This window comes from Neltuma alba, unplaced genomic scaffold (assembly GCF_004799145.2).
Source record: "Neltuma alba isolate B1F8T4 unplaced genomic scaffold, ASM479914v2 tig00010317_pilon, whole genome shotgun sequence".
In the NCBI taxonomy this organism is placed as follows: domain Eukaryota; kingdom Viridiplantae; phylum Streptophyta; class Magnoliopsida; order Fabales; family Fabaceae; genus Neltuma; species Neltuma alba.
The window spans coordinates 484,347-556,435 of record NW_021635230.1 but is presented as its reverse complement, the minus strand read 5'-3'; the positions used below and the strand labels follow the sequence as shown (position 1 = coordinate 556,435).

The 72,089-nt window shown below is 34.4% G+C and overlaps 1 protein-coding gene across 1 annotated transcript; it reads left to right on the top strand.

The window, feature by feature from the left end:
• The first annotated feature begins 48,692 nt into the window (after positions 1 to 48,692).
• Positions 48,693 to 49,341, top strand: LOC114755679 (14 kDa proline-rich protein DC2.15-like). Its single transcript, XM_028944547.1, has one exon. It carries the CDS (start codon positions 48,730 to 48,732, stop codon positions 49,126 to 49,128), a length of 399 nt encoding a protein of 132 aa, XP_028800380.1. The 5' UTR covers positions 48,693 to 48,729; the 3' UTR covers positions 49,129 to 49,341.
• The last annotated feature ends 22,748 nt before the right edge of the window (positions 49,342 to 72,089 follow it).

The following is a 72,089-nucleotide window of genomic DNA, read 5'->3' as shown; positions in this document are numbered from 1 at the left end:
AAATAGTTGTCTCTGAATACTTTGTCGTTCCAGTCCTCTATTAATCTTAGTAACATGTTCTTCAGTTTCCATTTCAGCAGGAAGCTCTTCCTTATCCCTTAACTTGACTTTCTTCGTCATCCTTGCTTCTTCAGTCGGAGGGGATCGTTCCCTTTTTTTTGCAAGTTCAATGGCGACTTCTTGTTCCATTCTAAAGAGGAATGGATGCTATTGCTCACTCACACACCACGTTTCCCAGAAGGTGGGAGGGTCAGCTCCTCCGTTGTAGGGGCAGCAGAGATTTCTCTCTCTCCTGACTTCCTCCGCTGTAGTGGGCAACGGAGATTATCTTAGGAATCAGCGGGGTTATTTGGACACGAATCCCAAGTCACAGCTTCTCTCTCTAAGACCTCTCCCTCCCCGTGAGCTCGTCATGTGAATCTTACTTCTTCATACGACCTTGATCATTGGCTTCACTACAGCCTTTAACTTCATTATCCTTGGTCCTAGAAAACTTTCTCGTTGCAACTGGGTCCCTGATAATCCTTATTATCCTTTCAGGAAACTTTTGAGACTCTTGTTAATTGAGGTCTTGCAACCTACGTATTTCATATCATTTCTTATACTTCTAGGCCTTAAATTGAAAATGTTCTAGTCATGATGAAAGATATTCTATTAATAATACTTCATTATGTCTATTACTTCATATCCTATGTATGCCAAAGGACTTAACATACTCTTCATATATTTTCTTGGTTATAAACTTAGCGTGGAGATTTGCATAGTGATGTGTTATACAATAAAAATTTTACATGCTATGATGACTCTCACAAAGCAATACATTTGTGTTTACTCTTGCTATGAAACATAGGGTCTTTATAAAGACAATGGCTATAATGCTTTCATAACGCATTGACATCAAATTTGAATTCTCTCTTTCAAATCTAAGATGTTTTGTGAACTTTACCAACCATATAACCACTTGTGCTGTTGTAGTAATACTTTAAATGTAATTTCATTAATAACACAATGCTTATTCAATGTGCTCTACTAGTATTTTCAGATTGTTTTATTGCTTTCATGTCTCTCACAGTGGTTGAGCTAATACTAACTTATCAGTCCTACCATAAAATAGATATTTGGTCTCATCCATTTCATCACTTACATCAGACTACTAATAACACTTTCATATGTGGAAAATTTTCCATTTCTTCTTAGATAATTAAGTTTTAGGGCACATAACAGAACTCAAATTCATAGTTGAAGCCACCAAGGTATCCATAAGATTGCAATCACTCATATTGAATTGCTCAAGAATCTCCTCAGTATAATTCTCTTGTGAAAGAGAGAGAATTCCTCTTGAACAAAATGTTTGATGAGTGCCATTCTATGTTGTAACAATAGTATATTATTCACATAAAGAAATAATATCGTAAAGTGATTTTCAAACTGCTTGATATAAATACAGTGATTTTTCTCAACAAAGAATCATATAAGGTCATTGAGACTTAGACACAATAATACTTTTTCTTTTTCTAAACTACTCACAAAGAGATTCAAACTCATCTATGAGCTTTTCAATAGAAACATCATTCAACAGAACAAAATATTTTGTTTTTGTGCCTTTATGACTTTCTATTTTAATATTTATCACAAAGAAAAGCATTATGAATATTATAAATCATTACTAGAAAAACACCCTTTTATACCACCTAATCTACGTCAGTTGTGGCACCAATGATGTAATAAATGAGGCATTGCCACTTTGTAAATAATGATACAATATTTAAACTAGTTATATTCATGCCTGGTGTCATTATTTTCTTACATCAAATGTTAACCCAATCGGCATAATCTCAATTAAATGACATCAATAATTGTAAACAACTAGTGTTTTTAATCATTTCATCTACTTATCTCTTGCCTTTTCATTTTCCCAAATTAATTTGAACTCGAACAGTCACTAGCCATGTCCTGCCACTATCTATTTAAGCTCAAAACTTAAATGTCTTTCTTGTTCTCCATCTTCTTCGTCTACTACCGTTGGCGACCTTATAATAGCAAAACAATAGAAAATCATCCTAACCCATCCTCTATCTTTCCCTCCGCCCCCTCCCACCATTATCCCCTGGCTTCCTCGCTGTCCCTTCCTCCTCCATCTCCTCTCGACCAACTACTTCAAAGAGTAGTGGCGATTAATTGTGACCTCCACCATCTAGTGGAATCGTGGCCTCTACCGCCTAGTGGCTTATTTCTACCCCTCAACAACAAGGTCAACCCCCTACTCAATGACAGGCACATCGAGTATGATGACATATGTCACATCCCACCTATTTTAACCCTGGGATGTGAATAATAAATTAGACAGAGGGTCAAGTAGTAAAGTAGACTCAAAGCCAGAATAACTTTTGAGTTGAGATTTGACTCTTATCCAAACTTATATTTTTGAAATTATCGATCCAGAAAGGGCAAGATGGAAAAATTGGAGAAAAATTCTAAAAAATTCCCAAAAATGGTAAAAAGATAAATTAGGAGATTTGGAACCCTATTTGAGGTCTTAGAGGTAGAAATAGCATGATAATAATTTATTACAGAATTTTCTGTAAACAAGGGTTTGTCAAGAAAAACGGTAAAAAAAAATTAGCTGGAAATAATTATTTTAAATGTGTAGAGACCTCAATAATTCTGAAAAAAATATGAAAAAATTATTTGAGGATTTATATGAGTTTATAAAATTATTTTCGAGCCCTGAAAGTGAAAGAATTAATTTTAGAATATTTATTATGGAAATATTATCGATAAAGCCTGATTTTAGAGAAAATTCAAAATAAATAGTTAGAGGTTGAAATAAATTCTAACAAAATTTAGGGGACCTTCTTATATTAAAATATGATTTTAGATGGGTAGAAATAAATATTTGAAGGCCTAAAAATATTATTAGAAATTAGACAGAAATTTGAGCTGATATAGTGAAATCAGTTGAAAAAATGTTTGGAGATGAAAGGTGATACTTCTTCCTTCTTTCTCTAGCCCATTGGGCTTCATTTTGGGTTAGGAATGAACGGTAAATTCATGGCCCAAGTGGTCCACATGATTATGGACTAAAATAATGCAAATTTACACATGATTTTATCCAAATCATAATGGCACTTGGCACACTTGTAAACTCCCAATTTTTTGTAGCTTATTAAGGTTGAGCTACGAGCAAATAGAACACCTTTTAGGAGTATCAATACCGTCACATGAATCGTAAATGCATGAATATGATGGACCAAAATATGGTGACACATGGAAGTAAGGGGAGAGCAAAATCATGTCTATAAATACCCCCCTCTTTTACCTTCAAATTCGGCTACTTTAGGTACTTCAAGGTAGGAGATTCTGTTGTAGAAACACTGATCTTCTAAGCCAAGAAAATGTAGGAAATAATCAAGGAATTATCAAGCAAGAACCAAGGATTAATCAAGGTATATTAAAAAAATTTATTTGACTATGTCTCTAGCTAGTTTCAAGATGAATTTGGTGACAAAAAACTTAAGGCACATCGTGTCCAAAATTTCAAAATATTGAGGAGTGATTAGGGAAGGATAGAAAACATGATTTAGAGCTTAGATTGGCTTGCTTGGTTAATATTTTGATTGATTTTTAGAAGAAACTCTAAATTTCCTAATTAGGGAGCAATTCAGCCAAGCTTAGTTAAAGGGGTTAGAGATTATTTTAGTTTAATTTGATGATTCTAATGAGTTTAGAATGTGTTTTTGTGTGGGAAAACATCAAGAGAAAGTATTTGAAAGTGTCACACCTCTCTTTATAACCCATTATATGACACTGTTATTTAATCAATTTTTCAATTTTCAGTATTTTTGCCCAACTTTAGAAGGGCATAAATCTTAGGAAAAAAACTCCAAATTTGATGTTTTACGACTTGATTTGAAACTAAAAATGAGATCTATAAGCTTGTAAAATTTCATACCCAAATTCCAATAATTTCTTATTATTTTATGTGCCACAAAATTAACACTATTTAGGGAGATTTTATCCCCTAATGCCACTTTCTTTAATTTTAGCATTTGAGCATGTCATACAAACATAATTTACATCATATTATCATCTATAATCCATTACAAACTTGGCATAAAGTTGGATAATACATCACATAATATTCCAAAATAATATGACATTCACAAAGCTCTTCTATCCCAACACTATTTCCTTGCCCTTGCTATTGGATGAATCATTCCTTATTTGAGACATAATTTAACATAGGGCAATGAGATTTCATGAAAATCTCAGTAGCAGTTGAATTACAATTATCATGCAAATCAAGCAAGTTATCATGTGATATGTTATCATACCTCAAGGCATAATCACCCACATAAAATGATACTTAATGCCATGCTAAAAGAGGAACATCAATACTCCCACAATGGCATAATTCAATGCATTTGGCCAAAGCATAAACCAGTACCATTCAATCATTCCATGTCACAACACAAGTTCCTCCATTCAAACAAACAACAAATCATATTAAACAAGCAAAATTAAAAATCAAATTATAATTCAAAGCTACCTTTTTAACACTTGTCCACTAGGTTAGTTCAAGGGACAAAGCTTCTCCTTGTTTCCTCCTCACAATGCCTATTAAACCAAGCATAAACATAGGCTACATTAATCACTAAACAACTTAATTACAACACTTTAACTTAACAATTTCCCTTTTTTTCTTTGATTTTTAACCAAGTAATTCCTCCTTTAGAATCAATACCCTCATGACCCATTCCTACACAATTTTTCATGAGGAATCCAATGGTGCAATTAGATTTTTGAAATTCAAACTCCTCCCCCATGAACAGTGACTGGCCAAATACGGGGTTATATATTTCTAAAACTTCTATTTTTGATTCCAATGATTTTAAACACTTCCTAACAACATATCCCTACACAAAAACATGTTTTAAAGCCATTGGAATCATCAAATCAAGCCAAAACAATCAACTCCTGCATTAACTTGGTTTGACCGAACCTTCCCCCTATAACCTAACTTTGATTTTCTTCCAAAAACTCAACCATACACCACTTAGTCTTACTTAGTCCAACTTGATTATCAAGGTTTCTATCCTTCCCTAAGCATCACAAGGTCCAGCAAAATTTTGACAGTATTTCTCTTAATTTTTCAATCTAAAAACCTCAACCAAAATAGTGTATAACTTAAGGATAAGGAGGCTCAGACATACCTTGATGTTCTTTTAATAAAAATTGAGTGATTCCTTGCCCAAAACACTTAGAAATTTTTGTTGGTGGGTGCTGGAAGCAAAATAGCAAAACCTCCTCTTGTTTTTTTTTATTTTTCCAACATTTTTTTTGTATTTTCCAAGGGGGTATTTATAAAAAAATTTCATCTGCCCTTACCCCTCTATGTTTGGATGAAATTGGACACCTCAAGGGGTGTATGTGGTAGTCATCAAGTGCTAAAATAATCAGATCACTCAAGTAGCCTTAATCTAGATTATTTCATACAAATATCCCTTAATTTTACATTTATTTAATTAAAAATAGAGGGACCTGGAAACTGCACGAAATTGGGCCCTTATTAGGCTCAATGTGAGCCCCAAAAATGGTTTGGGTTGGTCCAAAAAGATGGCCCACAAACCAGATCACTATCTCAAACCGATTTGAAACTTTATCAGTTACTATTCACTAGTAATATTCTATAATTTTTTCAAACCTTCAAAAATTTATTTCTCCCTGTGATAACTCACCATTAATATGGGAATATGATCTGAAAATTTTCAGAATTTTTTTTCCACCTCTGGATATTTATTTTGAATTTTCTCCGATTAGGCCTTTATCGGTGTCACTGCAGAAAATAAATTCCCTAAAATTTATTCCTGAGCTTCCAAGCCTAAAACCAATTTTATAAATTCAAATAAATATTTAAATGAATTATCTATATTTCTCCCAAATTTTTTGAGGCCTCCAACTACTTCAAATAATTAGTTTTCTTTAATTTCCCAATCATTTCCTAGAAAACCTCTATTTACGGGAAATTCCATAATAATTTGCTTTCACTGAAATTTTACCTTTTAAGTCTCAACCGAGTTTCCAAAACTTCCAATTTATACTTTTCCCATTTTTTGAGAATTTTCTAGAATTTTTCTCAAATTTTTCCATTTTGTCCTTCCTAGACTGATGATTATGAAAATGCCAATCTGGACCTTTTTAGGGTTTCATATTAAAAGTTGTTTTATCTCCCCGTCTAGTTCCTACCATGACCCTCATCCCAATTTTTGATCCCTTATAGCCAGGTGCAAATTTTTGGCTTGTGACAGAAAGCATTGGAATAAAAAATAAAAACCCTAACCCTAATATGCATATTATTTAGCCAAATAGAGATGGATACCCTAGGGTATGATTTTTGTTGTTTTGATGCTTTCATTAAATTTATAAGGTGATTTTGTCTAGGGGTATAAGGAGAACATGAGTTTAGAAGCATTAAAATTCAAAATAGAATTTTGAACCCTGAGATATCAATTTGGCCAAAAGAAGAAGTGGTAGGAGGAGTTGGATTTTGATGAATCTAAGTTCAAAAATAGATCCAACATAGAAAATTGTGTAGAAAACACCTATGGGAGCTATAGTAAAAGTGATGATACTAAACCCCTAATTTAATGGGAAAAAAAGGTAGGATTTTTGAAAGAATTGTGTAATTGATGGTATGATTGATTTGGAACATGATCATTCTTATTGTTTGATAGGTTATTTTAGCAAGCAATTGGAAGCCCAAGGACTTCGAAAAGAGGCCATGTAACTGAGCTCAAAGAGATAGCATGGAATTTACAATTTCAATGTTGACTTACTTGATTATTACTTGCTATGGTTATTTGAATATATATATACCACATGGTATTTGAAATTATTTGCTGATAATGTGCTTGATTAGTTGGTATGGCATGCCTTGGCAAGATGCATTAATATATTGATTTGGATTAACTTGATATGATTTTTACATGGCATAGAGGTAAAGAAATATTTTATGGAATTGATTGTAATATATCTTACATGTTTAACATTATTGTTGTAATTCTTTTGCTATTGAGATTTCTATGAAATCTCATTCCTTTCTATGTTCAAATAACACCAATGGGGCAAGCAAGTAATGTGGCCAAGGGCAAGGAAGTGATGCCTCCATGAAGAAGAACGTTGTGAAATTTACATGGAATTATGCAAACTTTATGTATAAGTTGTGTAATGTATGTGGATTGACACTTGGATAACTTTTGAAGCTTGTAAATTATGAAGGATTATTTATTATATGCTTTAATATGTGGCTAAATGACGTTTGAGTGGCTATGGTTCTAAATTAACAAGTTTAGCAAAAAGGGAATGAAAGTTGACCTTTTTAAGGACAAAGTTTGACCATACAAAATTTTAGGCAAATGACAAAGTTTGGATTTGAAACTTAATAGTCTAATAGATAATATTTTTAGCTTTAAAATGAGTAGTATTTCATAAAATTTGGAGTTTTGTACAAAAAATTATGCCCTTCCAAAGTTAAGCATAATTTCTGAAAAATTAAAAAAGTTACCAAATGAACAATACACATTGTCGTTGAAACTGAGCGCACACAAGCTATGTTCATACTCTGAATGTATTTTTTTCTTAAAGAGATCATTTCAAGCTTTAAGTAGGAGTTGGGATCATATCATTTCGATTTTTACAGAATTAGTTATGATTTTTCAAAGTTTGAAAAAAATTTAGGGTTACAATGAATAGTAACCCAAGAAATTAAATTTAAAAGTTCAAAATTTTTCCAACTCAATAACTTGGGAAATGGTTCCAAATAAAATTGGGTAATAAAGTAAGGTGTGACAACATGGATGACCCTTCTTGTAACATAATATTTTTAAAAAATATATATAAATAATAATATTATTTTTTTATTATTAAATTATATATATTTTAAAAAAAAGAAACAGCTTTCCACCGAATTCTGTGGAAAGCTAGGGCAATTGACTTGAGGAAAGATTTTTGGGGGAGGGTAGTAAATGAGAGAAGAGAATGGAGGAAGGGTAATTAATGAAGGAAAAAAAGAAAGAGGAAAGGACAGATGGAGATGGAAAAAGAATGGGAGTAGTAAAGGAAGTTGAAAAACAACAGAGAAGTAGTAAATAAATAAAGAAAAAAATGGGGAGTGGGTGGTTGGAAGATGAAGGAAAATAGAATAAAAGAGAGGAGGAGATGAAAGAGAAACAAGCAAGCAGAGTTGCAGAGTATGTGACAAGTTTTGGGAATCATTTAGGTACACAAAACTACTTCTTGTTGTCAAATTTTCTTTATAAATATTTTTTTATATATTTAGAACTTTATATTATTAGTATCATTATAATGCTTAGAGAAAATTTTACCCTTTGGATATGGAGTAAATATAAAATTTTGACAATATATGACCGTAGAAATTTAAAGATACATTATTAAGGAATTTTAATCGGTTTATATTTGCTTAATGATTGTTTTGAGAATTAAGATTTTAGTTAAAAATTTGTTATTTAAAGATATAGAATGTTTTTACCCATTAAATTTATGTTAAATAATTTATTTGAGTTATTTAATATATTATTGAGATTTTAATCGGTTTGAATATTGAATAAGTTAAAGATCTATCATTGAAATAATTTTTGAAAGCTTGAAAATTTTGTAAATTGAGAATTTTATGAAATTAAATAAAGTTCAGGTTTATTTATAATTCAAAGAAGTTGTTTTATTTGAGGAAAAATTTTAAAGGAGACTATAATAAATAATTGAGAATTTTAATATAAAATATTTAGATTTTGGGTAATAAAAATATATTTACTTAAGTTATTAAATTTAAATAGTCTTATAGGTAAATTATATTTTCAAAATAATATCTAATTATAAATAGCTATATTTGTGAGAGGTAATAGGTAGTCTTAGACTTTTACAGTAGTTTTTGTGTGAATATTTGTAAGTTAAAGAGTACCTAGTAACTCTGAAAATTCTTTCATGTACATGTGAATTGTGTATGATTATATTGTGGATTTACTAATTTTTATCATACCATATTGAAGTATATGTATATATTATGATTTTTCAAATAATGTTTTAATATGTCACTTTAATTTGTTAGGATTTATTGCTACTACCTCCAATTCTTAATATAAGACCTTGTTTGACTTTTATTTTGGTCCTAAATATAAGACCCCAATCCACTTTATCTCTCATATTTATGCATTTTCTTTCCAAACAATGGTAGTTTTAGCCAATATACTTAATTAGCAAGGATATTTTAGGAAAGACAATATATATTTATTACAAATAACTAACTTAACTTCTTTTCTTAATCTCCTCAAATTAGTCAACGAGCTCTTAATTAGGATAGCAGGTAGTATTAATTATGATCAATATTTAAGATATTGAGTTATTGATACAGAAATTTTATTGCTATCTTACTTTAAGAATATATTTGAGGACGTACTGTTGATGTAACATTATTTGCATATGACATATGTATTGTTGGGCTAAAGATAGAATGAGATTTGTATGGATATAAAATTACCAGACGGTATGCCATCACTCGGTGCATAGTAGATGACACTTGTCAGGGCCTCTTCTTCCATATTTTCCTTTGGCCGAGAATTCATTAGAGCTATGGGACATGTGACACCTCCTTATTTTATTTGCAAAGGAAGGAAGCCATAGTCCGAACTTGAGCTCTATATCTTTGGCCGGATATATCTTCAGTATCGGTGAGTTTGGGATAATTCAGTAAAATAGATTAGTTCCTATTGGACTATGTGTTAGCTTATGACTTTAGTCAACAGTATAAGGTGGATGGTGATATAAGGAAAGTTGTATATTGCATTATTTTTAGATATATTGAAAAAATGACGTTGGTATATTATTGAATCAAAAACGAAATTGAGTTGAATGTATAAAATCCGTGATTTTCATACATAAATATATATATACACTTATAAACAGATTTTTGTTTATCATATATGGTTTGCTTGTATAGGTTAGAATTTCAGTAGTTACTGAGACATTTGATATCATCCCCTATATTAATATTTTTAGGTGAAGGATCTAGTAGGAATCAAGAAAAGACACTGATGGAGTAAGCCGTGAAGGCTTCCGTGCTCCTCAAGCACATGCTACGTTACATTTTTAATTGTCATGACTATAAGATTTCAATGGTTTATTTTATTATGCCTGAAAAATATTTTAAAATTGATCTGTTTTGAATGCTAAAAATATATATGGACTTTTAAATGAAGTATTTTATCAGGTATGTGGATACAATTACGTGAGGTGTTACAATTATGTGAGGTGTTATATTTTTAGTATCAGAGCCATAATGTTCCATGGCTTTTCATTTGACTTTTGTGTAAAATATTATTTCCAAAAGAAAATATTTGTAAAAAAAATTCTAGAGGTCATGGCAATTTAAATATAATAACATGTGCACTTCCTTTTATTTTTAGATTGAAAGTTTATTTTAGTAACGCTGCTTAATTACCTAGTGTCCTTGTGCTATTCTATATAAGAGGAGAGAATAGTGAACACTCGAAGGACTAACTCTACCCTAGTTCCCAATCAAGATGCTCTTTCTCGTCAAGATAATAATGCTATTTTGTGAGAATTACGAGATTATATTATGAGCATTGATTGGAGAGTAAAAAGACATAAGGACGAGCTGGTGGCAATCAAAGGTCAGCGTGATAGTCATCAAGAAGAAAATGGCCCTGTTGATGATGAAGCTCCTAATGACCACTAATCAATAGGTGATACCCTTAGAGGCACTAAATCGAAAGGTGATAGAAGCGCACATTCTCAACACAACCTCGTGCATATCACCCTACTTTGGGAAAGTTTTAGGAAGTTTGATCCTCCTAAGTTTGAAGGCAAGCTGAATCCATCTGAAGATGAAGAATGGATCGAATGGTTGGAGGCTATATTCAGAATAGTAGTTTGCACCTTGCAGGAAAAAGTACAAGTTGCTGAGCAGTTATTACAAAAGGCAGCAAAGAAGCGGTGGCACAACATTAAACCTTTTGAGAGTGCAGAGATAACTTGGGAGAAGTTCAAGGAGAAATTCTTCCAATATTATTTTCCTAATGCCCTTAGAGCTGACTAGGAAGCAGAATTCTACACCTTTAAGAAGGAAATTTAAATAAGGAAGACTTCATCGCTCGATTCCTTGAGTTAGTCAAATACACTACTTATCCGCAAATACAACATAACTCGAAATGGATGGCTGATAGGCTACCAGAAAAGGCCAGGCTAGAATTAAGAACAACTTTAGCACCCTTGGACATTAATGATTTTGAAAACATGTGTACCAAATTGTGTATCATTACTAGAAGAATGAGAGAGGATGAAGTTGAGAAGATAGAGGACTCTTATATTAGGTCTGTTCCATTCATGGGACCTATGGGAGGAATCATTAAAAAGAATACTTATAGCTTCAATAGCTCAAAGAAGCGGCTTACTTAGCTATCAAGGAATCAATCTGGTAGACCTTGGAGGAGTCATGTCAGTAGGAGACAAAATGCCACACCTCTCTTTATAACCCATTATACGTCAATTGGAACCAATATAAGTCGTTTCGTAACATTTCCGGATGAAAAATTTGAAATTCAGGATTTCACTGTTCATCCTGTCCGTACAATATTCATCCGAAAATAGGCCAATTTTGAAAATTCATAACTAAATCTAGAAAAATCAAAATGAAGTGGTTCTAATTTTCATGCGAAGCTTACTAAGAGTTCTATAGAGAAAAAATAATCATTAGGTCCAATTCCATACAGAATAATTTTAGGAAATTCGTCAAAGTATACTGTTCATTTGGTAAATTTTCAAATTTCCAGTATTTTTGCCCAATTTTGGAAGAGCATAACTCTTAGCATACAACTCCAAATTTGATGAATTACTACTTGTTTTAAAGCTAAAACTAAGATCTATTTGCTGTAAAATTTCATGTCCAAATTCCAACAATTGCTCATTATTTTATGTGCCACAAGTTTGGCACTTTTTAAGGAGTTTCTATCCCCTAATTACTATTTTCTTGATTTATTTCCTCTTTTTCCTTCAACCACATTCCTTCCACAATGCCTCAAGCATAATTCTAACATTGGAACATGAGATAACAATATAATTTACATCAAAATGTCATTCATAACTTATTACAAAATCCATGTAAGGTTCATTATACATTGCAAAAGTTTCTAACATAACATAATATTCATAAAGCCATTTCATGCTAAGGCCAATTCCTTTCCTTGATCCATGCTTAGTCCACTTCCTAATTAGGGCATAAAATAACATAGGAGGAATGAGATTTCAAAGAAATCTCAGTAGCATATGAATTATAATTGTCATGTAAATCAATGCAAGTTTAATTGTGAAATGTTATGCAATCCAAACCATTCCCAACTCATAGGAATTCATACCAAATATCATGCAAGGAGAGGAACATCATATTATCCATATTGACATATCACAGAGCATTTGGCCAAAGCATAACCAATGTCAATCAAACAATCAATGTCACCACAAAGTTCCTCCAATCCAAGCAACAACAATCACAACAAACAAGCAAGATAAACAATCAAATTATAATTCAAAGCTACCTTTGCAACGCTTGTCCACTTAATTTCTCCAAAGAGAAATGCTTCTTCTTAATTCCTCCTCTCAATGCCTATTAAACCAAGCATAATCATAGGCCATATTAATTACAAAACAACTTAATTCCAATACTTAAACATTAACTCAACAATTTCCCCCCTTTTTCTTTGATTTTTAACAAATTGATTCCTTCTTTAGAATCAACCATCTCATGACTCAATCCTACATAATTTTTCATGAGGAATCCAATAGTGCAATCAAATTTTAAAAATCACACTCCTTCCCCATGAACTCCTCTTGGCCGAATAGGAGGCATTTATTTTCCAAAAATTCTATTTTTGATTCTAATGATTTTAAACACTTTCCAACAACATATCCCTACACAAAAACATGTTTTAAAGCCATTGGAATCGTCAAATCAAGCAAAATCAATCAGCTCCCGCATGAACAGTGCTGGACAAAAATTCTCCCCTTAAACCCTAACTTTGATTTCATCCAAAAATCAATCCATGCACTACTTAATCTTCCTTATTCCACTTGATTATTAAGGTTTCTATCCTTCCCTAAGCATCACACATCTCAACTGAATTTTTCAGAATTTTCCAGTATTTTTCCAGCTTTTTCCCATGCAAAAATCCTTGTTTAATCAATGTAAAACTTAGGGATATTGATGCTTGGACATACCTTAGTGTTTCCTTGAAGTAAGTTAGATGATTTCCTACCTAAAAATCCTCAAGAATTTTGTGCAACAGGGCTGGATGAACAGTGGCAGAGTTTCCCCTTATTTTTCCCAATTTTCCAACATTTCCTTTGTATTTTCAAGGAGTATTTATAGACCAAACATTCTGCCACTTCCCCCCTAATTAGCACACCCAAATGACACTTTATCTGTTACTATTTACTAGTAACATTCCATAATTTTTTTCATACCTCCAAAAATTTATTTCTCTCTGTGATAATTCACCTTTTAATATGAGAATATGATTTAAAAATTTTCATAATTTTTTACCACCTCTAGGTATTTATTTTGAATTTTCTCCAATCAGGTCTTTACCGGTAAATCTAAGGAAAAATAAATTTTCTAAAATTAATTCCTGAGTTTCCAAGGCCTGAAACCAATTTTTTAAATTCAAATAAATATTTTATGAATTTTCCATTAATCTTCCAAATTTATTGAGGCCTCTAACTCATTAAAATAATTATTTTCCTGTAATTTCCCAATAATTTCCCAAAAAACCTCTGTTTACGAAAAATTCTGTAATAATTTATTTTCACTTATTTTTCACCTTTTGAGCCTCAACCAAGTTTTCAAAATCTCTATTCTATACTTTTTCCATTTTTTGGGGATTTTTTAGAATTTTTCTCAAATTTTTCCGTTTTGCCCTTCCTAAACCGATAATTACGGAAATGCCAGTCTGGACCTTTTTGGGGTTCCATATCAAAAGTTTTTTTATCTCCCCATCTAGTTCCTACATTGACTCTTATCCCAATTTTTGATCCTTTATTGCCAAATGAAAATTTTTGGGATGTGACACAGAGGTCCTATAGGGGTTTTACAACTCCTATCACGAGCACTGCTAATGGTTAAAAGTGTGCCAAGTGTGTGTAGGTGCGTCAAGGAAATTGCATTATATGCTTCAAGTGTAGGAAACTGGGCCACATTTTTAGATTCTGTGAGGAAGGTTCACAAGGGGACAATGATACCAGAGGTGTAGTCCCAGGAAGAGTGTTCGTGCTATCTCAACAAGAAGTTGATGCTACCCCTAATTTGATTAAAGGTATTCTTAAATTCCAAGGCTTTGAAACTTAGCTTTATTTGATTATACTGCAACACACTCATTTATATTTGATGATTATGTGTCTCGTTTAAGTATGTATACATATGATTTGCCATGTGATGTGATTTTTTCTACACTAGTGGGAGTCTCGGTGAACACTTCTAAAGCTTGCTTGAATTGTATGATTAAATTTGAGGGTAGGACTTCCACTATAGACCATGTTTGTCTACCCTTAAAGGGTATTGATCTGATTGGAGGAATGGATTGGTTATCGGCAAATGACGATATTCTAGATTGTAGAAGGAAGACCATTTCTTTACTGGTCTCCTCTGCAAATTTTAGTAGGCTACAACTGTTGTCTTTAGTGCAAGTTGAAAGTATACTTGAAAGGGGTGTCAAGCTTATATGGTGTTCTTCTCTATTTAAGCAGAAGCTAAAAAAGGCAGAGATGAGATTGTAGTGGTGAGTGAATTTTTGGATATGTTTCTAGAAGAGAAAACTAGTTTGCCTCCACAAGAGAAGTGGAGTTCTCTATTGATCTTGCACCTAGAACTGAGCCTATCTCTAAAGCTCTTTATCGGATGTCTCCATTAGAATTAGTAGAGTTAAAGAAACAGATCGAGGAGTTACTAGAAAAGAGCTTCATTAGACTGAGTGTATCCCCTTAAGGCTCACCTATGCTCTTCGTGAAGAAGAAGGATAGGAGTATGAGATTATGTATTAATTATCGCCAATTGAATAAGGAAACCGTAAAGAACAAGTATCCTTTGCCTAAAATCGATGATCTACTTGACCAGCTATCTAGAGTATCAATATTCTCTAAGATTAACTTAAGGTTAGGTTATCACCAGTTAAGGGTTAGATCTAAGGATATCCTAAAAACTGCATTTAGAACAAGATATGGCCACTATGAATTCTTTATTATGCTGTTTGGGCTAACCAATGCTCCAACTGTCTTTATGGACTACATGAACAGAATCTTCTAACCTTACTTAGATAAATTTGTAGTGATCTTTATTAATGATATCCTTATTTACTCTAAGGATGAGGAAGAGCATAAACATCATCTTAGAGTTGTGCTACAAGTGTTAAAAGAGCATAAACTCTATGCAAATTTGTCAAACTGTGAGTTTTGGCTCAAAGAAGTAAAATTTTTGGGTCAGGTGGTATCAGCTGAAGGTGTGTCAGTGGGCCCTAGTAAGATTAATGCAATGTTAAAGTGGGGCCGACCACAAAATGTCACAGAAATCAGAAGCTTTCTAGGATTGGCAAGCTACTATAGGAGATTCATTAAAGGCTTTTCACAAATAGCCATGCCATTAACCAGCCTAACTAAGAAGGACCAGCTATTTGTTTGGACTGAGAAATGTGAGGCAGCTTTTTAGACTTTGAAGACCAACTTAACCACTACACCAGTACTTGTGATACCAGAGACCAAACCCTACGTAATCTTTCACATTGTATACTGATGCTTCTAAGAAGGGTCTTGGGGCTGTATTAATGCAGAATGGCAAGGTAGTTGCTTATGCTTCCTGAAAATTAAGGCCGCATAAGGAAAACTACCCTACTTATGACTTAGAATTGGCAGCAGTCGTGTTTGCATTAAAGATTTGGAGGCACTATCTTTATGATTTGTAGTTTGAGATTTTTAGCGACCATAACAGTTTGAAGTACTTGTTTGATCAAAAAGAACTTAACATGAGATGAAGAATGTGGATGAAGTTCCTTAAGGATTATGATTATAAGCTAAAGTACTACCCAGGAAAGGCAAAGGTTGTAGCAGATGCCTTAAGTAGAAAATATATCCATGCAGCCTAATTGATAGTTAAGGAGTGGAACCTGTTGCAAGATGTGCAAAGTACACTTATTGATATAATGTATGGATTAGTCGCTACCATGAAAGCACTAAAAATTAAGAGTTCAACTTGGAAGGAAATTTAAATTGCCCAATTGGAGGATAAATATCTACTAAGGGTTAGGGAAGAATTGAACAAGGAAAAGAGTCAAAGTTCAATATTAGTAAAGATAGGATACTAGGATATAAAGCGAGGGTGTCTCTCCCTAATGAATCAGAGTTAAAGAAGCTACCACCTGATGAAGCTCATAAGAGCAAATATACTATCCACCTGGAGCGACCAAGATGTATCATGATCTAAAGCGAAGTTGGTGGTGGCTTGGTATAATGAAAGATGTAACTGAGTTTGTCTATCATTGCCTAACTTGTCAAAAGGTCAAAATTGAATACCAGAAGCCCCCAGCATTATTGCAAAATCTAGAAATTCCAGAATGGAAGTAGGATACTATCTCCATGGATTTTATCATGGGTCTTCCAAAAACTACATCTGGACATGATGCTATTTGGGTAATTATTGATAGATTGACTAAATCAGCTCATTTCCTAGCCATTAAGACAAATTACTCCCTTGAAAAGCTAGCACAAATGTATGTAAAGGAGATCATCAGGTTACATGGCATACCAAGAAGTATTATATCAGATCGAGATCCATGATTCACTTTAAGGTTTTAGAGATCGTTACAAGATGCCATGGAAACACGGTTGAGGTTTAGCACTGCCTACCATCCCCAAACTGATGGACAAATTGAGAGAACTATCCAGATTCTTGAGAATATGTTAAGGGCTCACGTAATTGAATTAAAAGGAAATTGGCATGATCACCTTCCTTTAGCAAAGTTTGCCTATAATAATAGTTTTCACTCAAGTATTCAGATGGCACCTTATGAAGTATTGTATAGAAGAAAGTGTAGATCTCCACTTTGTTGGACAGACTTGAGCGAGAGAAGTTTGATAGGTCTAGAATTGGTAAATCACACAACTCAGAAGATTAAGATATTGCAACAGAAACTGCTTACTACCCAGAGTCATACCGATGATGAGCATTGGCAGATTGATCCAAGCAAAGAAACTCACTCCTTATTTCAAGGTCCCTATGAAATCTTGGAAAGAATAGGACTAGTGGCTTATAGAATTGCGCTACCTCCACAACTAGCAAACATTCATGATGTATTCCATGTGTCACAACTAAAGAAGTACCACCTAGATCCATCTCATGTGATCGAGCTCGAAGAAATCAAGTTACAAGAGAATCTTACTTTGAGCCCAAACACATTCTAAACATTAAGGATAAGCAACTTCAGAATAAAACTATTCGGTTGCTTAAGGTTTTCTAGAAAGGAATGTCTCCTGGGGATGCCACTTGGGAAACTGAAGAGCGAATGCGGCATGATTTTCCTAACTTGTTTGATTAGGAAGTTAGTGTTGTTTTTGGTAATTGTGTTGTGTTGTACTTGTTGTTCTTGTGTTGTGCTATGTTGATGTGTAGTATGGATATTTGTATTTGTGTTTGTTGTTCGAAGAGATTTTTCTCTTTTCGTATCTCAAATTTTGAGGACAAAATTCTTTTTAGGTGGGAAGAATTGTAATATACTTTTTAAAAAAATATATAAAAATAATATTATTATTTTATTATTATTAAATTATTAAAAAAAACAGCTTTCAACCAAATTCAATGGAAAGCTGGGGCAATTGACTTAAGGAATGATTTTTAGGGGAGGGTAGTAAATGAGAGAAGAAAATAGAGGAAGGGTAATTAATGAAGGGGAAAAAAAAAGAGGAGAGGACAGATGGAAGTGGAAAAAAATGGGAGGAGTAGTAAAGGAAGTTGAAAAATAATGGAGAAGTAGTAAATGAAGAAGGAAAAAAATGTGGAATGGGTGGTTGGAAGATGAAGGAAAATAGAATAAAAGAGAGGGGGGAGACGGCAGAGAAAGAGAGAACGAGAGGCCAAGAGGAAAAGAGAGCGAGTGAGTAGAGTTGCAGAGTATGTGACCAGTTTTGGAGATCATTTGGATACACAAAACTACTTCTTTTTGTCAAACTTTCTTTATGAATATTTCCTATATATTTAGAGCTTTATATTATTATTATTATTATCATAATGCTTAAAGGAAATTTTACCTTTTGGATATGGAGTAAATATAGAGTTTTGACAATATATGACTATAAAAATTTAAAAATACATTATTAAGGAATTTTAATCGATTTATATTTATTTAATGATTTTTTTGAGAATTTTAAATTAAGATTTTAATTGAAAAATTTGTTATCCAAAGATATAGAATGTTTTTACCCATTAAATTTTATTTAAATAATTTATTTAAGTTATTTAATATATTATTTAGATTTTAATCAATTTGAATATTGAATAAGTTAAAGATCTATTATTGATATAATTTTTGAAAGCTTGAAAATTTTGTAAATTGAGAATTTTATGAAATTAAAGAAAGTTTAGCTCTGTTTATAATTCAAAGAAGTTATTTGGTTTGAGGAAAAATTTTGAAGGAGACTATAATAAATAATGAGAATTTTAATATAAAATATTTAGATTTTGGGTAATAAAAATATATTTACTTAAGTTATTAAATTTAAATAGTCTTATATGTAAATTATATTTTTCAAAATAATATCTAATTATAAATAGATATATTTGTGAGAGTTAATATATTTTTGTTTAGAGGGTAGTCTTAGAATTTTAGAACAGTTTTGGAGCAATTTTAAGTTTTATATTAATAAATATTTATGTGTAATTTTGTAAACTCTTGAGAATTTTGGAGTAATCTTTGTGTAAATATTTGTAAGTTAAAGAGTACCAGGTAACTTTAAAAATTCTTTCATGTACATGTGAATTGCGTATGATTATATTGTAGATTTACTAATTTTTATTATATCATATTGAAGTATATGTATATATTATGATTTTTCAAATAAATGTTTTAATATGTTACTTTAACTTGTTAACATTTATTGCTATTAATCATTATCAATTTTTAATATATTGAGTTATTGATATAGAAATTTTATTTATATCTTACTTTAATAATATATTTGAGGACGTACTGCTGATGTAACATTATTTGCATATGACATATGCATTGTTGGGCTAATGATCGTAGGAGATTTGCATGAATATAAAATTACCACGTGGTATACTACACTCGGTGCACAGTGAATGGCACTTGTCGAGGCCCCTTCTTCCATGTTTTCCTTTGGCCGAGAATTCATTAGAGCATTAGGACTTGTGACACCTTCTTATTTTATTTGCAAAGGAGGGGAGCCATTGTCTGAAGTTGAACTCTCTATCTTTAGCCAGATATATCTCCAGTATTGGGGAGCTTAGAATAATTCAGTAAAATAGATTAGCTCCTATTAGACTATATGTTAGCCTATGACCGCAGTCAGCAATATAAGGGTAGACCATGATAAGGGAGGCTACATATTACTACATATTGACCCAATCTGTTATTTGACCAGATATCATTGGTAATCACTAGAACTACCTAGATAGAGATTATTATTGTCAGGTTATATAATTATTGAATCAATTTCTGGGATTTTCCCAAAATAAAATTGAGTTGAATGTATAAAATCTGTGATTTTCATGTATAAATATATATACACTTATAAACAAATTTTTGTTTATCATATATGTTTGCTTGTATAGGCTAGAATTTCAGTAGTTACTGAGATGTTTGATCTCATCCCTTATATTAATGTTTTCAGGTGAATGATCTAGTAGAAATCAAGGGAAGACACAGATGGAGTGAGCCGTGAAGGCTTCTGTACTCCTCAAGCATATGTTATGTTATATTTTTAATTGTCATGACTATAAGACTTCAATGGTTTTGTTTTATGTCTGAAAAATATCTTGAAATTGATCTGTTTTGAATGCTAAAAATATGTATAGACTTTTAAATGAAGTATTTTATCATGTATGTAGATACAATTATGTGAGGTGTTACACTTCTGCTGCCTCCTCATCATTGTCCGATGAAGAAGCCTCTGCCTCCTCCAACTAGTGTTAACATTTTTTCCTAGCTACAAATAATGCCTTTTTGCCTTTAGTTTGCAGTCTCATCAAAATATGAAGAGGCACGCTCTTAGAAAGAGATGGAGATGGCATCGAGTGCTCAAGTCATCTTCTGTCACTCACCATTATCATCACTTCCGTTTCCTCTGCCGTTCTATTCTCACTGAAGGTATTATCATTACTATTTTATTTTTTTCACTGAACCATTTACTTAAACCCTAATACAAGTCTCTTTCTATTTGAGATCAGCTTTGAATCTATCCATTAAAGATTGCTATAAGTTGTCTAAGGCTTGAGGCATCCTCACCGTATTTGGTCCATTAAAGAGGATAAGAAACTTTGCCAAGTATTTGTTGTTAGGATTAAGGTTTTGATGATAACAAAGTAAGAAATTTATGTTTCAGTATGTTGATCAAGGACTTATCGATAAGTTGATAGATAATATCTCTGTACAATCAAGTAATTTAGTAGAAACCTTGATTGATAACTTGTTAGATAATGCGTTAATCGATCATTGTTAACTTAGTTGTGTATAAAAATCTGCAATAAATTATCGATCACTTGATCAATAATCAAGAATGATCGAAAATCAGTCAGATAAAGGGACATAAATCTGATAGGCATTTATTGATAACATGATCGATAAACAGATTATCGATGAGAAGATAGATAAATGGTAATGCGCTCTACTCATTCTATGTTTTGCCTTAGTCACCATTTATCAATCACTTTATTGATCAGTCATTTATCGATAATATGATCGAACATTGCTTCATAACACTCTCTGCATACAGTTACTTATTTCAGTAGCTTATCGATCACCTGATCGATCAGCAAATTATCGATCATATGATCGATCATCGGTACATCGCTCTTAAATCATGGTTCTTCTATCACTTGATCGATAATCAAATTATCGATAATATGATCGATCATTGCACTTACATGTCTGACTTGTTTTTCACATAACGTGATCAATAAATCAGTTCTGACTTTACAGGATTAAAAAGAGAATCTCAGTAAATTCGATCCTAAAGCTCATGAAGGTTTATTTCTTGGTTACTCTAATCGTAGTAAAGCTTATAGGGTTTTCAACAAACGTACTTTTACAATTGAAGAATCAATACATGTCGTGTTTGCTGAAACTGAGCTGATTTCAAAACCTCTAGATGATGACATTGAGATCGTTCAAAATTTTCAAAAATTGGATTTAAACAAATTTTCAAACAAATTACCTTTAGAAGAATGTTTAGAAAACAAAAATGATTTAAATGAATCTTCTTCACAAGAAAATTTAAAGCAGCCTAAAGCTTAGAGACATAATTGAGACCATCCTCTGGAACAAGTCATTGGTAAAGTCAATGAAGGGGTCAAAACCCAGAGACAAGTGTTCAATGAAGTGCACTTCTCTGCATTCATCTCACATATTAAACCTACTAATGTTGACGAGGCCCTATCTGATGAATTCTGGATAGTTACAATGCAGGAAGAGCTTAACCAATTTGAGAGAAATCAAGTTTAGGAATTGGTACCCAGACCTAATGATCATCCAGTCATAGACACCAAATGGGTATTCAAAAATAAGCTCGATGAATTTACGCAAATCATTAGAAACAAAGTCAGATTAGTAGCTAAAGGATATAATTAGGAAGAAGGAATTGATTATGAGGAAACTTATGCTCTAGTAGCTAGATTGGAGGCCATACGAGTACTGTTAGCATTTGCTTGCATAAAAGATTTCAAATTATATCAAATGGATGTTAAAAGTGCATTTTTGAATGGCTATATTTTAGAAGAAGTTTTTATCGAACAACCTCCTGGTTTTGAAGACTCAAACTTTCTTAATCACGTTTATAAACTGACAAAGGCTTTATATGGTTTAAAACAAGCTCCTAGAGCCTGGTACGAATGACTTAGCAATTTTCTGATAGAAAAAGGATTTGAAAGAGGCAAAGTAGATGCTACTCTCTTCATTAAAAGAAGCAGGAAAGATCTTTTGATTGTCCAAATTTACATGGATGATATTATTTTCGGAGCTACTAATGAAGATCTTTGTTAAGAGTTTGCTATGCTAATGCAGGGAGAGTTCGACATGTCGATGATGGGATAACTGAATTTCTTTCTAGGATTACAAATCAAGCAGGAGAAAAATGGCATATTTATATCCCAAACAAAGTATCTGAAGGAGTTACTAAAGAAATATGGATTAGAAAATGCCAAAAGTGTAAAAACTCCTATGAGCTCAACCATCTCGCTAGATACAGATGAAAAGGGCAAGGACGTGAATCTGACCAGATATAGAGGAATGATTAGTTCATTACTCTATCTCACTACTAGCAGGCAAGATATTCAATTCAGTGTGGGAATATGCACAAGATATCAATCAGCCCCAAAAAAATCACATGAAGAAGTCGTCAAGAGCATTCTCAGATACCTTGTCGAAACTCAGAATTTGGGAATCTGGTATCCAAAGAAGGGAGCAGAATATCTAATGGGATACTCAGATACAGATCATGGAGGATATAAGACGGACAGAAAGAGCACCAGTGGACAATGTCAATTCTTCGGAGGATACCATGTCTCGTGGTCCAGCAAAAAGCAGAATATTGTGGCAATTTCCTCAACAGAATCAGAATATGTTGCCACTGCCATCTGTTGTGCTCAGATTCTATGGTTAAGACAACAACTACAGGATCTAGGAATCAACTTGAGAGAGATTCCAATCCTATGTGATAACACAAGTACGATAAGTCTGTCCAAGAATCTAGTCCATCATGCCCGAACTAAGCATATCGACATTCGACATCATTTCATTTAGGATCATATTCAAAAGAAAGATGTAAAAGTAGAATTCATTCCCACCGAATATCAAATAGCAGACATTATCACGAAGCCTCTAGATCAACAGAAATTCAACTACTTTAGAAGAGAATTGGGAATAGTAAATCCCAATGAGTTGTAAGAAATCTCATATTATCTCTCAAATTTGAATCTTTAGATTTAATGTTTTGATGATTAAATGACTAACTTAAGCATCGGAGTGGATAGAAGTTTGTTTTGCAAGAAGCTCTGTTTTGTTGAAGAAAAACAGAGGTAAACAAAGTATGGAATAATTGAACAAGACATCGACAATCATGATGCCATAAAGGAAAATTTATCAATCACCTGATCGATAAATGCAGCATGTGAGGAGAAAGAAGAAATTTAGAACAACGATTATCGATAAGCTGCTCGATTAGTTGATTATCAATCAGAATATTGATCAGGAGTGACAAGTTTTTGAGACACTTCGTTCAATTTTGGTAAGCATTAATCGATAAGCTGATCGATAACCTGTTAATCGATCAAATGATCGATAAAACAGACCAAGTACGTATTTCCTCTATCAATTTTATCGATAATATGTTCGATAATTGCTTGTTCGATAACATGATTGATAATTTTCTTCAGTGTTCTTGTGTGTTCTTCATATTTATCGAGCACGTGATCGATCATCCGTTGATTGATAACATGATTGATAATTCTGAAGTTTATAACGTTCAATTTTTGAAAACAGCTTGTCAGTTATCGAACCCTAGCTCGAACAAAACCGACCCCCTGTTTCACGCAATGGTGTGAAATCACTATTCCATTAAATTTCCGGCTCCCTTCCACTCGAATCCATCTCTGCGACTTGCTCAACCTCCACCGAACTCGAAATACACTCCTTCAACCAATTAATTCCTCAGAAATCCTTTGGTACCTCAAAAAAGGCAAGAGTGAAGTAGCCAAATGTTGAGAGGGAAGAAAGCACTGAGAAACAAACTCAACCAAGCGACTCTACTCCCTTAGGTACTAAGAAGAGGTATAGACCGAAAGTGAGGGAAGAATCATCAAAGAAGAGAGGAGTCCTTAAAATTCGAGAGAGTCGGGCCGAAGAGCAACCCACTCCTCAAAGAAAATCCCCCCGGTCCAAATCTAACTTACCAGTAGTCACTGAGGAATCGGAAACTGAGTCAGATGAAGGAGCCTTAGTTTAGAAAGCTGTGGAGACTACCTTGAGAGTTCCCATCCCTAGGCAACCGAGACAGAGAAAATAAAGAGCCAGTGAAGGTGTGTCGCGATAGATTCCTACTGAAGGTATTCTATCTGATTTTTCTAGGCTGTTGATTGGAAACCTAGATGAAGATGTAAATTCGGCTAAGTTTAAGATAGATTTTGCAAATCAAAGATTCTGTCCTGTTATGTCTGTGGATATTGAGAGTTTAAAGAAAAATAAACAAATTAATTTGGACTTGAGTGACCCCTTAGAATACTATTCGAATTGGTTGATTATTGGCGGAGAATATTATCTTGAAGTAGTTAAGAGATTCTACTGTTATATGGAATCAGTAGAAGAATATGATGAGCAGGACAATCTGATAGAAGATTATTTAAGGGTCAAACTTAGAGGACGAACCTTCCACATTACTGGTGCTAAGCTGAATGAGTGGCTGGGAACCCAAGAATCTGTGAGAGGGGGAGATATGAATGATACAAAAGCTTATAAGATTTTGATGCAGAGTGATGACTACCCCGGAGAGCTAAACTTTCCACCTAAGCATATGTGTGATTATTATAGAATAACCACTATATCTATTCGAGGAGCATGATCAACAAATCTGGGAGCTTTTCACATTTAACTCAAAATGATTATTTGCTGTTGGCTAGGATTATCAGCAGGGAAAAGATCAACATAGGGGCTTTGATCTATAATGAGATGAAGGATTTTGTTCTTAACAAATCCAAGTCTACACCAATCCCCTACTCTCAGTTGGCCACATACATCCTACAGGCAAATAACATTGCCCCTTTTGAGCTGGGAGAACTCAAGACCAAAGTTCCTGCTTTTGGCATCACCCAGCTCAACAAAATGAGGATCCCTGTACCCTTCAAACCTTCACAGAAGAAGATTCAGAAGGATAAAGGGAAACAACCAGATGCCAGTACCTCTAGAATGCTGGATGAGGCCGAATCCACTGCAGCCATGTCATACCCCCGGACCATCATTTTTGGAGATATCAATCAAGGAGATGTTCTAAGCAAAACTCCAAGAATTTGATAGGAGAGTTTACACCACAGCCAAAGACTATGGAGAAGTCTCAGACAGAAAATTTAAGGGCATTTCCAAAATCCTAGATCTTCACTGACAAGCAATGATGGTTTTGGAAAAGGAGATTTCTCAGAGATTCGACCATATTGACAGAGAGATCCAAGAGCTCAAAGGGATGGTGGCCTCTCTCTGCAACAACTTCTCTACCCCCAGCACTACTTTTAGCTTTGAGGACTTACTATCTCATCTACCATCTCCTCCTTACCATGAGCTTGCACCATCTACCTCTCCTATATGTTAGAATCGATCTCACCCAAAAGGGGGGTGAATTGGGTGAGTTAAAAAAAACTTGCCAAATTAAAACGAGACAGTATCAAAAGTAGAGAGTTAGAGTCAAGAGAGATTTCACCGCAGAGGGAAGACACAAGATTTATACTGGTTCGGTCTTAACCACTTGACCTACGTCCAGTCCTCAGAACACCTCTGAGTATTTCACTATCTTCCAAGATCGATAGGGCTCTTGGTGCCTCGGTACAGTAATTGAATCACTCAATCACTCCCCCTTACTCCTGTAAGGATACAAGCCCTCTCAAGAGTCCACACTCTTGAGATCATTCAATAGTAATTAATGAAGGATAGTTATCGACTCTCTTACAGAGTGAAATTTATGATGAACACTGACGCTCAGTAGTATTGAAGAAAACAGAGTATTGAATGCTAGACTTAATAATCACATATGGTAGTTTCGGTATTCAGTCCTCTCATTAATGCTTCTTCGCGCCTTTTATAGTTGAGATCGTTAAGTAGCCGTTAGACGGAAGAGCTTCAAGCCGTTATGACTCCGTTTGCGTGTTTCGCCAGTTTTAACGGTTCCGCCATTAATGCGTCTGAGCTTCTGACACTGTATGTTACAGTCTATGTAATCCCGTTGAAGAGCCGTTGTAGACTTTCTTAGTAATCTGCATATTTTAAACTTTAAACAAGTAAGAGTCTTGCGGTGTAGGCTTTAGTTATGAACAAAGAAGAAAAACAGATTGATTATTCAATGATTCTAGACGAAATGAATTATCTGTAAAAAGAGCAGAAAGACATCCTGGACATGGTTGATCGAAGTGGTGATCGATTACTTGCTGATCGATCAGGTTATCGATAAACAGAGTGAAAGCTTTTTGAATCAGTCCAACAAGATTATCGATCAAGTGTTGGATCATTGATTTTAGAAATCATTTTAGTCGACTGATGTTGAAATGGAAATCGTTCCATGATCGAACAAGTGATCGAACATTTATTGATCGGACAGATTATCGATAATCCAAGTGTTACAGAAATGAAACTTCAGTCATTGATGATCGAACAAATTATCGATAAATGGATGATGGATAAGGTTATCGATAAATAATGAGTAAGAATATATTCAGCGAAAAACACAGACTATGTGGATTAATCAAACAGGTGATCGATCAATGAATATTCGATCAAGTGATCGATAAAATGAAAAACAGAGATTTAATCCTGTAAGGTAAAGAAATTGATTATCGATCACGTTATGCGAAAACAGGAGTTTCAGGAAATCAGATGATCGATCATTTTATCAATAAATCAATGATCGATTAGGTGATCGAAAAAATGATTCAACATAAGTTAATGTAGTGAAGATAATAATCCTGAGGCTCTTTATCGATCATGTTATGTGAAAAGATACTATGTAGACAAGTTAAATTATCGATAATGTTATCGATAATTTGGTTGTAGAAAAACTAAGTATGAGCAGATAGAATATTGATTATCGATCATGTGATCGATAATTTAGTAATCAATAAGGTTATCGATTCAACAGCTATGATGAGTACCTGCATTCAGAGAGTTAGAACATAATGTTCGATCATATGATCGATAAACAAGTGATCGATAGTATGATGGATAAAAGATGACAGAATTAATGTGCAGAACGAGTAGAGTGTGTTACCTCTTATCGAAGTCGTTATTGATAACTGATTTATCGATCATGTGATCAATAAATGCACTTCAGATTTGGTTCTCTTTATCTGTTACTTGTTCGTTTATCTGATGTTATCGATCAAGTGATCGATAATTAACTGTAACCTTATGTAACTTCCATGTTAGCGATAATTGATCATTTTATCGGTCAACAACTTATCGAATAGCTCTTCGATTAAAATACTTAATATAAAACTGATTTATACTGAACAGTTATCTGATAGCTTATCGATAATCATTTGATCGATAAGATGATCGATCAACATACTTAACCCAATTAATTTAACTTTGTTATCATCAAAACCATAATCCTAACATTCTCCCCCTTTTTGATGATGACAAAACATAAGTTATAAATCAACTATCAAAGAAGATATCAAACAGAATCACAGCCATATAATAGGTGAGAATGCAACTAAATATCAGGAAAAATATTAGTAGCCACAAGATATATCAAGGTACACAAAAGTGGAAAAATATTAGTAGCCACAAGATATATCAAGGTACACAAAAGTGACAGAAAAGTGAAACAACTAAGAAATATCAAAAATATAAAGCAGCTAAGAAACATCATCAGTTTTCTTCTCCCCCTTTTTGTCAGCATCAGATGAAGGGGAAGAGGTATGAACAGAGGGAATGGTCAGGGGAATAGGAAAAGGAGGAAGGCAAGAAAGTGGAGAAATGGATGGAAAATGGAAGGGGGGAACAGGTTGAGGTACTGTTATAAGAGCAAGAGTGGTAGGGACTGTGACAGAGGTAGATGGGACAGAAGGAGAAGTGGAAATAGGAGAAGTGGGTAAGGGAGAGGAAGGAGGTGCAGGCTCAGGGTGAGGAGGAGAGGGTGGATGAAATAGGAGATCCTCATAGCTGAAGCTTGTGCTAGGGGTAGTGAAATTGTGGCAGAGAGAAGTAACCAACCCTTTAAGCTCTTGAAGTTCCTTGTCCACTGAATCAAATCTCTCTATAACTTCTTTTTCCAAAATCACTATAGCTTGTCGGTAAAGATCCAAAATTTTAGAAATGCCATCAAACTTTCGATCAGAGATTTCCCCATAGTCTCTGGCAATGGTGTATACTCTGGTCTCAAACGCGTGAAGCTCAGCCTGAAACATTTCCCTTAGGGATCTCTCCATAAAAGATGGACCAGGGGCATGAGATGGGGCGGCAGTGGATTCAGCTTCATCCTGGGTCCGAGATGTACTAGCAGCAGGTTGCTTTCCCTTATCCTTTTGAGATACCTTCTGTGATGGTGTAAAGGGAATAGAGATCCTCATCTTGTAGAGCTAAGTGAGGCCAAAAGTAAGAACCTTGGTCTTGAGTTCCCCAGGCTCAAATGGGGCAATATTATGTGCCTGAAGAAGGTAGGTAGCCAGCTGAGGATAGGGAATTAGGGTTGATTTGGACTTGTTAAGGACAAAGTCCTTCATCTCAGAATAGATAAGATCCCCAATATTGATCTTTTCCCCACTAATAATCCGGGCTAGAAGAAGGTAGTCATCTTGAGTGAGATGTGAGAAACTGCCGAATTTGTTTACCATACTCCTAGAGTAGATGTAATGTATGATCCGATAGTAATCACACATCTGGTTAGGAGGGAAATTCAGCTCACCAGGGTAGTCATCACTCTGCATTAAGATTTTGTAGGCTTTTACCTCATTCATGGTGCTACTTCTCACAAATTCTTGAGTCCCAAGTAATTCAATGAACTTGACACTTGTGAGTTTGAAAGATCTGCCTCTCAGTGTGACCTTTAAGTAGTTCTCTATGAGATTATCTTGATCATCATACTCTTCTATGGATTCCATATTACAGTAGACTCTTTTAACTACCTCAGGACAGTATTCACCTCCAATGGCTAACCAATTTGAATAATGCTGCAAGGGGTCACTTAGATCAAGATTAATGTGTGTATTTTTCTTCAGACCCTCTATGTCCACAGATACCACAGGGCAAAATTTTCTATTGCCAAAATCAGCTTTATACTTGGTTATATTAACATCACTATCAAGATTGCCAGTCAGCAACTCAGAGAATTCAGTCGAAATACCTTCAGGAGGAATTTACCGCGCAATTCCTTCACTGGCCCTTTGCTTTTTCTTTCTCGGTTGCTTGGGAATGGATACGTTCAACGTGGTCTCCACAACTTTCTGAACTGAGGCTTCATCATCCGACTCGATTTCAGTTTCTTCAGTGACTATTGGTAATTTTGATTTGGACCGGGGGGATTTTCTCGGAGGGATCGCTTGCTCTTCGGCTCGACTCTCACGGACTTTCAAAACCCCCTTCTTCTTCGATGGTTCTTCCCTTACCCTCGGTCGATATCGTTTTCGAGTGCCCGAAGGGGTGGTGTCGCTTGATTGAGGTTGCTTCTCCAGCCTTTTGTCTCTTTCCACACTTGGCTGTTTTACTCGAGCCATTTTTAAGGTACTGAACGATTTCTGAACGGCTGAAATGGCATGTTTTGAGCTCGGTGAAGGTTGAAAGTGTAACAGAGATGGATTCGAGTGGAAGAGAGGTTGAAAAATCAATGGAATAGTGATTTCTGATCGTTGCGTGAAACAGGGGACCGGTATTTTTCGAGTTAGGGTTCGATAACTGACAGAGGGGTTTCAAAAAAAAATACCGTTATAATCTTCAAAATTATCGATCAAGTTCTCGATCAACTCTTGATTGATCACGTGTTCGATAAATATGAAGAACACACATGAACACAGAACAGAATTATCGATCACGTTATCGATCATGCATTTATTGAACATATTATCGATAAAGTCAGTAAAAGAGATGCGTACCTGGTCTAGTTTATCGATCATCTGTTCGATAATTTACTTATCGGTCAGCTTATCGATTAATGCTTACCAATTCTGAAGGAGGGGTCTCAAAACCTTGAGGCTCAAAGTGGATTTATCGATCAGGTGATCGATAAATTACTTCCTTCTTGCCTTCAGGATTATCGATCATTTGATCGATAATCTTATACTCTGTTTACCTCTGTTTTTCTTCATCAAAACAGAGCTTCCTGCAAAACAAATTCTACATACTTCGATGCTTAAGTTAGTTATTTTATCATCAAAACAATAAATTTAAACAATTAATCTTGAGAGATAACGTGAGATTTCTTACAGTTCATTGGGATTTACCATTCCCAATTCTCTTCTGAAGAAGTTAAACTTCTGTTGATCTAGAGGTTTCGTGAAGATGTCGGCTATCTGATATTCAGTGGGGATGAACTCAACCTTTACGTCTTTCTTTTGAACATGGTCCCAAATGAAATGATGTCGGACATCGATGTGTTTGGTTCGGGCATGATGGACTGGATTCTTGGACAAACTTATCGTACTCGTCTTATCACATAAGATTGGAATTTCACATAAGTTGATTCCTAAATCCTGTATTTGTTGCTTTAACCATAAGATCTGAGCACAACAGCAGGCAGTGGCTACATATTCTGATTCCGTTGAGGAGATTGCCACGGTGTTCTGCTTTTTACTTGACCATGAGACAAGACATCCTCCGAAGAATTGACATTGTCCACTGGTGCTTTTTCTGTCCGTTTTATATCCACCATTGTAGCACCTTATGTTTATACCAAATAACTCATCTTGCGGAAGCATTTGGAATCACTTTTGAAGGCTACAAATGATGAAAAATCAAGTTTGAAAATTTTCATTTATGGGTTACTATTCATTGTCACCTTAAAATGTGACAAACTTCAAAAATTCATAACTAATTGTAGAAAAATTAAAATTGAGTGATTCCAAGTTCTACAGAAAGCTCTTTGGATAAAATTTTGAGGAAAAATAGTTTCTGAACTGATTGCCTTGAAATTCGAGCTCAATTTCCTTTGAAAAAGTTACTGTTCATTTGGTCATTTTCGGATTTTACTGTATTTTTGCCTAACTTTGGAAAGGCATAACTTTCTGCTCGATGATCGGAATTAGGAAAACTACCCCTCATTTTAAAGAGAAACATCAGATCTCTTTGCTTGCCAAATCTTATGACCTAACTCACTCGTTTGATAGGTCAAACTGGAGCTACAAACTCATTGCTCTAGGACTTACGTTTTGTCCCTTAACATCTCTTTAATTCTTTTTATTTCTTTGGCATACATAACATGGCCTTACTCTTTCCCGTTCATGCTCATACACTTTCATTCATACCATAAATATTATAATTAAATACATGACATCATTGGCATCCATAACATAGTTCACAAAATAGTAGAATTATACATTTATCAAAAGTCTCATCCATTAACAAGAACAATTCTCCGCTTACTTCTCCTTGCTTCTCATGCCATTATTGCCCATCATTGATTGACCTAAATGGTTGGTTAGGGAGGGGTGAGATTCGGGGGAATCTCAGTAGCAAACACTACCCATAAGCATGCAAGACATAATGCACATGCATGAGATGTTATAACATTAACACATGAATGCCATGGAAAGTAAGCTAAAGCATTTCATGCTTCCATAACATATTGCCAAGGAAAACATAACATAAACTTGCAAACATAACTTTTCAAACATTTCATCATAGCTTAGTCACATCATGGCAACACAATCACATCATGCAAGCATACATATCAAGCACACAGTATAGGTAAGTTCACTACCTTGTAACATGGCTTTCCCCTTGCTTTTCCTTTGATTCCCTTGTCTTTCCAACCATGTGGACATTCGGTCAACATCACCAAACATCCTCTTGGATGTTCCAAAGGTCCTAAACATAGTCACATTGATCATACAATCCATTAGGACCACTAGATTACATAAAGTTCAAGACTAGCTTTCTTGAACCTCAACCCTTTCTCTTAGTCTTAGGGTTTTCTTTCAAACTTTTCTAACATAAATCTTATCATTTCCCATCCTTAAGATATATTTCTTGTCAATTAGGACCACTTTAGATGGCCTTAGATTCAAGAATACCAAATCTGGAAATTTTGCTTCGCGGGTACTGTTCACGCAGAATTTCCAGAAATTTTGCTCAACTTTGAAAATTCATAATTAATTCTAGAAAAATCCAAATTGAGTAATTCCAAGTCTCACTGAAATATCCTTAAGTTAAATTTAAGGGAAAAATAGTTTCAGGAACCAATTCTACACCGAACAGTACCAGAAATGTACGGAACTCGAAACTTTTCCAAAAGTTCAACACTGTTTCCAGATTTCAAACCCTAACTTTGAAAAATCACCATAAATCGTACACATATCCAAATGAAGTGTTCTACCTATGGATCTAAAGCTCATAGAGTGTACTTTAAGCATAAAAATTTTCAGAATCAGATACGCACAGTAACTAATCCGAAATAGGCATGAAATCAGGTGCTATAACCATCACATACCTTGTTTTAGAGCTTGATCTGGCTTGGAACCACTTGGCCTTTCTTTCTCCCTCTTCTTTCTCTCTCTAGAAACCATTTTGCAAGAGCTTCCCCATGGATTCCTTATGCTTGGACGAAATGGTAGGGAGGGGAGGGGGTATTTATAGAAAAGCAGACTGAATCTGGACCGTTGATCTTAAAAATACGTGGCTCGATCCGGACCGTCCATTTTCTCTTTTGATCATACAGTGACAAGTGTCCTATGACATCATGCTTACCTCATCATGATGACATCATGCTTACATCATCAACCCACATGTCTTTAATCCGACCGCACACGTGTCTTGCATCCGACCATACACGTGTCTTCTATCTAGCCATACACGTAATATTTTCTTTTTCTCATCTAACCGTACACTTGTCACTTTCATGTCCTTTCATCATTTATAGCATTAAAACAGGGAGAAAATAAATGAAAAATTCGTGCAAAAATATTTTCTTAATTATTTCTCCACCTATCAAGCCAATCTTGCACTGTATCGGATACTTTTCGGGTCTTGACTTACCCTGTACCACCAGGACATGTTCTGACACTATTTTCTCATCTTAATAAGTACATATATGGTGCTACCTTAGAGGAGCAGAGGGAAAAATAATTAGCTCTATTGACAGGCTACTTAACCTTACTGAGTCATGCAGTAGAGATTTCACTATAACGGGTAGACAAAAGACTGTCTAAAATATTCTCGTACTGCATTCTGAATTTTATGCTGTCCATAAATATCTTCTGGTGACTCAGCATGATGACTCGTAGGTGTCATGATTACGCTTGGTGACTCAGCATGATGACTTGTTGGTGTCATGATTACGCTTGATGACTCAGCAACTGACTCAGCATCGTCATGATGGCTCTTAGATATTTTCTTTGAGGCTTCTAATTTAACCTTTGGTCTGTATCTATCCTCTTTTCTCTTTCTGGGCCTTTGAGACTATACTGGAACCTCTAACTTTGATTACCCTTTAGCCCCTTAAAACCTTCACTTTGCAGTTTAGTCCCTAAAACTGCTTTAACTTCCTTTCTCATCTTTAAGACCTCTACTAAAAAGGGGTCTGGTAGCCTATCTCATTCAAGCTATTTCTGATACTTCTAGGCCCAAAAATCGGGATGTTACAACCATGATCTGCGTCTGAGTATCCCATTAGATATTCAGTTCCTCTTTTTGGATACCAGATTCCTAAATTTTGAGTTCCTACAAGATATCTGAGTATCCTCTTGACAACTTCTTCATGTGACTCTTTTGGAGCTGACTGATATCTTGCGCACATTCCCACAATGAATTGAATATCTGGTCTACTAGCAGTGAGGTATAGTAAAGAGCCGATCATCCCTCTATATCTTGTTAGATTTATGTTTTTTCCGTCTTCGTCCACATCAAGCGAACAGGTTGAGCTCATAGGAGTCTTTACACTTTTGGCATTCTCTATTCCAAATTTCTTCAGTAACTCCTTCACATATTTCGTCTGGGATATAAATATGCCATTTTTCTTTTGTTTGATTTGTAATCCCAGAAAGAAATTTAGTTCTCCCATCATGGACATCTCGAATTCTCCCTGCATAAGCTTAGCAAATTCTTGACAGAGATCTTCGTTAGTAGCACCGAAAATAATATCATCCACATATATCTGAACAATCAAAAGATCTTTCTTATCTCTTTTAATGAAAATTGTGGCATCCACTTTACCTCTTTCGAATCCTTTTTCTATTAAGAAGTTGCTAAGACGTTCATACCAGGCTCTAGGAGCTTGCTTTAAACCATATAAAGCCTTTTTAAGTTTGTAAACGTGATCAGAAAAAATTGAATTTTTAAAATCGGGAGGCTGTTCGATAAAAACTTCTTCTGATATGTAACCATTCAGAAATGCACTTTTAACATCCATTTGATATAGTTTGAAATCTTTGATGCAAGCAAATGCCAAAAGAACTCGTATGGCTTCCAATCTGGCTACAGGAGCATACGTTTCTTCATAATCGATTCCTTCTTCTTGATTGTAACCTTTAGCTACCAATCTGACTTTGTTCCTGACGATTTGTGCAGATTCATCGAGCTTGTTTTTGAATACCCATTTGGTGCCAATGACCGGATGATCATCTGGTCTGGGTACCAATTCCCAAACTTGATTTCTTTCAAATTGGTTAAGCTCTTCCTGCATTGCAACTATCCAGAATTCATCAGATAGTGCTTCGTCAGTACTGGAGGGTTCAATGTGAGATATGAATGCAGAAAAAAGAACTTCATTGACTACTTGTCTCCAGGTTTTGACCCCTTCATTGACTTTACCAATGACTTGTTCCAGTGGATGATCTCGGTTATGTCTCCATGCCTTTGGCTGTTCTAGATTTTCTTGTAAAGAGGGATCGTTTAAATCATCCCTGTTTTCCAAAATGGTTTCTGAAAATAATTTGTTTGAATTTTTGTTCAAATCCAGTTTTTGAAAATTTTGAACGATTTCAGCATCATCATCTACAGGTTTTGAGATTGCTTCAGTTTCAGCAAATACTACATGAATTGATTCTTCTATTGTAAAAGTTCGTTTATTGAAAATTCTGTAAGCTTTACTACGATTAGAATAGCCAAGAAACAAACCCTCATCAGCTTTAGGATCGAATTTACCCAAGTTTTCTTTGTTGTTGTTGTGAATATAGCATCTGCTCCCAAAGATCCTTAGATGTGTCAGATTGGGTTTTCTCCCTTTGTACAATTCATATGGCGTCTTTCCGAGCAGTGTTCTGATGTAGGCTCTATTAGATATATAGCAAGCTGTGCTCATCGCTTCTGCCCAGAATACTTGTGAGACTCCTTTCTCGTTTAGCATTTCTCTAGCCATTTCCGTGAGTACTCTATTCTTTCGTTCAACTACTCCGTTCTGTTGAGGAGTCCTTGGTGCAAAGAAGTTGTGATCAATTCCATGCTCCTCACAGTAGTCTGCAAATTCGTTGTTTTCAAATTCTCCTTCGTGATCAGACCTGATTGACACAATAGATATACCTTTCTCATTTTGAACCTTTTTGGCAAACACAATGAATGCATTGAATGTTTCATCTTTAGAGGAAAGAAACAAAGTCCAGGTAAATCTCGAATAGTCATCAACTATTACAAGAGTATACAGATTTCCACCAAAGCTTTTTACTCTTGATAGACCGACCAAGTCCATCTGAATCATTTGGAGTGGTCTTTCAGTTGAGACTGTCTTCTTTGATTTGAACGAAGACTTTGTTTGTTTACCCTTTTGACATGCATCACAGATAACATTACGTTCATACTGAATTTTTGGTAAACCAACAACTAAATCCCTTTTTATTAATTTTGAAAGTTGATTCATGTTAACATGTGCAAGTCGTTTGTGCCAAATCCAACTTTCCTCATTTTTACTAATAAAACAGTTTTCAGAGGTTTTAGAATCAATTTGAAGTGTATAACAGTTACCGTCCCTCGGAGCCCTCAGCTTTGTATTCAATTCTTCTTTCTTCAAAGGTAGGTCATCTTTGCTTATGATTAAGCATTCTTCAGAATCCAAGATCACCCAGTTGTTTTTGTCCGCACTTTGACTGACGCTGAGGAGATTATGACATAGACCTTCGACGTAGTACATGTCTTCGACCTTCATGCCCATGCTACTTCCAATTTCTCCAATTCCAGCAATTTTTCCTGATTGGTTTCCTCCGAAGCTTACTTTTCCTCCTTCTTTTGGTTTGAGTGATGTAAACTTCTCAGCGTCACCTGTCATGTGTCTGGAGCATCCGCTGTCTATATACTATTTATTTGTTCTGGATGCCTTGAGACATACCTGCAAAATCCCAATCATGTTTTAGGTACCCATACCTTCTTGGGTCCTTTTTGGTTAGTATGAGTTGTCTTTGGTACATAAGTACCTTTGGGCACCCATTTTAATGTTCCGTAGGCTCCTTTCTTCTTATAGTAACAAGAAGAAGTTGAATGGCCTTTACGGTTGCAGTGAGAGCAAAGTGCAAATGGATTTGAAGAATGCACAGAATTTCTAAAATATGTAAGATATGATCTACCACTACTCTTTTTCTTTCCTTTTGACTTATCCTGAGTTGGATCGTATCCTATACCAGTTTTGTCCATCGAACATCGTTGAGCTCCTAGGATCACTTTAAGCATTTCACTACCTTTAGTGAATTTTTCTAAAGTTCTGGTAAGATCTTTAATCTTCTTTTTGTTCATTTCACAATCTTTGCAAGCTGAGACCGAATCTACATTGACTTCAACCTTCGATTGTTGTTCTTCTAAAAACTTTATCCTTTTCTTGGAGCTTACCAACTCCTTTGCAATTCTTACTAATTCTAAATGTAATGCATTGTATTCGAACTGTAATTCATCATAAGATGGTTCAGAAATTATTACCTCGTCTGTCTCTGATTCCTCGTTTTCCTGGGCCACTAGACAGATGTCAGCGGTTTCTTCATCATCACTTTCTTCTTCTTCCTCTGAAGAACTATCTCCCCAAATTGATGTGACGAAGGCTTTCTTCTTTCTAAATCTTTCTTTCTTCTTTTCTTTGTCCTTCATTCTGGAAAGTTGGGGACATTCCGCCTTGATATGTCCTGGCTTCTTACATTCGAAGCAAATGATTGGATCCTTTGATTCGTTCTGATATGATGAAACTCTGCGTTTCGGCTGGAACTTCTTCTGTTCTTGTAGAATTTCTTGAACCTTCTGACTATAAGGCCCATTTTATCATCTTCAAGATCATCTTCATTGTCATCTTCGCTCTCTTGAGTTTTAAGAGCGATGCTTTTTCGGTTCTTCTCATTCATCTCCTTTTTGTATTTTTGCTTGCTCTCGTATTCAGCGAGGCTCCCGAACAGCGCTGCAACAGAACCAATGGATTCTCCTTTGGTTTCTTCAATTGCTGTTTTTTTCGGTTCCCATTCTTTTGTGAGACCGCTCAGTATTTTCCTTACTTGATCTTCTTGACTATATTTCTTTCCAAGTGCAGTGAGGTGGTTTATGAGATGTGAGAATCTGACCTCCATGTCTCGGATACTTTCTCCTTCCTTCATTCTGAATAACTCGAATTCGGTGGTGAGAGTGTTGATTCTGCTCTGTTTTACGCCGATGGTTCCTTCATGAGCTATCTCCAAAGCTTCCCACATTTCCTTTGCAGTTTCCAGACTTGAAACTCTGAAATATTCCCTCTGGCTAAGTGCACACGTGAGTATATTGATAGCTTTGTCATTTAGGGTCACCAGCTTCTTGTCTTCCTCATCGAACTCCCTGGGACTCTTGCGTACTTGCTGTCCTTCTATTGTTTTCATTGGGACATAGTTGTCGTGCTCTATTACGTCCCACAAACCATACTCTGTGGCCTTGATGAAGATCTTCATCCTCATTTTCCAGAAGGTGTAATTTTCTCCACTGAAGCCTGGCGGTTTGGATGTTGAGCATCCTTCCGGTAGCACGCTGTCTCCGAATCCTGCCATTAGATCTCTCTTCGGACTGTTAAATCCTTAATGAAGAGACCTGCTCTGATACCAAATGTTAGAATCAATCTCACCCAAGAGGGGGTGAATTGGGTGAGTTAAAAAAAACTTGCCAAATTAAAACGAGACAATATCGAAAACAGAGAGTTAGAGTCAAGAGAGATTTCACTGCAGAGGGAAGACACAAGATTTATACTAGTTCGGTCTTAACCACTTGACCTACGTCCATTCCTCAGAACACCTCTGAGTATTTCACTATCTTCCAAGATCGATAGGGCTCTTGGTGCCTCGGTACAGTAATTGAATCGCTCAATCACTCCCCCTTAGTCCCGTAAGGATACAAGCCCTCTCAAGAGTCCACACTCTTGAGATCATTCAATAGTAATTAATGAAGGATAGTTATCGACTCTCTTACAGAGTGAAATTTATGATGAACACTGACGCTCAGTAGTATTGAAGAAAACAGAGTATTGAATGCTAGACTTAATAATCACAGATGGTAGTTCCGGTATTCAGTCCTCTCATTAATGCTTCTTCGCGCCTTTTATAGTTGAGATCGTTAAGTAGCCGTTAGACGAAAGAGCTTCTAGCCGTTGTGACTCCGTTTGCGTGTTTCGCCAGTTTCAACGGTTCTGCCATTAATGCGTCTGAGCTTCTGACACTGTATGTTACAGTCTACGTAATCCCGTTGAAGAGCCGTTGTAGACTTTCTTAGTAATCTGCATATTTTAAACTTTAAACAAGTAAGAGTCTTGCGGTGTAGGCTTTAGTTATGAACAAAGAAGAAAAACAGATTGATTATTCAATGATTCTAGACGAAATGAATTATCTGTAAAAAGAGCAGAAAGACATCCTGGACATGGTTGATCGAAGTGGTGATCGATTACTTGCTGATCGATCAGGTTATCGATAAACAGAGTGAAAGCTTTTTGAATCAGTCCAACAAGATTATTGATCAAGTGTTGGATCATTGATTTTAAGAATCATTTTAGTAGACTGATGTTGAAATGGAAATCGTTCCATGATCGAACAAGTGATCGAACATTTGTTGATCGGACAAATTATCGATAATCCAAGTGTTACAGAAATGAAACTTCAGTCATTGATGATCGAACAAATTATCGATAAATGGATGATGGATAAGGTTATCGATAAATAATGAGTAAGAATATATTCAGCGAAAAACACAGACTATGTGGATTAATCGAACAGGTGATCGATCAATGAATATTCGATCAAGTGATCAATAAAATGAAAAACAGAGATTTAATCCTGTAAGGTAAAGAAATTGATTATCGATCACGTTATGTGAAAATAGGAGTTTCAGGAAATCGGATGATCGATCATTTTATCAATAAATCAATGATCGATTAGGTGATCGAAAAAATGATTCAACATAAGTTAATGCAGTGAAGATAATAATCTTGAGGCTCTTTATCGATCATGTTATGTGAAAAGATACTATGCAGACAGTTAAATTATCGATAATGTTATCGATAATTTGGTTGTAGAAAAACTAAGTATGAGCAGATAGAATATTGATTATCGATCATGTGATCGATAATTTAGTAATCGATAAGGTTATCGATTCAGCAGCTATGATGAGTACCTGCATTCAGAGAGTTAGAACATAATGTTCGATCATATGATCGATAAACAAGTGATCGATAGTATGATGGATAAAAGATGACAGAATTAATGTGCAGAACGAGTAGAGTGTGTTACCTCTTATCGAAGTCGTTATTGATAACTGATTTATCGATCATGTGATCGATAAATGCACTTCAGATTTGGTTCTCTTTATCTGTTACTTGTTCGTTTATCTGATGTTATCGATCAAGTGATCGATAATTAACTGTAACCTTATGTAACTTCCATGTTAGCGATAATCGATCATTTTATCGGTCAACAACTTATCGAATAGCTCTTCGATTAAAATACTTAATATAAAACTGATTTATACTGAACAGTTATCTGATAGCTTATCGATAATCATTTGATCGATAAGATGATCGATCAACATACTTAACCCAATTAATCTAACTTTGTTATCATCAAAACCATAATCCTAACACTATACCCACTGCTCTGATTTCCACTTCACTATCTGTACCCTCTACCTCTCTCACTCCTTCTACCACTTTAGCCCTTATCACTGTTCCCCAGCCAGTCCCTTCTCTACATTTTCCACCATTCTCTCCACTTTCTCACCTTCCACCTCTTCCTGTTCCCTACCCGTGCCTACTGTCTCTACTCCTTCCCCTTCTTTATCTGATGCTGACAAAAAGGGGGAGAACGATTATGCTGTTTAATTCTATTGTTTAAGTCTCTTTTATTCAGTTTCTGTTATGTATGTTAGTTTCTCACAGTTGTGTAATTTATTGCTTACTGATATGACAGCTCATGTTTATCAGTTAAAGTTTCTTTTATGCTACCTTTCTGTCTCATTTTTATCTGTCAAGAGTCTTTGTTGTTTTCATTTTACTATTATTTGATGCTACATAATTAATATTCCTCACCTATGTTTTGTCATCATCAAAAAGGGGGACAATGTTAAGATTAAGGTTTTGATGATAACAAAGTAAGAAATTTGTGTTTCAGTATGTTGATCGATCAAGGACTTATCGATAAGCTGATAGATAATATCTCTGTACAATCAAGTAATGTAGTAGAAACCTTGATCGATAACTTGTTAGATAATGTGTTGATCGACCAATTGATCGATCATTGTTAACTTAGTTGTGTATAAAAGTCTACAGTAAATTATCGATCACTTGATCAATAATCAAGAATGATTGAACATCAGTCAGATAAAGGGATATAAATCTAATAGGCATTTATTGATAACATGATCAATAAACAGATTATCGATGAGAAGACAGATAAATGGTAATGCGCTCTACTCATTCTATGTTTTGCCTTAGTCACCATTTATCAATCACTTTATCGATTAGTCATTTATCGATAATATGATCAAACATTGCTTCATAACACTCTCTGCATGCAGGTACTTATTTCAGTAGCTTATTGATCACCTGATCGATCAGCAAATTATCTATCATATGATCAATCATCGGTACATCGCTCTTAGATCATGGTTCTTCGATCACTGGATCGATAATCAGATTATCGATAATATGATCGATCATTACACTTACATGTCTGACTTGTTTTTCACATAACGTGATCGATAAATCAATTCTTTGACTTTACAGGATTAAAACCTCTTTATCGATCACTTGATCGATCATTCATTAATCGATCACCTATTCAATTAACCTACATAGCCTATGTTTTTACTGAATATACTTTTGCTTATTGTTTATCAATAAGGTTATCCATCATCTATTTATCGATAATGTGTTCAAAAATTATTGCTTTAAATGCTGTTCTATAACACTTTGTTTATCGATAACCTGATCGATCAACAAGTGTTCGATCACTTGTTCAATCATGGAGCGATTTCAGTCTAAACTTTAACCAGTCACGATGTTTCTCAAAATTTATCATCTATTTCATTCAAGCTTTTCTTAGCCTTCATGTTTGTCTTAATTCTCTATTTAAAGAGATTCAAAATCAAAAGCGACCTTGATCTTCTTTTTCTCCACATATCAGTATAAAGTCACTGTTTCATTTTATCGATCACTTGATTGATAAATCATTAATCCATCACTTGATCGATAAACTTAGTTATCTGTTTCAAAAGCTCTTACTCTGAATAATTGATAACTTGATCGATCAACCAGTAATCGATCATTACTTTGATCAAGCACGTTCAGTTATTGCTCAGCACATTTAACAACTGATTGATTCTACTTGTAAACTATGAATGTTCATTTTATCATTTGTTCGGTTCTGCTTTTGATCTTATTCTACAAAGAAAAACTTATTGAGTTAATGTATTATTGCAGATTACAAAGAAAAACCCAACGGCTCTCCAACAGTTATCTAAGTAGCTTGTAACCTACCTTGTCAGAAGCATTAATGGCGGAAACCGTTGCAACTGGGAAAACACACAACCGGACTCTCAACGGCTAGAAGCTCTTCCGTCTAACGGTTACTAAACTACCTCAACTATAAAAGGCACGAAGAAACATTAAATGAACAGATTGAATACGCGAGCTACCCTCTGTTGATCATTTACTGTTACATTCAATACTCTGTTCTTCCATACGTTGAGCTTCAGTGATTATCATTTATTCACTCTGTAAGAGAGTTTGTATCTTTTATCATTAATCACATCTTGTGTGAAACTCAAGAGTGTGGACTCTTGAGTGGGTTTGTAACCTTACGGGTAGCAAGGGAGAGTGATTGAGAGTATCAATTGATGTATTGCGGCACCAAGAGCCCGATCAATCTTGGAACATAGTGGAATACTCAGAGGTGTTCTGAGGACTGGATGTAGGTCAAGTGTTTGAGACCGAACCAGTATAAATTCTGTGTCCACTTTTCTACAGTGAAGTCTCTCTAACTCACACTCTATGTTTCTGTTAGTTCATTGTTTTAATTTCACAAAATTTTTATATCTTACCCAATTCACTCCCCTCTTGAGTGAGACTACCACTAACATTTTTTGTCATTCAAGTATGATAATATTCGAGTTGCAATACTTTGAATGACCAAATACTTGTCAGAGATCTAATTCATCCTTGCAAAAGAAACTGGTCTTTATTTTCTTTCTCCTTATTGACTACTGGTAACTCATCTTTCTTCGTTTTCTTTCTCCTTAATGAACTATTTTTCTAAACTTTAATACTAGTTAGTTCTTAACTGTTATACTAGTTTGTGTTTTCACAGTTTTTTTTTGTTTGTGGCAAAAGAAATTTAGTCATAAGAAGAACTAGTTAGTATGAGAAAATGTTAAAAACAAAAAAACAAAAAGTCCACTTCTTAGACCACTGGTCTAAGAAGTTGACCTTTTTTTATTTGAATTTTCAATGTTTACACTGGTTAGCAAAATGTGAAAAGTATAGACTTTTAACACTGCCTATTTTTACACCAGTCATCTTTTTTATATCAAATACCAATTCTAAGTGGTGTAGAAGACCTTTTTTTCTATTAGTGAATGCTTTAGGATTTCTAGACACATTAATTAAAAACACTAAAATTAGCATTGAAAGCCTAAAAAATATATCCAACCTTGCTCGAAAATAGCCCAATAGCATGTTAACATGAAACTCTTGAATTTAGGATTTTTATCTAAAAGAAAAATAGCATCTCAATCAAAACGCTAAGGTGTTCACCCCAAAAAAAACAAAAGAAAAAACGCTAAGGTGTTCTGATGCGTCTCTAGATTGAAAAATAACACAAAAAATTTCAATAAAAGAATCAACATGTAAGAGAACGAGGGTGCGTGAGCAAGCTAATGTGTTCAATGGGAGGAGATCATCATCATCATCATCATTATTTATTTATTTAATTCTTTAAGGATCACTTATCCTATGGGCCTTAACTCTTAGCATTTGATTGGACCATTATCCAGGCAATCTGAACCTCATCTTTTGTTCTCACGGGGCACATTTTGATCTTCAAGAATTAGGCCTAATCTTAGCCTAAATCTATTTTTGGGCTCAGGATCATAATTTTGCTATTGTAATCCCTTCTTCATTGGTACTTAATTATTACTAAATAAATCTCAAAAATTAGTCCTTAATATTTTATATGAATTTTCTTCCCTAATTACTTAATTATTACTAAATAAATCTCAAAGTCCTTAATATTTTATATGAATTTTCTTCCCTAATTAGCTTATTTACCTTGTAAAATAGTTTTCCAAAACTTTAGGCCAAAAGTCATTCTTCTGCTATTTTACATGAAGTTTTTAAGAAAATATGCCCTTAATTTCCATAAATTATTTTTAAAATTATTTTTTTATGAAAGTCAAAATGATGTTAAAAAGAGGATAAGCTTACATAATCTCTTCATAGTATGGACCTACATGATTAGAAATTATGGAAAGAAAAACAGAGGAGAGTGCCACAGAAGAAGAAATATGAGAAAAACTGATCTTCATTTGGTACTCATCATAACGATGAGTACCATATGCTCATCACTGTAATACAATTTAAACCGTTCAAAATCTAATATGGATGGCTCGTATTTAAAATTTTTAATATACAATTTTTTTAATGATAAATTATTTTTAAAGATATGTTAGTTATGATATTATATTTATTTTAAATTTTGTATCTATTAAAACAAAAATTTAATTAAAATATATAAAAAAATTTAAATTCAATTTGAATCATCAAAAATTGATTTGAATGGTCCAAATTGCGATGAACACTCCATGTTCATCATTGTGACAAGCATGGAATGTGTTCCCTAAAAAACCTAGACAACATCATTCTTGCTTTAATACTGCCAAATAACAGATTAATGATGATGCAAGGTTGCCAAATTAAATCTCCTTTTGTTGATGCAAATGATTTCTAAAGAATCCTGTGCAATGTTATGAATGTGCCTTCTGTGAATAATCCAATAAAAAGCTGCATGTAAACAAATGCGTGAGAAATGATTGATTGAGTTATCTCTTTTTTCTAGCAAATACACAATACTGATTGTCCTAAATTGCAACAGATGACATGACATTATATTTCTCTGTAAACTTTATTCTTGTAAAGTAAAATGGACTTCCCTTTTTTTTAAAGAGGTCATCATTAATGGAGTACTTAGTCTGGAAAAAGTAAGTCCTGCTCCTTTTTTCTTACTAGAGAAAGCTTTTTTTGGTCTTTTCCTCTCAGCCCTGTAAGTTTTTCCTTCCGCAACTGCAACCTTGATCTATGCTCTTCTCTCCGCTTTCGCAGGTTCTTATTTAAAAAAAAAACAAAACAAAAGGTTTGGAAGAAGAAATGGAAAGGAAGAAAGAGAGAAGGAAACCAAAAAAGAAGAAAGAGGGGAGGAGGGAATCATGAAGAAAGAGTAAATGTGAGTGTGCGTGCAATTAACTTCAAAACGAAAATAGACTTGGGAAAACGTGATGACATAAAAAAGTGCGGGAAAATTGGGAGGTAAATTATAACTTCGAATATATCAATATTAATAATATACTCATTTCAATCCTTATTATAAGATTTAAATAACTAATTCACGAATAATAAATAAATACTTAAAATTAATTAAAAACTATAAATATGTTTAAAAATATATTTTTTTCTAAATATATCCTTATAATAAATGAGAAAAAGAATAAACAAATGTATAGAAAAGTGTGATAAGAGAGAAATAATTATAAAAAATATCATAAAAATACATTAAATATTAAAACAAACCTAAATTAAAGCTTTTAAAATGAACTACACCCTTTTCTAATTTTGAAGCTTACATATAAGACCAGAGGGAGTACAAAACAGTATTACATTTTGCATAATACTTTTATTAAATTCTGTTTTAATGCTTTTATACGTTGTTTCAATAATTATTAAGTGATATATAATAAATTTGTTTGGTAAATCATTTTTCTCAAAATAATTTAATTATCAATTGATATTATTTAATATTATTGTATTTTTTAAACACATCATTATATATAGGCTTAATAGGCTTCTCATAAGGCCTAGGCTTAGCTTGTTAAGCAAAATAGGCTTTTAAAAAAAGCTTGGGCCTACTCTTATTTTAGGGCACAGGCTTCTGACGGGTCGCTTGGTCTATTTTTATCACTAGTTATAGATAAAAAAAATTGAATGCTAGGGACTTCTCTAATAACCTGATGTGGTGACCGAATGACCATATGAATAAGAGTATTTTTTTTTGTCTTTTTACGAATTTTGGGAGTTTGACATTTTTGCTACCTTTCTAATTCCAAAATAACCTTCCACAGTATTTCCTTAATTTTCTTAACCTTTGAATAATTTAAACAATCATGTCCCTTTAGTACCTTCAATTTCAACAGTAAATAGGCTTTTTGGGTAATTTATTTTTTTTGTGAGCCTTTAACTTTTAACCATTTATCTTTGGCTCCCAAAGCAGTTTACAAACCTTTTAATTTATCTATCTATCTAAAATCCAGTGTGTTACACTAGACAATGCACAAAGGGATCATATGGTCTTAGACACTAAAGCCAAGCCAAGTGGAAAAAAAAAAACAATAAAAAAGACCCTAAAGCCAAAAGGAAGAGTTTGCTCTGATGCATAAAGATCAAGTGTGATTAAGGTAAATGATCTTCAAGCAAAAGAAATGTTTGATTTAGGCTCAAACCATTCCTTTGTATAATATCGTTGTGTTGGGCAATTGGATATGGTCATCTTGGTGTACTCCTACCAAGTTCAAGTTATTAGCTTTCGTGTGGGCTTGAAATTGCATAATCTAGTGAGTAGTGTACTACCACGCTAAACTTAATAGTACCGTTTGGTACGAAATATTAGAAATGAGAAATTGAAATTAGGATTGAGATTGAGAAAATAATATTTAACATGAGAGATTGTTTATGATATAGGATTAGACAAAATTATATATGTGGGATTGGAGAATATTATGAGGGAAAATGGTATTCCCCAATCCCACTTTCATGCATGGGTTTGTCTAATCTCATGTAACAAGCAATTACTCATACTAAAGACTTTTTTAATATTTTTTTAGTTACAATCATAGTCCTTATTTTTCATTTTTAATGTTTCGTACCAAACAGGACCAATATGTAAGTTCTTCAATAGAAATGATACACTACTGACTATTTATTACTCGACACAACCATTGCAATGGCATAATCACAGGTTTAATATTTTGTGCCTATTTAATAACCGTAACTTTTCATAATCATTTTATCTTTTCCTAGCATAATTGTAATTTTTCATGCAATCCTCTCTGATTCATCATTAAAATTATAACTGTATCAATATTTTTTTTCACATTTATTACTATACATGTATATAATGTTATTTTTATTTAATTGCTGCTACGTCGCTGCAAATTTGACTTCCAATCTAACTAATTGAACTATAAAAAATAAGCCCCATATTAGTCTTTCAAATTTGAAATTGATATTCGATCTGGCTTTTAAAACATCCGTATATATACATATGACACTGGTTTTGTCTTATATATAAAGCGCAAAAGTAATTATCTTTATTGGAGACAAACAAGCATTAAAATAAGTTATATGGATTATATGAGTTTTAAAAATTATTAAAATGTACAAGAGAGATGGGCTTATAGGCGGGCCCTGTGGCCAACCAACATCCACATGGTATGGATTGTGTTGAGATTTTCATTGTGCACAAGAAATGTTTATTCCAACCCAACATGTTCAAATGTAACCCGTGATTTCATATCAATAATTCATAATTCACATTTAATGTTACAATTTTCATTAATGAAGCAATGCATTTCAACAAAGAAGTTTTGGTTGCAACGCATTAAGATCAGCTGAATCTGACCATTGTTGTTAAAATTTAAGTTGACTAAGTTTAACTTTTTTATATTTTCAACTTACAAAATCGTGTCGACTTGTTTTTAAACTCCTACTAGCCGTAAACTTGATTAAATTTATGAGATCACTCACCAAGTCTACTATTTTTACGTTTTTAGCTTATAAAATCATGTCAACTCATCACCAAACTCATGCTAAATTTTTGAATTTATTTATGTTTAATGATTTTATATATGAATTTCATGGAAATTTCTTTGTTGAATATAATAAATTGTGAATATTGATGAATTTAATTTCAATTATTTGATTTTTTTTAAAATTAAAGGGGGGGCATGAACAGCTTAAGATTATACAAGCAGGATTAAACCCACAACATTTCACTTACAATGAGAGCATGCCACTAGGCTATAAGGCCATTGGCAATTATTTGAATTTAAAATATATTTAAATGAAATTGTTATCATTTTTTATTTTAATTATTTAATTATATACTTTTAATACTAATTTATAAATAAAAATCAACTCTTACAAGTTTACGATTCGAGTTTATAGTACAATTGTGAGTTTGCTTAAACTCTCAAATTTGACAATCTTAAATCTGACGGTAAAATAGAAATAAAAGAGAAAAGCAAATATTCGCAGTTACAGATAACTCATCAGTTAAAAATGGAACTGAAAGTCCAAATGTCTTTCCACGAATCATGACAAAAAGGTTTCCTGCTTGTATGATGAGCATATAAAAAACTTCGTCATGAGATCCGAGACCGAAACTGATCGTCGTTCTCGAAGTCTTATTTCCATCAAAGAGAACTTCCTTAAATCTGAAATCCGGATCATAATTATGTTTCCTTTAACATAATCAAAATAAAAGAAGCCACAAATGTTTTGAAAATATGAGAATTTAAAAATTTAAACCAATAAGAAGTGTAACTTCATTACACGACAATTGGACAACTACCGTATATTCCCTAGCCAGCCTTTTAGATATTACACGACAATTTTTATCCCAACGTGCCCACATGGTACACCAAACAATTTGAAACTAAAATACAACACAAACCCACAAATCCCCAACTATAAATCCCCTTCCAATGCCTTCTCAAACTTCATCCCAAAATCAGTAACCCTCAAGCCAATCTTGATAATAATAAACACTTTAGTGTTATCTTTGTGCAGAATATGGCTTCCAAGGCTCTCGCAATCCCTCTTCTCCTAGCTCTCAACCTTCTTTTCTTCGCCATGGCCAGCTCTGCTACTCCATGCCCACCATCGTCATCCTCGAAACCAAAGCCTTCTTCTCCTTCGTCACCTTCCTCTTCCAATGGCCGTTGCCCTATCGATGCCCTTAAGTTGGGCGTGTGCGCCAATATGTTGAATTTGGTGAATGTTAAGGTTGGCTCACCACCAACTCTCCCATGTTGCAGTCTCCTTAAGGGTTTGGTCGATCTTGAAGTTGCCGCTTGCCTTTGCACTGCCCTTAAGGCTAACGTTCTTGGCATCAACCTCAACATTCCAATTTCTTTGAGCGTCATTCTTAACAACTGTGGAATGAACAACTCTGGCTTCCAGTGCCCTTAATTCAAACTTGATTTTATATTCCATTGATACTTGCTTTGAAAAGTTTGCTTTTCGTATTTTGTTTGTGTGTTTTGGTTCAAAGGCACGTACGTTGCTTGCCATTCATCATTAAGATGGCAACAAGTCATTCATAGCTTGTGAATGGAATTTTTTGTTTTCATTAGAATTATTTTACTTTTTTGTGATTCATTAATATCTCCACAATTTCTTCCGCGGTTACACTACAAGAAAATGTTGAAGTAGCAGCGGAACATTTCTAGCGGTTCAACAAAACCGCTAGAAATTCCAAATATTTCTAGCGGTTTTTCTAAAAACCGCTGCAAAATACAGACGGTTTGACCATTGCCCGCACATTTCTAGCGGTTACCACCTAACCACTAGAAACTTAGAGCTAGAAAATCCCGTGGGTTTTGGCGGGAACTTGGCGCCAAATTTGTAGCGGTTATTTTCTAGCGGTTAAGGCCAATAAACCGCTAGACATTGAAAATTTCTAGCGGTTGATATATGAACCGATAGAAATATTTTTCATTCCCCGAGGAGTTTAGAAATTTCTAGCGGTTCGGTCCAAAACCGCTAGAAATTTCTAGCGGTTCGGTCCAAAACCGCTAGAAATTTCTAGCGGTTTTGGACCGAACCGCTAGAAATTCTCGGTCTATATAACCCCCCCCCACTCTCACTTCTTCAATCGTTCTGGAAGCGAAGCTCTGCAGAATTTTCTCCACAAACATATTCGAGTTTTGATTCAGTTGCAGATCCTTATTTTCAGGTAAAAATAGTAATTTATTGATAAATAATTTTTATTTTATTTAATTTATTATGTTGTAGCTTATAAATAATTTTTCTTTTTATTTTATTTATAAATAATTACTATTTGTTGTTATTAGGATGACTCGTCGACACGGGAAAGACGCAGTTGATCCTGAGAGAGCTGGACCCAGTGAGGTTCATCATGATGCTGGTGAGCCATTCCCCAGCATTCATGACTACGATCTTAGCGAGGAGGATATCCTCAGTTTTATAGAGCAGGATGATGTTGAGCGGACTGAGGAGGCTCATTTTACTGGGGATGAGCAACCCCATGCTGATGCTGATGCTGCTGACGAGGAGGAGGAGGAGGAGCAGGATCAGGGGAATGAGTATCCCCAGGCTGCGCAGCGTCCTACTCCGAGACGTCAGGCTGGTTATGAGGTGGAATTTGTCGGTAAGTATTTATTTAACTTTTTAAAATTTTGATCAGTATTTAATTTATATAGAAATTATATTAATTTATTGATATATAATTTATTTCTTAATTAAATTTTGCAGACACTGAGGGGAACAGGTCCTATCGGAGGCTGACAGCCAGAGAGCTGTCTATGATGACGAGCGGACGAGTGGTTGTGCCGCTCAATGAGTTGGGCCAACCGACGAAGAAAGGTGGCCAGTTGTACAACAAGTACGTGCGCCTCCTTGGTCAGCAGTGGACGCTGTTCCCCATCTACGTGCAGGACTGGAAGAAGATCACCGCAGACAAGAAGCAGCAAGGTTGGGAAATGATGAAGGTAATATAAAATTGTTATTTATAATTTTTTTTAATTTAAATAAATGATTATATATTTTGTTTTCAAATAATTTAATTGTTTGATTATAATTTTTTATTTATTTAATTTGTTTGTTATTTATAATATTTTTAAAAGTAGTTAAATGAATATATATATTTTTTATTTAAATTATTTAAAAGTAGTTAAATGAAAATAATTTGTTATTGATTTCATTAATTTATTACTTATAATAATTTTAAATTTAGTTGAGTAAAAATATTTTTTCATTTAAATTACTTAATTGTTTAATTATTATTTGTTTTTGATTAATTTATATTTTATTTATAATATTCTTAAATTAGTTAAAAACTAATTATTTGTTTTTGATTATTGAAATTGCTTAATTATTTGTTTATAATTTGTTATTTAGTTAATTTATTATTTTAATCATAGAATAAATTTATTCTGGGGGAGGAGTTGAGGGCTGACACGATCAAGAGGCTTGGGATGGCATGGAAGAACAGGAGGGCCGACCTGTGGAGGGAGAAGAAAGGTGACGGGACGAGGCCCCTCCAGGAGATACTGGCAGATGTACCTGGTGGAGTCCCGGACCAAGACTGGTCCAGTTACGTCTATTTTAGGATGACGGCTGACCAGATGGTATGATAATATTGTATTAATTATAATTTCTTTATTTTTTATCCGACTTGACTCATTTAATTTAATTTTTTTACATTTTGCTTCAGGCTCTTTCTAGGAGAAATGCTGGGAGCGTCAGGCATCAGACGATACGTCATAGGACTGGATCCAGGAGCTTTGCGATCACTTATGACGAGATTGTGAGTACTTGAAATAAATTTATTAAATATGTATATGTATTTAATTTGTAACTAATTATTTCTTTGATTTCATTTACAGAGGGAAAAGATACGGCAGGAGCGGGGATACACGGCCACTTATGGCGAGATGTGGCCGATGGTGTATAGACCCCGAGACGGGCGTGCGTCGGATGAGGTTGAGGAGATAGCGGTAAGTAATAAATTAAATATTAATATAATATCACAGTGTAGATATCATTATATTATAATTAACTTCTTTATATTAATTTTGGTAGGCACGGATGACTCAGGTCGATTCCGAGTTGCGTGAGTCTCAGGGGTCTGCCTTGGATCCCACCGCCTCACTTTTAGCGGGTCGTGGCCGGCCGCAGCACCCTGGTCGAGTTAGCGGGCTTGGACTTGGACCTACACCGACTAGGTTGCCCCGCTCAAGTGGCGCTGGCCCTTCATATACTGCTGGGAGCTCTCATGCGAGTGCGAAGCGGCCGGGTTCCTCATCCTCAGAGGAATTGCGAGAGGAGCTCAGACAAGAGTTCGAGGCCAGGATGGAGGCCAGGATCGTGGAGCGTGATCGTCAGCTGCAGGAGCGTGATCGTCAGCTCCAGACGCAGCTTGACCAGCTCTTGGCAGCTGCTATGGCTCTGCGTCATGTGGTGGTCAGTATAGCTCCAAACATCTCGGTTCCTGACATCCCCGACCTACACCTGCCACCAGTCCCGCCCCTACCCCCCATCCGCCAGTCCAGTCCCAGCAGGTTGAGCGGCCTGCCCACCCCCAGCCGGAGGATCCAGCAGAGGATGATCACGATGATGCTGCTTCTACCCCCTACCCATGATTTATCTTGCTTTCATTGTATGGGATTTTATTAGAATCTTGATTTTACGGTTTTATATACTATTTAGATATTTATTTAAATTTTATATTTATTTGTTTACTTTATTGATTTATTTCTATAATTTTATTTATGTCAAGTACTAATTAATATTGAAATATTTATTTATTTATTACAACATCAACATTACAATTTATTAAACACGTTAAACATGTTAATTAATCAAAATAATTCTATAATCATTTATTAATTTAATAAATATTTATTTTTATAATGTTATTAATTTATTGTGCAGTATTTCTATTTAATATTTAAAAATAATATCGTTTGTAGCGGTTCCAAAACCGTTAGAAAATTCAACTGAATTTTAACCATCGTGAAACTTTCTAGCGGTTTTATAAACCGCTAGAAAAGGAGTAATTTTCTAGCGGTTCTTGTAAACCGCTAGAAAATTAACTCATTTTCTAGCGGTTTACAAGAACCGCTAGAAAATTGCCAAATTTTACCTATTTTTCTAGCGGTTTTATAACCGCTAGAAAATTCAAAACCGATGGAGACAAAAATCCCGTTAAACCGCTAGAAATTTCTATCGGCTTGTAACCGATATTTAGAATTTCTAGCGGTTAATAACCGCTGGAAAATGAAAATTTCCGTTAAAACCGCTACAAATTTGTAGCGGTGTTGTAACCGCTACAAAAAAATGACCGTTCCACCAGCCTCCTTTATAAGCTGAAACACTCCAACTGAATTCCATTTTAACTTCTCTTTGAGCTCTGTGTCATATTTTCACGAAATTTGAGCATTATTAGTGATGGATAGGTCGTGGATCAACTTGCACCGGTCGACTCCGCAATACTTGGCTGGTCTAAACTATTTCTTGGATTTTGCTTTAGCCAATGCTGCCGTAAATGGTAAGATTCAGTGTCCCTGTCCTAAATGTAATTTCAAAAAGTGGCATCCCAAAGATATTGTTAGGGAACATTTAATCTTTAAGCCTTTTCCGCGAGAGTACGTATTTTGGCAACTACATGGGGAACGGCTAGATATGGGTGCTGAGTCAGTTCCAGTAGTTTCACGGATGGGAGTTCGAGTGGATGAAGCCGATGCCGTGAATGATGCTGTGCGTGATGCTTTTGGTGTTCACGAAAGCTCGAATCCCAACGAAGATGAAGTAGAGGGACCTCAACCGGAGTTTCTAAGAAACGAAACTGCTCGGGAATTTTTTGACCTCATGACCGAAGCTGACAAGCCTCTTTATTCTGGGTGTACAAAGTATTCGAAGTTGTCATTCTTGGTGAGGCTATATCACATCAAATGCTTGTGCGGTATGACTGACAAGGCGATGTCTATGTTGCTGGAATTACTGGGAGATGCTTTCCCCCAAGCGGAATTCCCTCCATCTTTTTACGAAGCAAAAAAGATTATTAACAAGCTTGGCTTGAACTATAAGAAGATAGATGCATGCCCAAACGACTGTATGCTATACTGGGGAGATGATGCCAACAAAGAGATTTGTACGAGATGCAAGACGTCACGCTATAAGTCGGTACGGAAGGGCAAGAAGCAAAAGAAGAAACCGGCCAAAATTCTCAGGTACAAATTATTACAGCGTGTTACTTGTTCCGTCTCTAAAAATATTCGATATTTGAAATTCTTAAAACAATTGATTATGTCATCAATTTTTTTAAATTGAGTCAATATTTAGTATTTAAATATTCGGTATTTTAAATTTTTAATATATTATTTTCTTAGATACTTTCCTTTGAAACCACGGTTGCAAAGAATGTATATGTCATCAAAAATGGCTCAGCACATGAGGTGGCACGCGACTGAGGAAAATCTAGATGGTAGGTTAGGCACCCACGAGACTCGGAGGCGTGGAAAGCGTTTGATGCGAAATTTCCAGACTTTGCCAATGATCCTAGAAATGTACGTCTTGCATTGGCAACCGATGGTTTTAATCCCTTCGGAAACATGAGCACAAGTTACAGTATCTGGCCGGTGGTGTTAATTCCATACAATCTACCACCTTGGATGTGCATGAAGCAGAGCTCCTTTTTGCTTTCCATGATCATTCCTGGCAAGAAAGCACCAGGAAATGATATTGACGTATACCTGCAACCGTTGATACACGAATTGATCGACCTATGGACGAATGGTGTTGAGGCATATGACTCACATGACAAGCAACTATTCAATCTCCGTGCAGCCTTGATGTGGACAATAAGTGATTTTCCCGGTTTGGGAACTTTGTCTGGCTGGAATGTGCATACTGGGTTGGCCTGTCCTGAGTGCAATTTTGATTCTGTGCCATGTCGCCTTCCACACAGTCGCAAGTGGTGTTTCATAGGACATCGACGGTTCCTTGATTCCAAGCACAGACTTAGATTGCAACGGATTCGCTTTGATGGGAAACAGGAGAAGAGAGATCCTCCTGTTACTTTGTCTGGTATGGATATTTTGCGGCAGTTAGAAGATGTTCATGTCGAGTTTGGTAAGAGTGTGGATCCCGAACGATTGGGACGACGATCTCGTGGGACATCTGATACGCAACCTATGCAATGGCGGAAGAGAAGCATATTTTTCACTCTTCCTTATTGGGAATCTAATTTGCTACGACACAGTTTGGATGTTATGCACATTGAAAAAAATGTGTGCGATAATGTGCTATATACGTTGCTCAATGAAGCTGGAAAGTCCAAAGACCATCTCGCAGCTAGAAAAGATTTACGGGCCTGGGGAATTCGTGAAGAGGCTTGGCCTGATGAAAACGACAAGTTTCAGCCAGCTAAATTCACCTTGACAAAGCAGAACAAGGATATCTTCCTCTCGACGTTGAAGAACATAAAAGTACCAGATGGATATTCTAGCAACATCTCAAGGTGTATCGATCTGCAGGCTCGAAAGGTTACTGGGTTGAAAAGTCATGACTCTCGTGTTCTTATGCAACAGTTACTTCCATTGGCCTTGAAAAACACACTTCCTTCTGATGTATCGGTGGTTTTGGTAGAATTATGTTCATTTTTCAAGAAGTTGTGTGCGAAGGTCTTGGTAGCGGAAGAGCTTGATCAGCTGCAAAATAAAATTATTCTTACACTTTGTCACTTGGAGATGATATTTCCTCCATCATTCTTTACTGTTATGGTTCACTTGACTGTCCACCTTGTTCGAGAAGCAAAGGTTGCTGGCCCAGTTCACTATCGATGGATGTACCCTATAGAGAGGTACTAGATTATCTTTTATTCCCGCCTCTTTAAATTTCACATTGTTCTTTCATTTACTCGTAATTATTAATGCAATTTTAACTTACAGGTACTTGGGAAAATTAAAATCATATGTTAGGAATAAGGCATGGCCTGAGGGGTCAATAGCAGAAGGTTATTCCGGAGATGAGGTCCTAACTTTCTGTTCGAGGTACTTTGATGACATGGAGACATCTTTTAACCGCCCGCGTCGCGTAGATGATTCTCCTCCTGGTCCTTCCACGTCAACTTTATTTCCTCCTGTTGGGAAACCAGTTGGAGGATATGAATTCTTCAGACTCACTCCTACAGAGAAACTCCAGGCACACAGACACGTTTTGATAAATTGCAGCCAAGTTGAACCCTTCATGCAGTAAGTATATATATCATATAAGCTCACTAGCTTTTACACTTTATATTTGTTTCTTACTGACTCTTCTAACAAATTACACTTTACTATAGTGAGTTTAGGAGTTATCTCAGGCGTCAGCTACGGGGCCGTGCGCGTTCTGCTGACATTGATAAAAGAGTCCACAAAGAGTTTCCCAGTTGGTTTACACGTCGAATACGTAATGACAACAGCCCATACACAGATGAATTCAAAGCTCTTTCTCTCGGTCCGTTAGACCATGCACGAAGGTTTACCGCGTACAATGTCAACGGCTTCAAGTTCTGTACGGTTGGACGTGATCAGGGATTGCTCACACAAAACTCTGGAGTTTGCGGGACATTCGGAACGAGATGTTATGCTAGCAGTAGTGATGGCGATATGCGCTTTGGAGGCGTCACTTACTATGGAAAGCTAATTGACATTATTGAGTTGAGTTACCAGCTTTTCACCGTGACACTGTTCAAGTGCTCCTGGGCAAATACGACAACTTCACGGGGACTCGCTACTGACCATTTGGGCATCACCTCAGTTAATTTCTCTAGACTTATTCATACGGGGGCATCTGAAGATGATGAGCCATATATCCTTGCTTCTGAGGCACACCAAATTTACTATGTCGAGGACGAGAAACATAAAGACTGGAATATGGTCGTTCACCTCAAGCCACGGGATCTTTATGATATGGGTGATAGTGACATTATTTACGACAGTGAACCCTTCCAACCCTCGAATTTTGAAGACTTCTTTCCTCAAGGAGATGATAATTTGCCAATTATCAGGTACACGTCTTTTCTTAAATTATTTAAATAATTAACTACTAATTACTAATTTTTTCCAAATACATTATAAATTTAACAAATTTTTTTAAAATGTGTCCTTTCAGGCCGGATGATGATGGAGAATAGCAGCATCCAAAATAAATTATTTAAAAAATTTTCCGTCCATAAATACATATGTATAAATTAAAATTCGTACAGTTTTTTTAAAAAAAAAAATTTTAATTTGTAGCGGTTACATAACCGCTACAAATTTATTTTACGAAGTTGTAATTTGTAGCGGTTATTAACCGCTACAAATTTATTTTAGAAAATTTAATTTGTAGCGGTTTTTAACCGCTACAAATACATACATATAAATTAAAAATAAAAAAACTAAATTTGTAGCGGTTAATAACCGCTACAAATATAACCGCTACAAAATACTAGCGCTTATATATACGCTAGAAAATGAATAACAGCTACAAAATGCAATAAAACGCTACAAAAACACCGCTACAAATGTGTCGCTGATCTCTATAAATACCATATCTTCTCTACATTCATTTACTTCATCTCTTTTCTTTCCTCTCCTATTCTTCTTCATAATTCTCTCTTTTTTTCTTACTATCTCATATGGTAGTTTTTTTCTCTTTACTGTATGGTAAGTGAATTTTATTTTATAATTCATTGTATCTTTTATTTTTTTTATTTAAAATTTACTAACATATTTATTTCTCCTTTCCTTTCAGATTTTTCTTCTCCACACTTGTCATGCCCTCCTCAACTGATTCAAATACTCATCAACCTAATACTATAGGTTCAATATTACAAAATATATCATCTTCAATTCAACTATCTTATTAAATATTCAATTAAATTATCTTATTAAATTAAATTCACTTCTTTTGACACATTCATAATTTAATTACATATTTTTTATTACAAAATTTAAATATATAAAATGTAACATATAACTAATTATACAAATTAACAAAAATTCTTCAACATAATTTATTTAATGGTTTTTAAAATTATAATATGAAAAACTATAAATTTTTTTTTCTGGCACGGTAAACATTTCTAGCGGTTCTGAACCGCTAGAAATATTTCGTCAAATTCAAATTTTGCGCCAAAATTTCTAGCGGTTCAAACCGCTAGAAAATTTTTTGCCGCCTTTCCTAAAATTCAATTGGCGGGAAAATTTATTTTCCAAAACATTTCTAGCGGTTATAGAACCGCTAGAAATTTCCGCGCGCTACTGAAATTATTTAATTCCCGGCAAAATAGATTTGGTTTAGCTGGTTTCTAGCGGTTATAAAACCGCTAGAAATTTTTTTCCGGGACCATTTTCTAGCGGTTTTCTAACCGCTAGTAATGTTTCCCCTTCAGATATTTTCTAGCGGTTAGAAACCGCTAGAAAGTTTCTATCGTTTTGACCATGATGTGTAGCGGTTGAAATAACCGCTAGAAATTTTTTCTTGCACCTGTTTTTCTAGCGGTTTCCTAAACCGCTACAAATTTGATTTGTTGCGGTTAAAACCGCTAGAAATGTATCACTCTAACCGCTACAATTGACATATTTTTTTGTAGTGTTAACTTCGAACATATTTCGAACTGTCATTATTTTTATTATCAAGCTGCTTCGTTCACCTTGGGATGATTAAATTATTTAGTGTAGTTATGTTCATTTAAAAAGATATGCATCCAACACCCTGATGTTAATTTTTGTGATCCGATACTCTCACCCAACATCCTAAATCATAAATAAGATCATGATATTACATGTAACCAAAAACAAAAAATATTTGGGTGCTGGATTTATCGTGAAAATAATATTGGGGTGCTCAATGCACCTTAATTAAATAAAATCAGAACACTGAATGTATATGAAAAATAAGATAAGGTTATTGAATGCTACTTCAATTGTCAGAAAGATGTAACAAATACGGTAAAATTTCTGAGGACAGTGAGCAAGGAAGAGGTGTATTAAGAATCCAAGACTCATACATCAGAATCCTACACTCCTATTTATATAAAAAGATTAAAAAAAATTATCCCTCCACTACAAAAAAAAAGGAGTAATTTGTACCCGTTAAAATAGGTGATTTGTAGTCGTTTTAACCGCTACAAGTTTCACTTGTAGCGATTCTGACAATTGCTACAAAAACCACAAATGCCAAGGGATTTGTAGCGGTTTAGACGAACTGCAACGCATGATAGTAAACCACTATGATACTTTGTAGCAGTTATAAAACCGCTACTAATAAGGTGATGAATGAGATCACTTTGAGGCAGTTGTAGTAGTCAAAAAACCGTTACACAAGCATGTGGGCAGGCGGGAAATGAAATTTGAAATTTTGTAGCGGTTAACAAAACCACTACTAAGTGTTAGCAAAAAAGTTCATCTGGTGAGGATCAAAAATTGAATTTGGCTACAAAATTTATAGCGGTTATATAACCGCTGCAAACAGTGAAATTTTCAACAAAAAAAATGGTGCCACCGAGACGATTTTATGGCGGTTATAAACCGCAGCAAATGTGAAAATATTATCTAATTTTAATTTTTGTAGCGGTTTTATAATCACTACTAATGTTACTTTGAAATTTTCAAAAAAAAAATCAAATTTCAAAGATAAAATATAATAAATTAAATATGATTTGCAAATATAATTTTGAAATAAAATGTGTTATCAAATTTTTAATTAAATCGTATTCAAATTTTTGTTCTATAAGGAAATTTTACTAATATTTTGAGTATTAAATAAATATTATTAGAAGATCTATAATTTTATAATTATAAAAATTAAAAAAATTCTAAAATGTTATTTATAAATATAAGAAATAAATTAGAAAGGGTAGAAAATAAAAGTAAATAAATCCTGCATGAAAAAAGAAAAAAATTATTAGCAAATTAAAATTAAATAATATGAGAAAATAAAAGTAAATAAACAATTTAAAAAACTTACAATTTGAAAATGGGAGGAGGAACATCAGAGAAGAGAAGGAGAGGTTTTCAATTGAAAGAAATGAGAGGAGAGGAGAGGTGGAAGAGGTGTAAAAGATAAGAGGGAGAGTGGGGTATTTATAGAGAACCGGCAACATTTGCAGCGGTTAAGTTGTTTTGGAGTGGTTCTTTTGCATTTTGTAATAATCATAAAATGGCTACAAATATTAAAATTTTGTAAAAAAAAAAAACTTACTAATTTTGAAAAAATGGTTTGGAATGAACTGTTTAAAATTTAGTTTTCATCACCTTGTCTAAAAAGAGATATATAAAGTCAAATAATGAGAAATAATTATAACACACATAAAGTTAAATTAAAACATATATTGTTAGTTAATGTGACAAAAATGAACCAAAATTATATGTAAAAAAAGAACTACCTAACAATTAGTAAATTGTCATCTCCTTCGGAGAAGAAATTTTCAAAATTCGTTGGTTGGACGGGTTCACTGTCATAAATGATGTCATCACCATCATTATCCATATCATAAAGATCTCGCAACTTGAGGTGAACCACCATACTCCAATCTTTATATTTCTTGTCATTGACATAATAAATTTGGTGTGCCTCAAAGGCAAGAATGTATGGCTCATAATCTTCAGATTCTCCCGTATAAATAAGCCTGAAGAAATTAATAGATATGATGTCTAATTCGTCAGTAGTGAGTCCACGTGAAGTTGTCGTATTTGCCCAGCAACACTTGAACAAAGTGAGAGTGAAAAGTCCTTGATAATTTAACTCAACAATATCAATCAGCTTTTCATAGTAAGGAATGCCTCCAAATCGCATGTCACTGTCATTAGTACTAGCATAACTCCTCGTTCCAAACGTGCCGAAAACTCTAGAGTTTTGTGTGAGCAAACCCTGATCATGCGCTACTATACGAAACTTGAATCCATTGACATTATATGTAGTAAACCTCTTGGCATCATCAAACAAACCATATGCAAGACTTTTGAGTTCAGCTATGTGAGGATTGTTGGCATTACGTATTCGACATGTAAACCAACTCAAAAATTCTCTGTGAACTCTCTTATCAACCTCAACAGATGTTTGTGAATGAACCCATAGCTATCGTCTGACATATCTTCTAAATTTCCTATAGTGTTATTTGTTAGTGAAGGCAATGATGAAGAAATTTTAAACATAAAAAAGAAAATCAGTGTACAACTTACTAGAGAAAAGGTTCGACTTGAGTACAATTTATCAAGACATATTTGTGTACTTGTAACTTCTTGATAGGAGTTAGTTTAAAGTATTCAAATGCGCTAACTGGTTTTCCAACAGGAGGGAAGAAGTCGCTCGAATTGGAAGGACCCGGTGGACAATCATCAATACATGAGGGGTGATTGAAGGTTGTCTCGATGTCATCAAAGTATCTCGAACAGAAAGTTAGGATCTTATCCCCAGTATAACCTTTTGCTATTGAACCTTCTAACCACGCCTTATTCTTAGTATAGGATTTTAATTTTCCTAAATATCTGCATGTTTAATTAATTAATGATTAATAATTGTATATAATTGAGATTAAAATATGGGAAATTGAAAGAGATAATATAACATACCTTTCAATAGGGTACATCCATCGATATTGAATTGGGCCAACAAGTTTTGCTTCTCAAACAAGATGGACTATAAGATGAACTATGACACTAAAGAAGGACAGAGGAAATATCATCTTCAAATGACAAAGCATCAAAATTATTTTATTTTGTAGTTGATCTAGCTCCTCTGGTATCAAAACCTTCACACATAACTTTTTGAAAAATGAACACAGCTCCACCAAAATTATAGAGACATCAGGAAGGAGTGTGTTTCTAAGTGCCAAGGGAAGTAATTGTTGCATCAAAACATGCGAGTCATGACTCTTCAACCCAGTAACCTTTCAAGCCTGTAGATTAATACACCTTGAGATGTTGTTGGAATATCCATGAAGTACTTTTATTTTCTTTATTGTTGACAGGAAGATATCCTTGTTCTGTTTTGTCAATGTGAATTTAACTAGTTGAAACCTGTTATTATCATTAGGCCAAGCATCTGGATGAATTCCAAGGGCATAATAAATCTTTCCTAACAGAGGTGGTCTTTAGACTTTTCGGGTTCATTGAGCAACGTGTGTAGCACATTATCACGCACATTCTCTTCGATGTGCATGACATCAAGACTGTAGCGGATCAAATTAAATTTTCAATAAGGGTGAAAAAGATACTTCTTTTCCGCCACTGCATTGGCTGACCATCAGATGTGCCATGAGAATGTCATCTGCCTTGTTCAACTTTGTCAATCTTGCTAAACTTGACATCAACACCCTCTTGCTATTGAAATATATCGAGATAAAGCAAGAGGAGGATCTCTCTTTCCTTGTTTACCACAGAAGCGATTCCGTTGTAATCTAAATCTGTGCCTCGAATCGAGGAACCACCGGTGACTCATAAAGCACCATTTATGACTATGTGGAAGGCACACAGGTTTAGAGTCAATGTTGCACTCAGGACAAGCCAACCCTATATCTATGTTCCAACCAGATAATGTTCCCAACCTAGGAAAATCACTAATTGTCCACATTAACGCTGCACGAAGGTTGAAAAGCTTTTTCTCATATGAGTCATAAGTTTCCACACCAGTAGTCCACAGCTCGATCAATTCTTGTATCAATGGTTGTAGGTAGACATCTATATCATTTGCTGGTGCCTTCTTGTGAGGAATGATCAACCAAAAAGAGCTCGGTTTCATGTATGTCCAAGGCGGGAGATTATACGGAATTAACACCACAGGCCATATACTGTAACTGGTGCTCATGTTACCAAAGAGATTAAAACCATTGGTTGCTAATGAAATTCGGACATTTCTAGGATCAGCAACAAAATCTGGAAACTTTGAGTTGAATGCTTTTCATGCCTCAGGATCTCGTGGATAGATAACTAACTGTCTGGATTTTTGTCAACATCATGCCACCACATATGCTTCGTCATTTTTGATGACATATATATTCTCTACAAGCATGACTTCAAAGTATCTAAGAATTGAAATATAAAAATATATAGTAAATAATTAACAAAATAATTCTGAAAAAACAATGAAGCAAATATATTACTGAAGTAATAAAATAATTTAAAAAATAATAAAGCAAATATATTATTACCTTATTAACAATATAATTTCTAAAGAAAAATTAAAACAATTATATTAGTTTATTAATGACATAATTTGTAAAGAAAATGAAATCAATTATGATTAGTTTAATAATGACATAATTTATAAAAAATTAAGCAAATATTAAAGCAACTAATACCTTAGAATCTTTACAAGTTTCTTCTTCTGCTTTTTCCCCTTCCGTGCGGGGTTGTACCTAGATATCTTGCACCTCATACAAGTCTCTTTGTTGGCATGCTCTCCATAATATAACATACAATCATTTGGAGAGGCATCAATTTTCATGTAGTTCAAGCTAAGCTTGTTAATCATCTTCTTTGCTTCATAAAACGACGATGGGAAATTTGCATGAGGAAATGCATCTGTCAATAATTCCAGGAGTATTAACATTGCCTTGTCTATGATACTGTATAAGCTTTTTATATGATATAGCTTTACTATGAATGATAGCTTTGAGTACTTTGTACACTCATGATATAAAGGGTTATCAACATCATCCATGAGATCAAAAAACTTCGAGCAGCTTCGTTTCTTAGGAACTCTAGTTTAGGTCTTCTTCAGTTGATATCTGTTCGTGAATCCCAAACGCATCACACACAACGTCATTGATAGGGTCAGACTCCTCTGCTTCAACCCCTATTTGGGAAATTGCAGGAGTTGACTGAGCAATCATATCATGTTGCTCACCATGGAAAGACCGGAATGTATAATTTTGTGGGAAAGGCTTCAAAATTAAATGGTCTCTAACAATATCTTGTGGGTGCCACTTATTGAAATTGCATTTAGGACATGGACAAAGAACTTACCATTAGTAGTTGCATGCGTAGAAGCAAATTCTATGAATGAGGTTAATCCGGCCAAATACTGTTGGGACGTATGCGACAACTGATCCATGACTTATCCATGATTTATGCAAGTAAGAGCAGCGAAAGATTTCACAAAAATGCTCAAATGGAAGTGTAAATGGCACTTTGAAATGTCTAAGATGGTTAAAAGGGTGTAAAGCAACAGTCAAACAATCTATAGCAGTTAAATAACTGCTATAAAGTGAAAAAATCGCAACTAAATCCAACAGTTAAAAAGTTGTAGTGGTTAAATAACCGCAACAAAAACTATAAACTGCTGCTAATTCAAACGGTAAAATATTTGTAGCGATTAAGTAAACGCTACAAATTGAGAGGTGCCAAATTCAAATTTTGACCATTGTAGCGGTTTAACTAACCGTTACTAATTGTTGCAGTAGTACTAGTTTTTAATGTGTAGCGGTTAAATAAACCACCACAAATATCAGCAATGGAGGAAAATTTGATTTCAAATTCAAACATTTGTAGTGGTTTCATAACCGCTACAAATTATAAACTACCACTAAATATTATTTTTTTATCCAACATAAATTTTGATTTTATTAATTTCAATTTCCAATTTAATAGTTACGTTTTAATTTAACTAATAAATTTAATTCATGTTTAATTTTATCAAATAACTCTTAAGTAATAAAAAATGCTAATACTAATTCAACTACTTAGAATCGAATATAAAATTCGAATTAAAATTTGAAACATTATTTTATTTATCCAATACAAATATTATTTTTTGAAAATTTAATATTTTTTATTTTAATAAATTAGAATTGAATTATATATTATTTTAATTTGATTATATTGTTTTTATTAATTTCAATTTCCAATTTAATAGTTACGTTTTAATTTAATTAATAAATTTAATTCATGTTTAATTTTATCAAATAACTCTTAAGCAATAAAAAATGCTAATACTAATTCAAACATTTAGAATTGCATGAAAATTAAAATTCAATTATTAATTAGAGTAATTCATAAATAAATAAAAGTTTGATTGATAATAGAATTGAAAAAATCCTCAAATATTAGCCCTCTGTGACGACTGCACAAAATCATCATCTGCATCAGGCTGGGGTGGAAGATCATCGTCCATGAAAATATCAGGCAGCATAGAAAAAATCTTCAAATATTGGCCATCTGCACCGACTCCACAATAAATTCAATTTTTTGAATTAAATAAAATACAAAAAATCGTAATTTAAATAATATCACTTCTAATGTCATATAAATTAATTACTAAATAAATATATTTTATTATTAAATCATTATAACTAACATACAAACTACAAAAATCTAAAACAAATACCAGATATAATTATGAAGTCAAACAATATCAATGTCAATTAAATAAGTAAACTAAAATAAATATTAAATTAATACAACACTAATTAAATATTTAAATACTATAACTATTAAACAAATTAATTAATAAATGAACATATATTCATACTTGAGTAGCTAGAATTGGATCTGGAGCTATAGTGGACTTGAGGAAAAATTTTAGCAGAACTTTCGTGTACACACGCGGTGAAAGTGAAAGAAGGGGGGGAGTGTTTATATAGGAGTTGAACATTTTGTAGTGGTCTTGCAAAAACCGCTACAATATTGACATTAGTAGCGGTTTACTGAGAAATCGCTACAAACTTTTACAACATGTGTCATGTGTCCGTCGAATCGAATAACTAAACACTTTGTCGCGGTTGTCTTTAAAACCACTACAAATTGGAAAACTTTGTAGCGATTAACATATAACCGCTACAAATTTTAATCATTTGTTACAGTTTTGTACGAATCCACTACAAGAATAGAAAGTTTCATCTTCTGCCATTAGGACAACCACTATAAACAATTTGTTATGGTTATTCTCACCTAACTGCTGCTAGTTAACCGCTAGAAATTTGGGGCCAATCTCCCGCCATCTGGTGGGAAGGTGGCGCCAATTTTATAGTGGTTATATGCGTAAATAACCGCTACAGTGTGTGACACAAAGTGAATTTTAGGACAACCGATGCAGATTTGTAGCAGTTTTACATGAAAACGGCTACACTATCTTGTTTTCTAGCAGTTTATTGCAACTGCTATAAAATAACTACTGCAGTTTTTAGTTATTTTTTTGTAGTGCTCGTACTAAAAACTCGTGACACTTACTATCGGATTTTATACTGTATGAAATAATTAATTTCAAGTTGGCTCAATGTTAACTTATTTCAGTTTCTCAGTCGTTATGTGGAAAGATTCTTCTCAATGTTTACAATAGTTGAAATTGACGGATCGCGAATCCTCTGTTGGTTATACACCGTACAGCAATTCAAAGGTATTATTACTGTAGACAATTTGGGCTGCTGAAATTTAATTTACACGAGCGATTATATTTAATTTGTTTATATATAAATTCGTCAAAGAAATTATTTTTATAATTTATGAGAAACATTATTTTACGGAAGAAAGATGATGCTTTAATAATGAGTTTCAACATGGGAGGATCATGTGTGTTAGTAGGAATGGTTCCCTGAAGAGTACAAGAAGAAGAGATGAAGAAGAATGTGGTGTAGAATGACTTTAAAGCATGGGTAACAGTTTTTTTTAGGCTTAGTTCGCTCCCACTTATTCTTATGTTATAAGATGCAAGTTGAGTTTACTGGAAAATTTCTTTTAAAATACAATGAAAAACCTTGAATATGGATTATACTTCTAAAATTCAAACCAAGATAATAATGGCTTTTATAAAATGATGATTTGACTTTTTCTATGTGTGCACTCAGACAAAGGCAATGAGAGTTTGATCTTAATGCGTTTATGTTGTGTTTCATACAAAAGGAGTGATATGGTGAGGGGTTTGTATAACAATAAAGTGATGTCTTGAAAAGATGCCTCTTGAAGCTTCAATAAAAAGTCACAACAACACGTTGTTTCATGAACCAATATTATTTAAATAACCAAAGATTATTTAATAACTTCTCCATGAAGATTTACACCTCTTAATATATGGTGTTGCCTTAAGAAAACAACACAATATTTCCACTGAGTGGTGATTATCACACATTGTTATATATGTCTTCAGAAATTAATCTTGGTGTCTTTTGGTGTTATAACTTTCTACATAACCCTTCACATAAATATATTAATTTGTAGATACAACTCTTCATCTAATGTTATTAATTTAATAAATTAACATAAGAACACAAATTTTTTAAAAAGAAAATACATCTCTTCATTTTAAAAATATTTCAGCAGTTTTATGCTTGATATACACATATGCACCAGTTGTCGGATCTCATATTTGAGCAAACGTTATGTTTTAATTTAATTGCAGTTCCCCAACAAATCACACTCTATTTTACGTAATTTATCGTGTGACAAGTGATTAATTGACTTGTTTTATGTCATAACTAAACCTCATCACTATTAAGAAAACGCAACTATTCCAGATTTTTGTATATTATATTAAAATTTAATGTGATCATGATTGTACACTGAAAACTATGAAACAAGATTGGTAAACAAAATATAAAAATTAATGTGAAATTTTTTTTCTTTTTGATAAAATTTAATGTGAAAAATTTTAACCTTTCATTTGCTTACATCGTCTTTATCTTCAATTACTTAATGGCGTGGATGAATATATTCAAATAAGAAAGAAATGATAGGGAATGAGTTTGGATGTTTATTACTATTGATAAGCAGCCCAAATTCATCACATCTGGACTGTCCAGATCTGATCTAAATAATCCATATTTAGTTTTAATTTCATTTTTATTTTTTAAAATAATTATTTCAATGAATATATAATTAAGTATAATTTTTTAACCATTATTTTTTAAAAAGTAATTTTTTATTTTAAACTAATTATTTTAAAATATTAAATCCAGACTGTTCAGATTACTCATCAAGTGATGAGTGCTAATCAATGAGCACCATAATCGAGTAATCAGGTAAAATTGGAAGGGCGTATAAGTTGACGTGAAAGTTTACCTTTGTTGGAAATGAGGGAATGGAAAAAATTTTTAACCATCCCTTATTTGGTTCAAAGGAAAGTGGAAAGGTGGTAATAATTAATTTACTATTCTGTACTTACATATTGTATATTTTTAATGATTTTTATTTAGTCTAAACATGGTGGGCGGTGGTGCTTTCACTAGAACATAAAAACGCATGTGATTAAAAATTTTAGTTCACATGAAACTAGAGTGTTAGAAAATAAATAGTAATATAATATATTTTGTATTTATATAGAACCTTAGCACGTCCCTGCATAGCAACTCTCTTGTATTATATATACCCAATGAATGAAGAGCCTGAAGTGTTGAGTGTGGCTTGGAATATTCAAACACTTTCTTTTGTCTTTTTATCTTGGTACCAGAGCCATTTAGGGTTTCTTTTTCTCCCCACTATGGCCGCCTCTTCTTCTTACGTCTCATCATCTGCGGTCCCCCCTTTGTCTTATTCTTCTACTAGTAGCTGTTATGTCCAAGACAAGTCCTCTTTTCACTTCTTTCAATCAGGTGAACTCGATCAAGTTGGACCAAGGAAACTATCTATTTTGGGAGTCCATTATCCTTCCTATTATCGAAGGCAACAAACTAGAAAACCACATTGCTACAACAAGTACTCCTCCTCCGCGGCTCATCTTAGAAGGTGCTGAGATGAAGTCAAATCCAGAGTATGAAGACTGGCATGCTGCTGATCGTCTCCTTGTTGGCTGGCTTCAGAACACTATGACAGTGGAGGTTGGTGCTCAACTTCTTCACTGTCAAACAGCGAAGGAGATTTGGGTAGGAGCTAGATCACTTTCTAGAGCATCTACAAAGGCACGCATCATGGTTTACAAATCAGAACTCAGTCGTACTAGGAAAAATGGGATGAAGATGGAGGATTACTTAAATAAGATGAAAAATGCTGTTGACCAGTTGGCTCTTGCGGGTTCCCTTGTTCCTTCTGAAGAACTTATTATGCATACACTAAATGGTTTGGATGCTGAATATAATGCTATAGTTGTGAAATTGACTGATCAAGTTGATGTTTCTTGGATTGATGTTCAGGCCTCACTTCTCGCATTTGAAAGCCGTCTAGAGCAACTAAATCAGTTCTCTAGTCTTAATCTTGAATCCACTACAAATTTTGCTCAAAAGGCTGATTGTCGACCTCAGCGTGATGACAATCGAGCCAATTTTAATCGCTATGACCGTGGTTGCTGGAGAGGAAATCGTGGTTTTCGTGGCGATCGAAGCTCATGAGGATGTTCTTATCATGGAGGAGGAGGAGGAAATTGCCCATACTGCCATTTGAGTCACTGAGCTGGCCATGATGTTGTCAGTTGCTTTTATTGTTATGATCATTCTTTTCCTAACCCTGATTTTAATCCACAAGCAAACTATGCCTTAGCTAGTACTATATTAGATCCTCCTTGGTATATGGATACTAGTCATGTGACTCCTTCAATTGATAATGTTGAACACATCTCCAATATGGGTAAGTCTCACTTATTTACTTGTACTGGTGCCAAAACTCCTATTTTCTTCTACAAAGAGTCTTATCAGTATTTCTAAGTTGGTTGAGGACAATCCAGTTAATGTTGAATTTACTTATTCTGGTTGTACTATGAAGGCCCCAGCGACAAGTCAACAATCGATGCAAGGAAAACCAAGGTGAGGTCTGTATCCAATGCTCCATGACGGTGCCACATCTACCACAACGCAGTCTGCAGAAGCTCATTCTGCCTCTTCTAATTATGTTCCCGTAGCTTTTTTTTCTGATTTCTATAAATGGCATCAAAAGTTAGGGCATCCTAGTGACAAAGTATTGAAATAGATTTTGGATAATTGTAATGAAAAGATCACATATAATGAAAAACATTTTTGTGAAGCTAGTCACTATGGGAAATCAAAATTTTTGCCATTTTCTTTATCCGAATCTCATTTTTCTGCTCCTTTAGAATTGGTTCATACAGACTTATGGGGACCATCCCTTGTTCAATCATCATTGGGGCATCGATTCTACATTCATTTTATTGATGATTTTAGCAGGTATACATGGCTTTATCCCTTAAAACATAAAGGTCATGTTGTATCAGCTTTTAAACATTTTCGTGCCTTAGTTGAAAATCAATTTGGCACTAAAATCAAAGCAATACAGAGTGACATGGGGTCTGAGTTTAAACCATTTATTCCAATTGCAAATGAGCATGGGATTTTACTACGTTACACTTGTCGTTATACTTCACAGCAAAATGGTAGAGCTGAACGGAAACATCGTCATATTGTTGAAACAGGTTTGACATTACTTGCACAAGCAAAAATGCCTCTCATGTATTGGGTAGATGCCTTTCAAACAGCTATATATTTGATTAATCGACTGCCCACTCCAGTTCTTAAAGGCTCTACCCCTTTGTATCAACAATTTAAAGTTGAGCCTGATTATAAAAGACTTTATCCTTTTCGATGTGCCTGCTATCCCTGTTTAAAGCCTTACAATAATCACAAATTTCAATTTCATAGTCAACAGTGTATTTTTTTTTGCTATGCATCTCAACAAATGGGTTGTAAATGCCTAAGTCAGACAGGTTGTATATATATCTCTCTACATGTAATATTTGATCACTCTAAGTTTCCTTTCTCTACAGGCTTCTTGAATAAAAGAGGTGATACTTCTGGAATTGATTCATTAAACGGTGCTTGTGTTCCTATGTTGGTAAATCCCACTATGAATTCTTCATCGCCCTTAATGCCTTCATCACAACAGAATGGTTTTGACATGAATCATGTGGAAAATGGTGCTTCCTTATCTCCACAGGTTAATTCAGCTGGATCTAATTCAAGTGCGTCAAGCCCATTAGGTACCAGCAGCCCAGTTGTTGAATGTACATCTAATTCACAAGAAGATAATATGGACAGACCAACAACTAATGTTCATCACATGACTACATGGGCTAAGAGTGGAATATTTAAGCCTAAACATCCTTTTGTTGGCCTATTAAGCTCTGAAGATCCAACAGCTCTATGGTCTAGTGCAGAACCCACAAATGCTCAAGAAGCTCTAGCTTTACCATAGTGGTGAAGAGCAATGGCAGAAGAATTTAAAGCCCTTAAACGGAATCAAACATGGAAGCTAGTTCCAAATTGTGGCACACAAAAAGTGATCGACTACAAATGGGTATTCAAGAATAAGTTCAAGGCTAATGGTTCTCTTCATAAACGAAAAGCAAGACTCGTGGCCAAGGGATTTCAGCAATCAGTTGGAATTGATTATCATGAGACTTTTAGCCCAGTGGTGAAGGCGACAACAATACGAGTGGTTCTAACCATTGCTGTGACCTTCAATTGGGATGTTCACCAATTAGATATTAACAATGCTTTCCTCAATGGATACTTGCAAGAAGAGGTATTCATGCGACAACCTGAAGGATTTATTGACAAATCTAGACCTAACTATATTTACAAGCTTGTTAAAGCTATTTATGGTCTGAAGCAAGCACCACGTGCCTGGTATGATTGCCTCAGATTAACTTTACTTCAATGGGGTTTTCAGAATGCAAAAAGTGATAACTCATTATTCTTATTCAGGTCCAAAAATGTGGTTTTATATATCTTGATTTATGTTGATGATATATTAGTGACAGGAAACAATCCTATATACCTTTATTCCTTTGTTCACAAATTAAATTGCTTGTTCTCTCTCAAGGATTTGGGGCCTGTGCATTATTTCTTGGGGATAGAAGTCTATCACGATGCTTTTTGCATTTACTTGAATCAAGCAAAATATACAATAGATCTATTAAGCAAGTTTAATATGCTTGATGTTGCACCTGTCTCTACTCCCATGGTTACAGGTAGACACTAGTCTCAAACAGATGGTGAGTTACTCAAGAATCCCACTCAATTTCGTCAAGCTATAGGAGCCTTGTAATATTTAACTAGTACAAGACTAGATATAGCCTTCCTTATGAATAAATTGAGTCAATTTTTATCTCAGCCCACTAATATTCATTTTCAAGCTGTTAAAAGAATCCTCCGATATTTAAAAGGCACATATCATTTTGGTTTACATATTAGAGCTTCCCCTGGCTTAGTTTAATTGGTTTTACTGATGCTGATTGGGCTACAAATATTGATGATAGAAAATCAATGGCTGGCTTTTGTATCTATTTGGGTGATAATCTAATTTCTTAGGCTTCCAGAAAGCAGCATGTTGTTTCACGTTCTATTACAGAGTCAGAATACAGGGCTCTTGCTGATTCTGCTGCTGAGATCATGTGGTTGTGTCATTTGCTTTATGAACTTGGCATCTGATGGAACCCAATCTTTATATGGTTTTCTCAAGTGTTTTCTAATGTTTTGCAACAATTTTACCCCTATTATGCGTGCA

What these genes read in the sequence shown, in the direction of transcription:
- LOC114755679 (XM_028944547.1), top strand. Translation starts at nt 48,730, where the DNA reads ATGGCTTCCAAGGCTCTCGCAATCCCTCTTCTCCTAGCTCTCAACCTT.